General features: G+C 48.2%; 3 protein-coding genes across 7 annotated transcripts; 2 read left to right on the top strand and 1 right to left on the bottom strand.

Annotated features, from left to right (window-relative positions):
• The first annotated feature begins 21806 nt into the window (after positions 1–21806).
• Positions 21807–49154, top strand: LOC144106899 (putative E3 ubiquitin-protein ligase RNF144A-A). 2 transcript variants are annotated; one of them, XR_013309154.1, is made up of 10 exons: positions 21807–22273; positions 36231–36590; positions 40826–40927; positions 41061–41121; positions 41712–41824; positions 42347–42438; positions 42986–43130; positions 43860–43949; positions 45366–46041; positions 46232–49154. XR_013309154.1 is itself a non-coding variant. In XM_077639850.1 (9 exons), exons 2-9 carry the CDS (start codon positions 36246–36248, stop codon positions 45501–45503), a joined length of 1086 nt encoding a protein of 361 aa, XP_077495976.1. In that variant the 5' UTR covers positions 21807–22273; positions 36231–36245; the 3' UTR covers positions 45504–49154. The 2 variants fall into 2 exon arrangements, 1 of the variants encoding a protein (XP_077495976.1); XM_077639850.1 differs by having other exon boundaries at positions 45366–49154.
• A 2057-nt stretch (positions 49155–51211) lies between these two features.
• LOC144106900 (uncharacterized) lies at positions 51212–56522 on the top strand. Of its 4 annotated transcripts, none has more exons than XM_077639851.1 (3): positions 51212–51956; positions 55027–55081; positions 56084–56522. In XM_077639851.1, the coding sequence occupies exons 1-3, from the start codon at positions 51895–51897 to the stop codon at positions 56342–56344; spliced, it is 378 nt and encodes a 125-aa protein (XP_077495977.1). In that variant the 5' UTR covers positions 51212–51894; the 3' UTR covers positions 56345–56522. The 4 variants fall into 4 exon arrangements, 1 of the variants encoding a protein (XP_077495977.1); XR_013309155.1 differs by lacking the exon at positions 51212–51956 and adding an exon at positions 52733–53053 and having other exon boundaries at positions 55027–55359; XR_013309157.1 differs by lacking the exon at positions 51212–51956 and adding an exon at positions 53091–53113 and having other exon boundaries at positions 55027–55359.
• Positions 56523–62593: 6071 nt separating this feature from the next.
• Positions 62594–69783, bottom strand: RnrS (ribonucleoside-diphosphate reductase subunit M2). Its single transcript, XM_077641924.1, is given in 9 exon segments — positions 62594–62863; positions 63409–63560; positions 63563–63626; positions 66351–66485; positions 66488–66581; positions 67112–67245; positions 67885–68145; positions 68715–68759; positions 69628–69783. Coding segments are annotated over 9 exon segments (1098 nt in total). The 5' UTR covers positions 69688–69783; the 3' UTR covers positions 62594–62710.
• Positions 69784–70898: the final 1115 nt, after the last annotated feature.

The raw sequence follows: 70898 nt of genomic DNA, 5'->3' as shown, positions 1-70898 counted from the left end.
ATGCGCAGTGAGCGCGAGTGTATGTTCTGCCTTGGACACCGAGTGTGCGGGTAGCTGTACAACTCCATCATGGCCTCCCACCGTTATCCTCTCTCTTTTTTTTTTTCGGGATGGCCTGACGGTGGCTAAGTGGTTAGCGCTTTCGGCTGCTGAGACTGAGGACGCAGGATCAAAGCGTGACAGTGCAGGCGGCTTAATTCATTCTCATGGAAGCGAAATGTAAAAAGGCGCCCGTGTGCTGTGCGATGTCAGTGCACGTTAAAGATCCCCGGGTGGTCGAAATTATTCCGGAACTCTCCACTACATGACATCTCTTTATCCCTTCCTTCTTTCACTCCCTCGTTCATCCCTTCCCTTACGGTACGCTTGAGGTGTCCGCCGACATGTGAGACAGTTACTGCGCCTTTCCTATGTCCATTATGTTATTATCATCTTCGGCCTAAATTATCGGGGCAGAAGCGAGTTCCTTCGCCCGACCTATCCGTCATTGTACGCATTAAAGCCCTCTCTTCTCATGGAGAACGTGTTCGGGTCAAACTCCGAAAATGTCCCGCGCATCTTTCTTTCGTTATTTGTTTTTTGTCCTCGTTGCACTGCCAGGAAAGATGGCGTGGAGAGCTTTTTTTTTTTTTTCCACCCGCAGATCCCTTTCGGAAGGCACCCTCCTCAGACATAGATTATATTGGGTCTAGAAAAAAGAAATACGCAAAAAAAATGTGTCCCGGCCCATCCTCCACAGACAGTGGCAGACAAAAGCACTCGGAGCAAAGCAGCAAACAAGAGAACAACGCAGAGAATGCACATCCGGCGCCGCTAAGCCGAAAGCCTCGGGTCATGGCGACGCCAATTCCGAGCACGTTTGGGCCGCATCTGGAAAGGCGGCCGGAAGGCGTCGCTCTGCGCACGCACACAGACTTCGATTCGGGGAAACGCCAACCGCACGTGAGCCGCCTAGTCGGAAACGAGATCGTAAAGACGGCGACCCGCCGCGTGTAACAGGAACAGCGGAGGAATAATTGCGGCCCTCCTCCGCGGTGTCCATAAATTCAGATAAGAAGAGGCTGTTGTTCGTAGACGGAGCTAGTGAATGGGCGGCTACGTCGCACCGCGGTCGCTGCCAACAAACACGCACGCACACTTGTTTGGGTCTCAAGAGGGGAGCGGAGGTCTCCTTAATCGCTCGCGCACCCAGCCTGCGTCACGTTTCCGCAGCGCTCACGTGCACGCGATCGAGTGACACTCGAAGCCGGGGCACTCGAAACGGCGCCACGCACGTCCGCATAGGAGCGCCCATGTCAAGCGGGGCGACGGCGCACGAGTCCAGAGAGCGACAAAGAACTGTCCTCGTTATGTTCAGTTCAGTTCAGTTCAGTTCGCCTTTATTTTCAACATTTCAAATCAATCAATCAATCAATCAATCAATCAATCAATCAATCAATCAATCATGTTTATTTAACATCACGACGATGTTGGGTGCGCCGACAAAAAGCCATTGGGAAGGCTTGACGAGGCCGACGCACCCCACAAGGGCATTGCAGTGGTACACAACATGGTAGCACTTCCAGGGATGACGGACTCGATGACGATCGATGACGGACTCGATGACGGACTCCCTGGCAAAATGCGGTAACATGCCCAACAATTCTAGATGAAATCATTTTTGAGCGGGAAACCGCTTATGAACGCATTTTTTGTTGTTTTCATATAATGCAACATTTCACTGTAACAATCGATATATTCGAAGGTCACCCGACGGCGGTCTTGCATTTTTTTTTTCTATGAGCGTTTTTGCTATCGTCAGAAGCGTTCCCCATTGGTTTTCTATGGCAGTCCTAACTGTTCGATGCGATCGATGGAAACATTTTAAAAGAAAGATTTTGCCACGCATCAGAAGAATGGACCATTACCTTCAATATTTTCATAACAGTACCTCAGAGTTTCCCGATATTCAGAATTTTTGTGGGAGAATGTCGGACATGTAAAACCACGGGAAAACCCTTGGTAAACAGTTAAAAAGGAGTCATTGCAATATAGGGCCACAAAAAGATAAAAGCAAAGCAAGAAGCCCTCGCAAATGGATAGAAACGAATAGCAATGGTAAAAGTCAATAAAATCAAAACAGAAACCTATATACGCAAAGAGATAAAAACACAAGAGCACAGCCAAAATTCTTATCTCAAGCAGAGTTTAAACATTTGCGGCTTAAACGGTTCTGAAAAAAAAACCCAGGAACATAGAAAACAGACCGACACGTGACCGCCGAAATGCGGAGATCTTTTCCGAGAAGTGAAATCGAACGTTTGCTGATGACGCACTTGTCCCCTGCTGCTCCGGTGGTAAGAAATGCTGCATTGATCTCTAATTCTAAGGCTATATGGTTGGCACGTGCTCAGAGAGTCGTATTTTCTAGGACAGGTTTACATGTAGGTTTCCAATCACAGCGCTTGCAATGTTCCGCCAGAAATCCGATATAAGTGTTGTTGACATTCAGTGACTGTTCCCAAGCCTGGTCATCGAAGCACCGTCCTGTTTTCCCTATATAAATGTTACTGTAAGTGACAGGGATATCATCATAGAAAATGTTACTTTCGTAGTCAGTGAACTTGACTTTGTGCTCCTTGGAGCAGGAATCTCGTTTGCTTTCCCGAAGGACCCTGCACACCTTACTCTAAGCCTACATGAATGGGGCAGCGAACAAAACGTACGTCAACATGACATCTACTGACCATCAACATTACATCTACTGACCGTCTTCTTGACGTTGCGCGACAATCTAAGGAAATACGACACAACCTGTACATGTCCCGTGTCATTACCCGTTGTTTCTCTTTCTCTGAAATTTAACCTTCAGTAATAAAGGCTTCCGGAAACGCTATAGAGGCTTAAGACTCGCTCTTGCCAGCGCTAATGAGGCGGCCCATAAGGGCCCTCTCACAGATGATGAGGACAACATTTCGTAAATGTCGTCTGATGATTAGTGCTATAAGCCTCATGTTTAATTTGCAAGAAATGTGGTCGCTGACAATTTAGCTCTCGTTCCACGTGTCAGTGCCATATATCTTGCTGCACGTGGTACAGCTACCTTTTTTTTTGTTGTTGATGATGTTTTGCACACTGTCTGATTTGATGGCTTCGGTTATGAATTTGTGCTTTCCTCGCGGAATGCGCTGACAGTCAGCACAGGTCCTGTCTTATACATTCCCTCTTTATCTTGTCCATTTAGCGCTGTTCTAAATAGGCCTGATTTCCGTGCTTTGCAAAGCGACCTGCGTTAGTGCCGGTTCATCGAAACAGCGGCCCCATATAAGAATGGGACGAAACTGTAAGGGTAGAAATTATCCCGGACACCTCCAAAATGGCACCTCTTTCTTCCTTTCTTCTCTCACTCCCTCTTTTATCCCTTCCCTTACGGCACTATTCAGGTGTCCGCAGAGATGTGAGACAGATACTGCGCCATTTCTTTTCCCCAACAACCAATTTAATTTAATTTAACGAAACTGTAAAGAACAAGGAGGATCATATGAAGTGCTTTTGAGACGGAATGCCTACGACAATTGACAACTAGAGATGCAAGCGCCTGAAAAAAACTTCGGAGAATGGGGGGGGGGGGGGGGGGGGGTTAATGCGGCAGCATTACAAGCCTCATTGAGGAAAAATGCGACATCGGTCACGATCGCTCATTCATTGGCTGGAGGGAGGTGACGTCACCAGACCGGAGGGGACGAAGGGGGAGAGATGAAGGCAGGGAGGTTAACCACAAGGTGTCCCGGTTGGCTACCCTGCGAAGGGGGAGAGGGGATGTAAAAGGGAAAAAAGGGTGAGGAACACAAGCAGGTCGCGCTCAAATAACTAAACAGTGCTTTGTAGACTTTGACGGTCACCGATTGCTGTGACCAGACCGGAAGTGACGGCAATACGTATCGATGTATCTTCATTGCGTTCGTGTCGCCGCCTCTGGACACCCTCGGGGAAGAGATGCCTGGTTCTGTGCATGCTGCAGATGACGTATGGGGCTCAGCAAACACAACCGTGCAATAATGACTCAAGGCATCAACAGCTTCCAGTGCTATGGCATTGCCTACACGTAAATTAATCAAGTGTCCCTGTGATTTTTTTTCTACTGGTTTCGCAAACGACGGCGCTGGAGAACCTTGGGAGGGTGTAGCTTCATCGAGCGCTGCTACATGTTGAGCCCTTTGCTTTTGGCACGCAGGCTTACTGTGTAGGCGGCAGGGGAGTTCAGCACAACCAGCATCGAAGTACTCTCCCATGAGCGAGCTCTCCGCTGGCCTCAAACTGGCTGCGATCAGTGCTAATTGCTTATGGATGCGGCGGCGGTTAGCAGCTGCAGCTTTTCTCTTAAGCAAGGACACGCTATAGATAGAAGGACAAGGATGCGAGAGCGCGTGTAGTTTTTGTTTTTTACGCGGCTTCTGTGCGTTCCGCACTATTAATTGCAGTCGACTGCGTTCTACGGCGTGACTGCGCAACGCTGAACTCTCGACACTTGTACTCACTGCATTACCGGTGAGGTACGCGACTGACCACCGCTGCGGTAGAACTTTGCGTCGATTGTATTGCATGCAATATGTGTTACCATATTTTACTGAAAATGCTTCGCAGCACCTTTGTTTTGTTGAAAACTTATAATTCTTATTCTTATTGAGGTTCTTATCATTATTCTTATCCTTAATAATCTTATTAAAATTCTCTTATTATTCTTAATGAGCTTATTGATACTGTGCAATCTCGTTTTTTTTTCTTCCTGCAAAGTTTCAAATCTCTAACGAAAAAAAAAGGAAAACATGTTTTTCAGCACGTATTCAAATTTCGCATCTCTGTTAGCGACTGCGGCGGGCATGCTCGCCTTCGCGTCACGTGGGGACCCACGGCGGGATACTACGCCGCAGAGAAAGGGGGTCCTCGCCTAACGAGGGGCCATCGCACGACAAGCGCAAACAAGTCGACAGAAGCGGCGCGCCGGAAGGAAAACAGCGGGATCCGTTCGAACGAAGTCTCGACGCAGTGTTTACACGTGTCACCGCTGTTCACGAGACCGCCGGTGCATATCCTCGCGAGCGAGCACGTTGCGCAAACCGCTTCGCTTCCAGGTCGGAAAGCGTACAGCACTCGGCGCCTGTGACGCCGTCGTCGTTGCGCATCGGAGATTCTGTTTGTTATGCGTCCCCGCGACGCTCTTACATCCTGAAACCGCGCAAAAAAGACGATGGAGGAGGAAGAAACCAACAGGACAGAGCGCGGTTTCTCCCTCGTCCCTTGTCCTTTTTGCGCGGTTTCAAGATGCATTCTACTAATAGTCACCAACTCTCTCTATTATGCTCTTCCATATATGCAGCCCTTTTCTTTTTCATTTTATTCAGTGCGTGTATCCGTAGAAATTCTATACTAGTGGAGTTATGGGTGACGGCGTACAAGAAACGGGGATGACATCGAAGAAACATCGACCTCAGGACACCAGCGCTTGTCCCGTGGTGTGGTTCCTTAGATGCCGGCCGTCCCCATTTCTTTCGCGTTGCTATTTTTCGTGATGCACGAAGGTACTGAATAGTGGAGCGCTGCCTCATCTGGAGAGGCGGACATCTTCTCGAGGCATATTTGTGTGTTCTTGTGTAAATACTTGTCGGTGTTGTTGTTGGTGGTGCATGCAGTCATGCAGTCATGCTCGACTCTTCGCGGCCTCATGAGCCTGCAGTACGTACGCCAGGCTTCTCTACCTTCGGCTGTGCTGCTGGAAGCTTGCTCAACCTCATACTCGTCGCTCACGTGACACTGTCGCTCCATCTCGTCCTCTGCAACAGATTTTGGCCATTTCGACGAGTTACGTGCACTGGAGGGGTTGCTTTGCCTGCAAGCTTTTCGAAAGCGCGTATAGTTTGGCGTGATGTATAGGCAAAATTTGTTGAGCCAGTCGGCACCTCAGGGGAAAGCGCAGTGATTCACTGTTCGTTGTTTCGCTCTGCATCAATAGCTTGTGGAGCTTTGCACATGCCAGAGCAACAGCGCCAGCAGTGCGGCAAATGAACGGCCCCGGTCTAATTTCGACGACTTGGCATTTTCAAATTTTAATGACTTCACGACGGCAGTTTTGCGTTGGGGCGTCCGTTGGGCAGCTGCCCGCCGAGGTCTTTTATACACCAAATTGTACGAGATAAGCAAAGAGTCAAAGGGATGGAGAGTAGTTTGAATTGGGCTACTGATTCAGCTGTCGTCACCTAAACAAATGTGCACTGTCGTGAATATTCACCAGGTTAAAGTCTACGCTTTGCTTTTTCCTCTCACCGTGTCCTGCACATCCCTTGTTCTGAGGTCAGCCTGCCTGCGAATCAATCTGGTGCACACCGCTCTTCGCGCGAATGCAGCGAGAAGCTTTCCAACTTTCTCTTTTCCTCTACCTTAGAAATATTAGGCACGCGTGTCATCGCCATCTCTCCATCATATCTTGACCGCCATTTTGGTACCCGCATTTCTTAATCTTGTCGTTTTCTTGTCCGTTCCCTGCAAAGGTCTCCGCTGTTCGACTAAAAATACCTTTGCTATCAGCGCTCGCTTGTCTAGTCGTGCTTCCCATTCGTGTTGCAGCGTAGCGCAACATCTACGCAAAACCCAACGCACGCACGGTCAAGCTTCCACGGTATACGATCAAAATAGGCCCGATTTTTTCTCTGTGGGCTCGCATACGGTACAACACGCACTGAACTGCCCGCAACTTCAGAAGAAGCGCGGACGCAAGTGTTGCGTAACGAGGGAAAGAAAAGGGGCTGCCTACGTCAATATGACGTCACCCCCCTCGTCTCCGCCGGGGCTAGATCTCTTGACGCGGGTCCAAGAACGGAGCTGCCACACGCTGCTGCGCCGGCCGTAATCGGTCGACAGGAGCCAGCAGAGCGATGTCTTTGCGTAACGGGCGCGCAAATGAGAACGACTCGCCGCTGGTCTGTGCGCATTCGGTCTCGCCATGGATACCCGGACGTAACGCCATCGCGGGCTGCCGAGCGTATCTCTTTGTCACGTGTGACTGCTCGCCGTTACGTATGAGGAGGCCATATTGTCGACGTCAGAGGGAAAGCGGCACTTCCGTAGCGCCGTCAACGGTATTGTTGTTATAGTTCTTATATTTACGTAGACATAAGGAAAGGTTGGCGCCTTTCAGTGGCGTCGGCTACCCATATTCGCATAGTGGAAGTAATCATCCTGTAGCCGGATACAAGACAATAAGGTAGTGGCGAATGCACCTCATAGGAGGCCCTCCGGCCGACGGCATCGACCGGATCTCATGAAGTTGTGGTTCAAATGCAGCAAGGGCTAGGCAGAAAGGGAAGGATACGGTCATTTGTCCCCTAGCCGTGGGGTGTGAGTTGTTGGTTGTTCGGGCTAGGGGTGCGGAAGGGTGAACGGGAGAAGTTGGAGACACAGTGCAGGGTATAGCTGAGCAGCCCACTCACCACGGCTCGGGGAATAAGGACAGTCTCCTTGCCTTTCCTGCCTAGCCTTGGCTGCAGTATCACAGAAAGTGGACCGGGAGTACAGCTACAAAATCTTCAACGAAACACAACAAAAAGCCGCAATGCAGACTACACAACAAATGTAATACAATGCCGTGCCAGAAATGCCGACGCTAAATGGAAAATACGCACTAAGCAATGGGTGATACGACAGGAATAGAAGCGTAAATCATACTACTCGATTGCAAGTTTATGCTGTTCGGACGGACAAATTTCAGAGCTTCGTTATCATTAGACAGTTCAGACTTGAGCAATTACGTCGTAGAGCGTGCATGCGTAAAGACTTACTCCATCATTTGCTTTGCTCGCGAACACTCCTTACGCATCTTGTCTTTCGGTATTTTCACACAAACCCTTCCTGGCAGTCACCCGATTGCTTGGAAACTGTCCCAGCTGTAAGAACACATGCGTCACTGCAGGCACGACTCTGTGGGCGTAGAGAGTTTACGCTCGTTGTTAACTAATGAGTGCGTAAGCTTGTACGGTTTCACCCGTTCATTTACCATTAGAAAAGTCAGTTAGCTAGGCAGCAATGAATATTTTCAACCGCCCCACGGTATTGTTTCGGGACTGCGCAAAACGGAAGGGCAGACTGCAAGTTTGTTGTGCTTGCACGCATTCATGCTATAGGAAAGACAGTGCTCGTCTTGTGTGCTCCTTGGAGATTTTCTGTCTCTCAGGTATTACGACTGTTCGCTTAGAAATCCTGTTGCATTTTTTCTATTAAAAAATTGGCTGGACGTTTACCCTCGTGGTAATTCGAACTTCACCGACAGCTGGAGTGATGTTATGCCGATGCCTGTCGGAGTGTTTACTAACTCTGGTGTGGTCTTGTCTTTATGCCACTGCACTCTCATTAGCGCCACGGGTAAGCTCTACTGAATGCCTCGTGACGCCAGGAGTGGCTTCAGTGCTCGGACCAGTCGGCGGGGTGCGTTGTCAAGACGTCATGCATGACGCCACTACACTCTGACCAATATGCGTAACGCATTGCCCCTGACGTGTTAGGACGGCACCAACACCGTACAGACGGGAAACGTGGCATTAACAGCTGTCGCTTCAAAATGAAGACCGCTGAGAGAAGCCAGTTCCTCCCACCTACTCCCGAATACGAAGCAGATGCTGTACCTTGTGGCTAACGTCTCTCTCCGCCGCAAAACAAATGCATCCAGTTAATCCTTTTTTTTTTGAAGCATTGTGACGGAACTTATCGCAGCCGTAAGCCCTGTCGCTTTAGTCTGAGCCGTATTCTAAAGGCCATGTCGCGGATGAAGAAAAACATATCAGTATATGGCATTCTGTTATTCGAAGGGAGCCTCGGTGCTGTATAAAAGACATTTTAATCTTGCCTTGAGACAAACCTGCCTTGTCTGAGCAAAAGGAAACGTCCTAACAGCTCCAAGGGCAATAGGCAGCCGTGATTGAAGGCTCACTTCCAAATCAAATTAACTGAGATGGTATCTACGCAAACCTATAAACGCCACCCACGTCGGCATCAAGATCATAAAATATCGAAAGTGCGGCGGAAGGCTAGCTCTAAAAGCGCTACTGATCGCGTTACCGTTGGTCGCGGCCAATTAAACCATTTCCTCCCTCTTAGAGAGATACGAGTTTTCTTGCGTGCGCTTGTTTTCTTGACTCGTTTAATTTTTTCTTACTTGATTGCTGTTGTTTTTTACGTTTGCAATTCGTTATCGAGGCCCACGAGTTTGCTAATTAGCGGGGAGCTGACGAGATTCCCATATCGCCGACTCGCAATAGAGATAATGAGAAGGCAGTTAGCCTAACTGTATAGCGGGGAACGGCTCTGAGTAAAGATATGAGTTCTGTATACGAGAGTAACATGTGGCAAGACGATACGCCTTTCCGATGAGCCGACGCGGGGCTATCGCATCTTCTATCGAACCCAGCGTCTATTCTTATCGTACACAAACAAAACGATTACTGAGCGCGCTTAAAGGACAACGATAAGCGGTGCTTTTTGTGGGAGCCGTTTCCTCGTAGTTGAATCAGTGTTTTTATTGCGTGCGTTGCCTTAGACTTGATCGCTACTGCTGTGTCACTGCAATACATCGTTCGGCTGAAAAAGAGTCTGCTATCTGTTGGCCTCCATTTGACCCTCCATATATCGCACAAACAGCCTTGCCGCGGTCCGTGGAGTATAATTTACGAGACGCGCCGATCGGGACAGTCCCGAAACCTGCACTCCGACCATATATACTCTCTTCGAAACACCTTGATTATCGTCATTTACTGTGAACATTCATCCCGTACTATCTTGAAAGCACCCGTGGGTTGTTTCGCGTGCGGTGCACGGCCTGTTTGTCGTTGTCGGCGCTTTTCTGTTCCTGGCCTCGTCACGACAGCGTTAGCAGCCGCGGGAGGCGTTTTCGTGACCCGTCTATTTTGCCGTTTTCGTCTGCTCGCAAATGGCCGTGCATTTCGTTTTCGTCTCCCAGCCGTCGCGCCTGGAGGCCGCGTTTTTTTTTCTGCAGTTTTTTTTTTCTTTTCAAACGCTTAGGGTGTCTCGCCGTTATAGTATGCCGACAGCGGAGCGACCGGAAATCGAAAGTGGCCAACCTCGCCTCCAAACACACGCGTACTACAGACACAAACACCTCATTAGAAATCCATCCATCACCTTTCCGATTCGCATCGCGCCTCGGGACACCACCATTAAGACCAACACCTGCAAAGCACGCGTCTCTTTTACTTTTTTTCTTCGTCTTCCTACAGTACGTCGAGAGCAAGGCCTGTGCGGCTCGTCTGTCCGGCCTCGGCAAGGCCAACCAGACCGGCCGCCGCCGCGTGCTTCTTTCGTCTGCGAAAACAACGGTGGCAGAGCAGCGCAGCCGAGGCCGCTGGGCTGCTCACTCGAGTAATAATAAAACTATGCAGCGTTATCGAAGCCGCATGACGTCAGTGAATAGTGTGGAGTAGAAAACATACTTCCGAGATATGACAACCTTTACAACAGGAGGGTGTTTTCTTGTCGGCCCGTTTTGTCCACGGAACCTTGATATCGCGCCTTTGCCTGGGCAGCGTCGTCTGTTACACCGTTCCGGCCGGGAAGCAGACGGTGCGGCGCGTAGGTCGCACATGTAGTGAAGCGAACGGCTGACGCCAACTGCAGCATCAACAATTCTGCACGGTTTTAAATGAACGCAGGGAACAGACTGGAAAGCATCGGGTGATTGCGCGCTGACCATAGCGAAACCCACACAAAAAGCAAGCGGCGCACTCAGCTGGGGTTTCTCCCACGACTCCCTCTGGTGCAGGCGGTGCGATATTACATAGCAGCGGCTGCGCGTGCCTTGGCAGCTGCGTCACCGAAACCGCGCTCGGCTTCAGCGGAGGAGGTGTCGGCTGACAACAACTCGCCCTCGTTGGTCGCGTACACAGAGCCGTTGTTTTTGACCGGCGCGTGACGCGCGGGCATTCCGTGGCGGCAAACACGTGATCGATCACCAACTGCGCATGCGCCACTGAGCGGCCGCGCGCGAAGTGCGCAAACATTCGGGAGTGTTTGGAATTCTTTGCGGTTAAAGAAAGAAGGAGGGAATTAAGAAAGGGTGAAAATCAATAGGTTGGCAGTAATAGCAATAACGCACGTGCTGACTGCTCTGGTTTCAACGAACAGACTAAACGAGGAACGAAAAACGCAAATAAATTTAGTGAGGCGAAGTTGCGCGGAAAAGAGTTAGTTCTCCTAGACGTACTTCGTGCTATATTTTGTACATTATTTGTCAAGTTCCTTTTGGATCTGCTTCATGGCTCAGACAAGGCTGTATTGATTCAAACTATTTTCCACTTGCATTTATTTCTAGTTATATATCTTTTATTTATTTATTTATTTATTTATTTATTTGTTTATTTAATCCATGCTATACTGACGAGATAATGAGATATAATCTCATCACCACAGTATGGAGTGGCTAAGTCAACCCTGACATCGCACAGTAAACGGGCCTCTAGATGGAGGCGAAATTCTAGAGGCCCGTGCACTGTGCGATCCCCAGGTGGTCGAAATTTCCGGAGCCCTTCACTACGGCGTCCCTCATAGCCTGAGTCGCTTTGGGACGTTGAACCCCTATGAATCACTGTTTCGGTCTACTGATACTGTCAAGCACTCAACAGGTCATTTGCATAATGTGACTTAAAGGACACCTAATTTTATTGTACGTTTTCTTCTGTCAAATGATGCGTCGGACATTAGAATATATGGATTACCGGGTAGCATTTGCCTACAACCACTAAATACTTTATAATTGAATTCCTTCTCTCATGCTGTTTTTGTTTCGGATTCATCGACCGACCGACGGCTGTGACGTTAAGTTGATGTTTTGGTCATGTGGTCCACTATAAAAACTGTAATATAATCGTTGATATGTTGTTATAATTCACTACGACATTTAACCCAGCCTCTTCGAAGACAGAAATGACAAAATGGAATGGCAAAAAATGACTTGTCAGCGATTATATTAGTTTCTCTGGTGGATCACGTGACCAAAACATCAACTTGACGTCACAGTCGTCGTACGGTCGATGAAACCGCGACAGCATGAGAGAAGAAATTCAGTTACAAATTATTTAGCGGTCGTACACGAATACCACAGGGTGCTCCATGTATATGAATGTCTAACGCATCGTTTGAAAGAAGAAAACACGCAAGCAAAAATTTTGTGTCTGTAGTCCTTTAACTATAACGAGAGATTACTGAACCGATTAATTAAAGAAGCACCAATACATAGAAATATGAATGAAAATTTTGCGCCGAACTTGTCCCGAAAATAACCAAACAGAACGGAAGACGGAGTCCTAACGCGACAGCCTCTCACATTCAGGCAAACTCCTGCAATATCATACCGCTGATATCCCAAAGGCTTTGCGCAGATTTCGTTTAATTTTTTGCTCAGAGTGAATTCGGCGCCTACGGCAAATCTGTACGAGCGGTACGAAGGCGCAGCGCCAACGGAAGATATCGAACTCTTATACCTTTCCCCCTGCAAGATGGAATGCAAACCGATCTGTTTGTACTCAGCTTAGAGCAACATGGGTTCGACTCGCGCGCAGCCGAGCCGCGAGGGGAATAGAGAGGCGGTCGCAGTTGACATATGCCACAAATTGTTGCGGAAAACACGCACCCTCGAGGCGTGGTTCAACTTCCCAAGCGATCGGGGTGCTACAAGCGCGAAAGGTCCGGAATGCTGGACACAAACAAATCGCGCTGTGCGCCTGGTTTTCACTTGGACGTTTCACGCACTGACGCAAGCACCGCGTGCCGACGACACCGCGCAGCATCGATCGAGGCGTCCCGAACGGGGGAGTCGCTGAAAGAGGCAGAAAGCACTGCCACCAAGATGGAGACGAATTATGTGAAAGCGAGTGACTAAAAAAAAAGGAAACCAGAACGCCAAGGTCGGCGCAGTGCGGAAAATATGACTGCGGAAAAAAAATAGGCGACGCCCGTAAAACTGCGGGGCTTTTAAAAGCGTGACGGCTCTTCGCGTCTGGAATGCAGACGTCGGCCGCCAAAAGCCCTTGCGTGCGACAAAAAGGCCCTAAAGTTGACGGCCCAGAAAAAAGATGAAAGTATAGGCGGTCTATTTTGGTGAGCAGAGTACGATTAGACGTGGAATGCGACGAGACCTGGATGCAATGCGTTTTGGCAGACTATACAGTATATATAGATTACCGAGGCCTATGGTGGCAATGTCTCGCAGCACGTCTTGTGACTCGGCTGTGCTTGCAAAGCGTGTACGCAGGTCAGTACGTTGTACATATATGTGCCACACTGTTCCATCAAAACGAAATGAATGAATGAACGAACGGTCAAAGCGGTACACAGGGTGTCAAGGCAAGTAGAGGACCACTCAAAAGGTCACAGTACTGCACAAATAAATATTTGTAGAGATTAACAGAGCAGTATCGCTATGGAAATTATTTGCTGAAGGAAAGTGTGCAATAACGAAATATAGAAAGCAGTGAAAAGTAAAAGAGCAGGAAAGTCTGCACTGAACTTTACCAACGAGACAAAAAAACAAGGTAGGCATAGGTAGGTTACAGTGTTTCAAAAACGGTGCGCGATATCCTTCCGTCGTAATCTAGAATAATATTTAACGTGTACCTGAGTGGTGTGCAACAGTGGCGATTACGTTCGGGATGCGGATCCGATGAGATGATGATGATACCAACTTTATTTTCCACCAGATAAGGAGGCCCCCTACTCCCCGGCACGCAGGCCTGGGTGACGGGGGCCGGGACCTCCGCGGTTAGCAGGTGGCAAAGAGGTCTTGATTCCTCGAGGCTTCTTCCGCCAGGCGTATGGCTTGTTGCTGTGCAGCAGGGACCTCACTCCGCGGCAGGGCTTCCCAGGTTTCTCTACAATTTATATTTGCTTTCGCCCCTGGGGAGCTAGCGCATTCCCAGGTCGAGGGTCCCTCTCGCCCCTCAGAGCTTGCACTTATCGTTCTGTCTCTCATCTTTCTGAACATGATATGCCCAGACCGGGTTTACGAAGCTCCCAGCTTGGAGGTGCCGCCATGCGATTAACTACCTATTGTTTAGACTTTTATCCGCTGGTGGCACCAGTCTCCTCTGCAACCTATAATTTTCGACAGTCTCCGTATAATTTTGCAGACGCTCGTCCATGTTCCGGCAATCGGGCGGCTCCACAGTTACCCCGAAGTAGAGAGCTCGGGCTAACTGGGGGGCCGCGTCATTGCCAGAAACGGACGCGTGCGCGGGAGTCCAAATTAGACTAATTTTTTTTTCTGTTTAGCCGTCTACTGGCCAGAATCCTTGCCGCTTCCGGCGAGATCCTACCCTTTCTAAAATTATAGTTGGCCGTTTTGCTATCACTAATTATAAAATTGGCTTCCGTTCCAACGCAAGTGAGCGCTATCGCAGCTTCTTCGGCTGTTTCCGTGTTGCGGCTTCTAATGGTGGCTGCCGATACGGGGGCGCCGCGACCGTCGACCACTGAGGCGACCGCCGCACCCGACTTGCCGCGTCCACGTACGCAACTCACTTGCTGTCCATCGGATCGAAGCGTCTGATTAGTGCTTCTGCTCAGTGCCGAATATGGGATGCATGTTACGAGGGAGTGGGGGAATGATTAGCTTTTCTCAGCAGTCCTGCGGGATGCTCGATTTGGCTCGTAGTCCCCTATCTGCTTGCAGGCCTACCATTTCAAGGATGGCTCTGCCCGTGGTTGTTCGGCTTAATATTTAGAGCTGTGAAATTCTGACAGCCTCCGCTATTTCGACCCGGGTATTGTGCACTCCCATCGAGAGGAGCTTATCTGTGGAGGTGCTAATCGGCAAGCCCAGGGCCCTCTTTATGCACCGTCTAATGAGCGAGTCTGTAGTTTCTTCCCCTCCTCTGCCCTGATGCTTAAGAAAGGCGTGGCATGGCTCACGCGGCTTATTACGTATGCGTAGAATTATTCGTCTATAACCCGAAGTCACCCCGATGCAAGCACAACTGGGAATTTGACATTAAGTAGGGGGGAAACGAGTCCCAAAGGTAGATCAAATCAGAATCTTAGGACTATTCATTCAGGACAATGGATATAATGATGGGGCAATCAAAAGGCTAAAGGGATTTGCCACGCAAGCATATTTAGAAGGGTCGCGCTGAAAGGACGAGGCCTGAAGGATCCGATGAAAAAACGTACAGTGACGCACGTCTGAGCACACCCAAGCAGCCCTCACTGAGCACCTCAACCGCGCCGTGAGGAGAGAGTGCATGAAGGAGGGAGTGAAAGAAGAAAGAGGTGTCCTAGTAGAGAAAAAAAATCGTTTTTTTGGGGGGAAAGGGAATGGCGCACCATATATATCTGCCTCACATATCGGCGGACACTTGAACCGCGCCGTAAGGAAAGGGATAAAGGACGGAGTGAAAGAAGAAACGAAGAAAGAGGTGCCGTAATGGAGGGCTCCGCAATAATTTCGACCACCTGTGAACGCGGCCGCCGCGGCTGGGTTTCACTGAAAAGAAAATTGGGATGATTAGATGGGAATCGAACCTATTGCCATTGGATCGCGAGACAGACACTCGACTCCTAGGATGTCTAGGCGTTCGACTTTATGTGTATTGTCCGGCAGTGTCCTTGTCTGCGGAGTGATGCGCAAAGAGGACCCCAGGCCACCGAAGGGGCCCATTGGCGCTATCGAGTCATGCCCCTAAAGCGGAGCTTCATATTTGCAGCTAGCCCAACTTCCAGTACTGCATGCTAACCTTTCTTAACACCTCCCTCGGCTGAAAGCGCTGAAAACGAAGAGGCTGTAGCTTTCTTCCCGAAATAAGGCGATGAATAAACTGTTTCCTGTTTGTCTTTTGTCATTGTGCAACCTTTTAGGAAGAATGGCCGGCGACTTGCATATCGAGTACTGTTCGTATGCGTGTGCTCCCACTCACCAGTCAGAAGGTGCAGGAGGGGGCAGAGAAACGCAGGGATGCTAACTGGACCCTATATAGTTCGACTGCATGGGTACCCGACACTAAAGGAATAACACGCAGAACAACGCAAACCCACAGGATAACAGATCAGGGCTACACACACTCGCGTTTTTTGTTTTTTTTTTCACGAAAAGAAATGGCGCAGTAATTGTCTCACATCTCGGCGGACATCTGAACCGCGCCGTGAGGCAAACAAGGAAGGATCGAGGGAATTAAAAAAAGAAAGAAAGAGGTGCCGTAGTCGAGGGATCCGGAATAATTTCGACCCCATGGGAATATTTTAAGATGTACACTGACATCGCACAGCACACGGGCGGCTTAGCGTTTTGGCTCCATAAAAACGGGGCCGCCGCGGTCGTGTTCGAACCCAGGTACTCCGGCTCAGTAGACGAGCGCCTTAACCACTGAGCCACCGCGGCGGGTTGCACTCTCGTGCCTTCAAATGTACCACCATGTGCGGACAATAGCGCCCAGAGTTTCTAAAAAAATATTCGCAGAAGGCATTCGTTCCACAACACAGACAAGACGGAAACGCGCCCACTACCGCGCGGCCGTGGTGTAGTCGGCAGCCTTGCGAGAAGAAGGCTGCAGCCAACCTCGGCCGCTCCTCGTCGTCGTCAGTGCATGCATGCTATGCAGGGCTTCGGACAAGGACGCAACCGTCCTTGTCTGCCCTGACGGCTCGGGACAGCTTCGCACGACACGTATAGCAGCATTTCCCATGCGCGGAAAGATCGGTGGTGTCATTTTTCGAACGGCTTCCGGATAGCTTCACACGATTCCTCCTCGCTCGGGCACGGAGTATACAGGCAAGGGGAACAGCCACTACCCGTGACGGGCTGGAAGAGTTAATGGAAGACGACGGTGGTCCTTCACCGTATGCATGCATAACGGCCTGGTCGTCGAGCGAGGTCGTTCGGTGGGGGGGACCAGTGGTCGTTCCAAGTGCCTCTTCCCGCCCCATTCAGCTCAGCCGGTTCGCATTAAATGGGCGGAGGAACGGTCGGGGAATTACCATGCTATAATCATTTGCTTTCATTTGGTCGTAGCCCAACAGGGTGCGCCACGAATATATCCTTCCTGGAACCGTGAGCAGCCCCGTCGGAAAGGACCAGGAAGCCGAGCCAGGCAACATGTTGAGCCAAGAAGACTTCCACAGACTTCGCTGCACACATCGGAGGAACACTATACAGTGTAGGGCGCATTATCAGTGGCCTTCTCAGAAGGCCTCTTGCGGAGGCATTCACGGGCCAACTTGCAGTTGCGCGTCGCTAAGACTGCTGAGCCTGCTGAAGACTTACGTCCGCGGACACTGGAACGCTCCCACGGTGGGGCTGTTTCTACAGAGCATCGGCTTCATCAACACCCGTCAAAGACTTCGGCCGAGCAGCGCTTAACTGCGCACAGAAGTCACCTGCGCGCCATCCCGTTCAGCTCCAGTCGCTGAACGACTGACCTCCGCACCGCTATATACTACCGCTGAGGTAAGCGACGTTGTACATCCCGCCGCCAAAACATTGATGAGTGCTCAGCGAATGCGTGTACTTAGGGCGGGTAGGGACCACGAGCGTGAAACAGCTAGGAGAATAAGAACAGGTGAAGTGCATTTGGCAGACACTCTCAGGTGATGAATAGCAGCTCAGCGGTATCCCCCCAGGAAAAAAGCAATGTGCAACAGTTGTATCTTGCCAGTACTCACTTATGGGGCTGAGACTTCGAGGGTCTGTAAAGGGTACAGACGTTATACAATTTGACGACAGCGCAGCGAGCTGTGGGAAGGGATTAGCGCAACTTTAAGATAGTGTGTGAGGGAACAAACGCGAGTTCATGACGTCCTAGTCGAAATCAAGAACAACTTGGCAGAGAAGGCACGCATATAGCAGGGGCCGGTGAAATCAGCAAGACTGCGGGGATATAGGGTTGCCGTGCCTGACGGGCTAATTGGAGGTTAGTTAGGAACATGGTTAATTAAAGGCCAGTAGGAGATGCCTTTGTCCTGCAGTGGACGCAATTCGGCTATTATTATTTATTATTAGTAGTATATGGTAAATATGATAAAGTTAATGAAAACGTTCCCTCCCTACGTCGCCCCATACACGGAGTCTTGAACGACCCCTTTTTCTTTTGCGTAATTTGAAAACACACGAGCTTTTTTACATATAGCTTGAATAGGCTGCGAAAGAAGCCTGCAAGGCAGTTAGGCACTTCAACGTAAATGGTACCGCGATAACAGCGAGGATGTGCCATGCCCTTTTAACGAAGTTTTTTTTTTTTTTGCGGGGGGGGTGACGGACTTGGCGTAAGGCGGAGTGGCATAAAAATCGATTTCGTTACCCCTCCAAAAGAGGTGGCTGCGGCAAGTGGGTCGCCACGTGCTTGCGTGTGCGTAAGTACATCCGCACGCGGCGGCCGTGTCGGAAGTGGTTGCGGACGCACTAGTTGCATGCATTGGACGCGGGAAGGCGGCCACAGCCGCTTCACGTGTTGACGGCGTGGTGCGTGGTTACGTAGTGCATGCCGTCGCTGCTGCAGTGTGGCGTTGCACTGTTCCCGATTCGATAGCGCTCAACCTGCCTGACCTGCCCCGCGGTGTGTATATATGCACGAATAGCCTGTGCGTGTGTGTGGCTGGGCGAGGTTAATGGTTGCGTGAGGCTGGGTTGCTTTTAACCCTTTCCCGTCGCGGTTCCGTCCTGATTTAGCTCTTTTATTGCTTGCTTGATTTATGGGCTGAGGCACGGCAGTATCGATCACCGTGTCTCCAATTGTCTGCGTATACGACTTCTTTCTGTATCTTTTTCCTTATCTTGCATTGTCATTCCTGATCGTATCCACGCAGCCAGGTGCGCTCTGTGCTTTGTTCCTAGTGTTGATAAGTTCTTGATAGTTCCTGGCTTAAAAGCCTCCTACCAACATCGAAATTGTTCACTCTGACGACGGTGGGGCCCCGGCCAAAATGTTAGTAATAAAGTGCTTTTTGCCGGTGCCCTTTTCTTACAGCTATATATATATATATATATATATATATATATATATATATATATATATATATATATATATATATGTGTGTGTGTGTGTGTGTGTGTGTGTGTGTGTGTGTGTGTGTGTGTGTGTGTGTGTGTGTGTGTGTGTGTGTGTGTGTGTGTGTGTGTGTGTGTGTGTGTGTGTGTGTGTGTGTGTGTGTGTGGAAAAAGAGACTATAATATGAAATAATATTAATAACGCCCAGGAACAAACAGCTTCAATAACATACAGCGGATAATTACTATACAAAACTGCGGATAAATCAGAATATCAGAGACACGACGAGAATGCCACACAATGTTGGAAAGGACATTTTCGAAATTTTCAAACACCTCTTCAGGTAACGCGTTGCATTCCGCGATAGTTAGCGAGAAATGTGAATATTTATAATGGTTGGTCTGTGCAAAGTATGAGGAGCCAAGGTGCAGGTATACTTGTGGCAGGTTGTTGGACATACTGAGCGCATGTCGTAGGCTGTGGTGAGATTGCGCATGGACAGCTGGCTCCAATATTAAAGGGAACACATAATCCGTATTCATGCGGATTATGTGTTCCGTATTATGTGTTCCCCGTAAGTATGAATGAGAACTAGGCTTTTTTTTTCTTTGTTTAAAGTACCTTTCTACTGGACGCATAACGACAATGCGACATTTTCAACTCCTGTGCAGAGGTAACACGAGAATTCGCTCTTGTCTCGGAACTGACTGTTCCCCGTTAATATCATAGATATGTGCAAGTCCGTCACGAAATATTTTATGCACAGCTCACGACCTGGAAAGGCATTTATTTCGTTGGAAACCGAGCCCAGCCCACGATCGATATGCAAAAAACCAAAACATGGTGCTTGTATTTCCACGTGTTATGTTACTTGTTGATTAAGCTGCACAGTTTTGAAAAATGTACCGAGATTTCCGCGCATTTTCGACCTTTTTCTCGTTCACTATGGCGCACTTAGCTAGCGACCTTTTTTCTCTGCTTAGAAAAGGCAAATCTCGTCACCCTTAAACTCGATTGTTGTGAACATATGGCGGGTTATACCAAGCAAATATCAAGTTCATATTATTCCTCATTTAAAAGTTAGGGGGCGATAACTAGTAGAATATCGCGTTTTGCCACACTCTCCCCTACATATGCAAGAAGCTGGCAGTCGCCGAAACCAATTCGAAAGCATAGGCGAATGTTTTTCTTTATTCTTAAATGGCGATGTTATCAAAGTAACAAATTGGTCGAGTAATAATTTTCCATATGGAGGGTAATTCAACAGCAAATAGAAGAAATTTGCATGCCGCCAGTGGGATCCGAACCCACTACGTCCGCATATCACGAAAGGTGCTCTATACCAACTGTCTGCTAAGTTACCTTCCACCGCCACTAATATCCGAGTTTGATCAACACCATTAAAAAAAAAAAATTCCCCTGTCCTGTCCTTTCTTACAGTCCGATGACTGTTGGGTTCTCTCGTATACGCCGCATACTTACGAGAGTATATGGTCGTCTTCTCTGTACGAAAAAAAATTCCAACTGTTTACACTATCTTTTGTCGCTGGGCCGATGCCTGTCTTTTACTTATAAGACATTAGTGGCAACTCGGCTGATACAACGATCGCAACAGGCGCACGGTCACGTGACCGGACGTTGCCAGTATACGTTGTGAATCCGCCGGGTAGGGCTCTCTATAGCAGCTCTTGCTATAAATTCGCGTCACCCGGCTCCATCGGGGAGCCCGTACGAGTGAGTGAAAAACTTGATTGGCTCTCGAGATTACTGGACGTCGAGTCCAGCCGGCGGGTCCCTTAGTCCAGTGCTCCAGCGGCCACGGCTACAGCGCATGCCTGTTCGACGAACCGCGGTATTCGCGTTATCTCTCATTTTCTCTCTCCCGCTCACATTGTCTCTGAAACAGGAAGAAAAATCTAATGAAGTCAAATCGCAAACAGATTTAAAGCCGGTCTCACGGACAAAACGAAGCGGTGTTTAGGAAATGCATTGGCACGTCCGTAGCGCAAGGCGATACTTGCGGTTGTCTGCGGAAGATCTCTCTTGCCAGGAAAGTACGCGATCTCCTCCGAATCACGGAAGAGATTCGTGATGGCAAGACCCCGGTTCGGAACGGCGGTCGCTGATCAGCGTATCGCCACAAAGGAAAGTTCCGCATCGGCAATGGCAGATATCAAAACAACGTCGGAAACCACCACCAAGTGGAACGGTCGATTTGGAAAGACTCTATACCAGATACTCGGCTACTGAAGAATAATCGCTCGGAGGGGGAAACGAAGGTTGCTCCGCGCCGAGGCGAGAGAGGGAGATTACTGGTATTAGCGGTGCCCTTGATGGCTCATGCACTGCTGCCTTGTGTCGTTCGGCCTCTCCCAGCGAAGTCAGCCTGCTTACTCGCATGTATGTATACGCATATGCACGTGTAGCCAGCGGGCAATGCCAAAGGAGGGGTTTCCTTCGCCAGTGAAAGGTATAAACACAAAGTGAAGCCAAGCTCCCCAGCCCTTTCCCCTGTTCCTTGGAAATGTTTTCCAGTGGCCGTCAAACGGCACTCAAAGCGCGCACGTCAGGTTAGTAGTGACGTACTACCTGTTTCTTTTTCTATTCAACCTGTTTCGACGGCGTGATCCGAGCACGCTCTCAAGAACGCGACGCCGCCGCCGGGGGAGACCCTGGAAGTGCGGCTTGCTGCGGCAGCCGAGCGATCCAAAACAAACGAGCAATGGCCTCCGCCCGGTGACGCAAAGTCACGTGACAACCGCCGCACCGAGCAGCGCGCCGCGCGGGAAACTCCGTATATAAAGGAGAGCGCGGTGGAAAGGAGTTGCGCGAAGGTTGTCCGTACTCTCGCAAGCTTGCGTGTTGCTGAGAACAGAGCAGACAGAGCAGCCTGATCCAGTTCAGCGAGCGGACGGGTGTGTTGTGTGCGTACTTAGGAACTACTACGCGCGGGCGGCCCCGTCATCAGCTGCGCGCGTCGGGTTCTGGCCGCAGCAGTAGCCGTGCGCGCTTTCCGTCGTCGGCATCATCGGAGCCGGGCTTCACGTGAACACGTCGTGCGGCGGGGGACGACCGCAGACGGCAGCTCTGCTTTCACGTTGGTGCGTGGTCGCACGGGGGATTGTGCGCCGATCGTGTTGCTTGCTGGTCGTGATCGGAGCAGCGTCCACGGGAACAGCAGCACCGGAACGCATGCTCTCTTCTCCCGGCCGCCGTCAGGAGCAGAAGCGTCTCGCCTCTGAGGGAGCACCACATCGGCAACCGAGGTTAGTGACTTCGAGAGAGAGGGGGGCACCGCGGAGTTGAGTGCTGCTGGCTGTGCGGTTCGGCGCCCCGGGTGCGAGGAGGGGGTCTGACCGTTAGTCCTAGCGCCGGAACCATTTTGGGTGGCCCTGCTCAGTTTGCGGCGATCGCGACCCGAGCCTATGGGTGGTCGCGGCAGCAGCTGCGCAGGGAGCCAGGCACCGCTTCCTTGCTCCGCTTGCCGAAGATTGCGGGCAGTTCCTCTGTGTGCCGCGCCGGTCTGACAGCGCGCTGGGCGCTGTCGTTTCCAGCAGCATTTCGTTCTCAAAAGTCACCGTCGTACTTGGCCCGTCGCGATCGCCGGCAGGCCGATGTGGTGCTCTGAGGCGACGATTTCCAGACACCTCGAGTACCGAACGTGTTCTGGCCGCCGCGAAAAGCCGTGCGGCGAAGGGCACCAGCTGCTGACGCGCATGTGACGTTCGTTTTGCTGTTGTACACTGTGCATGAGTCATGGTCGCGGCGCTTTGCAGGCTGTCTTCTCGACAGTGCCAAGCAGCGCGGTTTGTGTCACTCCTTGGGCGAGCGCATTAATTCTATGCGCGAGCAGCGAAGGTCCCTCCTGGGACGCCGCGTTTCCTGTCCGACGGGTTTCCGCGAGGGACGCATCCTCGGCGAGAGAGAAGCGCTTCCGCTTTTTCCTCGCGGCAGCCTCCGTGCCAACCTTGCTTTGGAGGTGGCCGTTACAGCCACGCATCTGACATAAGCAGTAATTCCATTGTGCGCCTTGGAGGAGCCGCCGATTAACCTCTGCGCACTTTGGTGGCGAGCTGTGTTCGCAGCTGCTGGGAAGTATCAGTAAACCCTGTAACTCGTTGTTTAGAGTGCGCGTAGACGAAACAGGAAGGCCTCGTAATGTATTGTGTGTGTATAACTTGTCTCGCCGTGCGCCACACTTTTGTCCGACCATCGCCGAAGAATCTCCTTTACCTTGCGCAGTGGTGGAAACAGCGCAGGACAAGAACAATCAGGCGCACACACACACAACGTGGTTTACTCCATCCCATTGTCCTGCGGCTAAATATATATTGGGGCAAACTTGAGTGTGCCTAAATGAACGTTTACGGCAGCACCGAACAACTTTGGGCTCGGGAACGGGAAGCAATTTAGCCTTGCATGTCAGGGACTGCCACTGTTGCCCTCAGTATTATCGGTCGGGGGAAATCAAGACGTGAGCGCGAGCTGCTGGAGGCGTTTTTATTCAGAAAAAATAAGCAGATACGCGACCCTTAAATCGTAATCACTGAAAAGGAGTTTCAATTCTTATCATCGTAAAGTTTCCCTCACCTTGTCCAAAGTTCGCGCTTGCGCAGGAAGTGTGTATAAATGTGGCTGAGTTCCTCGCAACAAATCAATTGTGTGTCCAGCGGTGTTGTGTGTGTAGATCCTTGTTCTTGTCTTGCGTCTGTTTCGCTGGTTCCACCAGTGCGCATTGTGAACCGACTAGCCCAGCAATTTACTCTATCGCCTTCACCTTCTGTGACGTACGTAGCTTGAGCTGTGTTACAGCATGGCATATTCAGACCAACACGCCCAGCTGTTCGTCCTCCAGTGGCTTCTGCATCCGAACTTCACAAGAGCGTATTGTAGTTATGAAATGGTAACACTAATGCAATCAGTTAACGGTCACCTTTCAGTATGAGCTCGTTATCATGCGTACACTACACGACCTAGCTGCCACTTTACCTGGAGACGCAGCTGCGCTTGTGATGAGGCGATGCGCGCGGCAGCTGTAAGGTGCGAAACCTTCGACCGTTTCCCAGAATGCTCGCAAGGCGTGAGGAGAGATCGCCTACCGTCCGATCGTCTGCTAATGACGGGTTTTTTTCTCTCTCCCTGCCGACGTCACATGCTCGTGCACCAGCGAGCATGCATAACCATAAGATTGTTCTGGTGGCCGAAAGCAACGTTTCATTTCCACTTAGCACGCCCGCGCCGTGCTGTTAGTTCTCGGAAGGCAACTTCTGGCCGCTGGGCACTCGTTGAGAGAGGGCGGGCGAGGCCTTGGGCCGGCCCGCCCTGGCCTTGCGCGACCTCGTCTGGCCCCTCCGGCATCATCGTGAAAACTACGCTGCCGACGCCGATCCTTCAGCGCGCTGATCGTGAAAACGAGCGAAATGCCCTGGGCAAAGATCGACTCAGTGCCCCCCCCCCCTTTTTTTTTTTGCGCACGTCTGCGACGGCGGCATCGGGGCCGGACACCTCGTTCAGCCACGGTGTCTTCCTGCCCGTTTTATTAGCGCGTTCATTGGCACTGTGCGAACATGTAGATAGCGTTGTGGTACGTGTGTAGATTGCACGAGGTATTTCGCATCGTGTATTGCTTTTGCGGAGGTCTGACTGCCAGCCGGGGGCGTGGAGTGCTGCAAGTGCTTGACCTAAATCCTGTGAAGATTAAGATTGCTTTTTCGGTGACAGCGATGTGTCGGGCCAGGTATACCACTGGCCGCCTTTGTCTTAGCCAGTCGTGCGCATTATAAAGCGAGCGATGACCTCCTAACTAATCGGAAGGTGCACGCGTGTATGTGTCGAAATTATCTCTGCCTGACAGCAGGTGGGGTGGGTGCGCTCGCGGTCACCTTGAAACGTGTTCGCGCCAGATAGGTGTGTATCGCTTGTCAAAGACAGATAATAATAATAATAATTGGTTTTTGGTGGAATGGAAATGGCGCAGTATCTGTAAGTACTGACCGAGCCCAATGCTGCTTAGGAGGTGTCAAAGACAGACGTCATCATTTATCAGTTGCGCACGACTCTTAGATAGCGCGTGCTAGCACCTGATCAGTGACTAAGTACTGGCGCGTGGACTTTCACGACTTATTGATTGAAATGGGTGCAGCCGATGAGCGTTATCCGATAAGTCAGGCCTGCGATAATGACAGCGAGTGGTCGATGAGAGGGCCGCCATGCGATGGCTGTGTCGTCCCGGGATAGGTTATAGTATCGGCCACGGCGCGATGCCGGTTTGGACGTCTCTCTATGTATCCCTCAGCTGCAGGTGTGGAAACTAAACCCGAGTGTGGACATTACAGGCAGTGCGAGTTTCCGCCCCATGCGATGAGAGATACGTCACCCTCAAAGTCTGAGATCCTCAATGATAAATGTCGCCTGCTACAAAGCACCTGCTTCAGGCACGCGGATCAATTGACCGCCACGCATTGTCTTCGTGATACTTCCCCGTGAAACATTTCTCTTGCACATTGGGCAGCGGAGTTTGAAACGCAGCTGAAGACCTAAATTGACGCATCCTAAACGTCCGAGACCAGATTTACCGGGTCTCGGGTGGATACCACGGGCCAATAAAGTAGCATCACACGGCGCATGTTTCGAGCCCTTCGCCAAACAAAAAAAAAAAGTTGAAAAGGTGATTCTGTCTACCGGGCTTCCCGAAGACATTAAGCTGAATGCCGTCGGCGATGTCGAACAGCGTGTTCTCGCTGAATAGTGAAATGTTCAGATAATGGCACCTCCAAAGCGGTCGTCGCTATCGCCGTCGTTGGAAATGCTCCCCGGTTTGTGCCGGTTGCTCCCCGGAGGGCGAGATAAGAGCCGACAAAAACAGCTGTTGGAAAAGTGAACCCCCGCGTTATCTTTGTCGAGCACTTTCTGTGAACGGCCGTCGGGGAATTACTTTACCTAAAAGGGCGCGACAAAAACTCTGTAACGGGGAAGTACGCAGAAGAAGCAACAACTCTGATAAGTCTGGCGTGCGAATTTCACCGATTTGTCCGCCTTATTACTCCCTCAGTGGTGGGTCGGAAGCATCGTGCAAGCCGTGTTTCTCATTAGTTTTTAATGAAGGCACTTGTGACAAACGGTAGTTGCGCCGCGATGGAAACGAACAAAAGTCACCACTGTATTTCGTTTTAAATTCTTGTACATTTAATTAATGGCCGAGTGGTCTAAGGCATATGTACGTGTATATACGCCAGTCATGCACCCTGCTGGTCAGCGTGGGTTTGAGTATCCGGCTCGGAACAAAAAAGTGGTCCTGTCGTTGTGTGTGCCTGCTTTGTCTTCGTACGTCGCGCCGTCTGCTCTTGTAATTCTCACCTGCCAACTAGCCCACACTAGAGTTCTACTCTGAACTAACCCGAACTTAATTTTACCCGAGTTACTCGGAGGCTTCACGCAACATTCTTGGTTGGGTTCGACCCCGTTATGAAGTGCTTTCGCACCGGAAAGCTTTTCCCTCGTGGTGTGTGAAGGTGGGCGGATGAGATCTAGAAGTTTGCAGGGATACGGTGGCTGCAGCTGGCAAAGGACAGGGTTAATTGGAGAAACACTGGATAGGCCATTGCCCTGCATTGGGCGCAGTCAGGCTGATGATGATGTGAAGGCTTAGTGCTGACGGAAATTCGCCTTGGCTTCCAGACGATGTTCGAACGATACTGCCGTGGCCCGCGGGCATGGCAGCTAAAAACATCCCGTGATGAAACTTTTCAACGGGCAGTCTACAGAAATAGTTGTTCCGAAACCAATATGCGCGTGTCTATCTTGGGAGACGAGCTGCCTTGCACTCGTGTCTGTTTCAGTAATATTAAAGAAATAGCCAGCCAAGAAAGACGAGCACACAAGGAAAGAACTCCTTGTGTGTTCGTATTTTTTGGCTGGTTATTTCTTCTTTAACAGGCCCACCATTCTGCCCTGCTTCTGTTTCACTAATAGTGTGAAATAGTTAACGCCTCACCGGCCTTGGGCTCGCACTCTTCGTGAAGTATTATAAATACCCGTTGTTTTTTTGTACGCCGTCCGTTGCGAGCCGACGGGCGTGTCCCGCGCCTCGGGCGGCCGAGGTTGCCAGGTGGTTTTCTTTTTCGTCTCTCGGTCCGCTTTTGTATGTCATTGCCGGCTTGTCCGGTAATAATAGTTAGGATAATTAGCCGCCCTGCAGCTGCTCGCGTCGATACACCCAAAGAGGCAACTCAAATGCGCCCCTTTTCAGATCGGCGGCGGTTCGACCTCAAGTCTCTTTGCGGCGGCCGCTACTATTATGCGCACACACTAGGCGCAGTCCGCGCTTTCCGCTAATTAACGGTTGCGCCTGCCGCACGTATTTGTCCCCCCCATTAATCGGACCGTTGTTTTTCTCTCTCGTAAGTACACGGCCGAGAGAGTAAAAGAAAATAAAACTGGTTCCACCGCACACACACACACACACAAGCTTTCATTCGTGCGTCTTTAATAACGGTTCGCCTTTCCCCGTGTCCTCGACGACGCCGCGTGCAGTTTGGAGGGTGAATGGTTTCGCTTGCTGTCGCCGAGTGCGTCTCTACGGCGACGCGAGGAGGGATAAAGGCTGTGTTCGGTGTCCTTGCGGAGCTAGCTGTCCGGCCGCCGTCGTGGTGGTGGTGTGTGATCATCAGCGGTGTAGTACAGCTGTCGGCGTTTACTTCGTCGGCCTATACGATGTGGTTGCAGGAGGCGACTCGGTGCATGTGTATGCAAAAACTCGCGCGCATCCAGCCTTTTGAGATTCGGCCGAGGTCCTCTTCTTTCTTTCTATCTTTTATATTTTGTTTGTTCCCCCGAGAAGCGGAGGTCGTGGCGGCGCGTGTATAGAGTCGTAATACACTCACCTTTTGGGATGCCCTCTTCTTGAAAAGTGACTGGCGCGAAAACAAATTGGGAAAAAGTTTCTTCCTGCGCCATGTTAATGAAGGGCGTCTCCTTGTAAACCTTCACCGAGGTCGGGGCATAACGAGCGACGGGTCCATCTGGGAGGAGCGGCGGTTCTTCGGCGAGGCTTCTCGGTAATAGTCGCCAGAGCTGCGACGGTCGACACGTTTTGCGCCGGCGTACAATTACACAGGGAAGCCCCGAGTGGGTGTGTGGTTGCGCGTATTCGCGCCGATGTCGACATCAATGGGGATGGATCGTTGCGTCGTCCAGGGTGGTTCTCAGACTTTTTTTTTTTTTTCCTTCGCCGCCACCAGCTGGCTGTTTCGTCTTTCGCATCTAATGAGCCCGCGTGTCTGTGTCGACATCGTGCGCGCCGGGGAACAAAGTGCGCATCGCTGAAGGAGTTGGTGAGCGCCGCTAACTGGCTTCCCTGGAAGCGAGGCCCATCTGTTGGCGAGGTTCCTATAAATTGACACTGGATAAGCTGAATTTTACCTTTATCGGGCAGATCACGGCTTTCTAACAGCAAAGAGGCTACTGTAGCAATCGCAAAAAACGTAGCCTTTAATATATATATATATATATATATATATATATATATATATATATATATATATATATATATATATATATATATATATATATATATATATATATATATATATATATATATATATATAGACGAACGACATGTATACGATTGTCTGAAGTCGCGGTGCTCGGCTTCCTGTACGCTTTTCTTACGGCCGCTTAGTGAAGTCACCTTTTTTTCTTGTCATCGCTGGTATTTTCTATACCACATCTGCGAGTAGACACACACACGCCGATGGCTTTTCTCGTAAAGATATTGGTAATGCCTTCGCATTAAAAGAACACTAAATACAGGTGCCACCACTGTCGGTCGTTTTCGTAAGCAGCGTGCGGTGACGTGGGGAGAGTGTTTGCGGGTCCCGGATCTCTGAGGCTAGACTAGACTACCTTTCATTCCAGGTGGTGACCACGGAGTCAGTCTAATGTCACGAGATGTTGAAACGAAGGGCGGGAAAGTAATTTTTTTTTTGAATTCAGTTTTCTCAGGAATAAGTACCGCGCCTAGTGCGTAGTAATTTTAATAATAACAATAATAATAACTCGGAAAGCAAGGCCACGTGCTTCAAACGCCTGCCTGCCTTTTTTCATCCTCCAACCTGCACCTACAGAAAAAGTGATGCAAAGGAGTGATAATTTCGCGTGCTGTGCTATGCGTAATAGAAATGGTACATAGGAGCGGCTACATTTCTGCTGCACTACACAAAAAAGGTCTCCTAAACTGGCTAAAAAAAAAAAGAACAGTCGTACTTCGTTATAACAAAACGGTTTATAACGAATTAATGGATATCACGAAGGAATAACGATTCCCATTGGAAGCTCGGTTAAAACGGACTACAACGAAGCTACGTCTGTAACGAAGTAATCGCCGGGCCCCTTCACCTTCGTTATTAAGAGGTTCAACTGTAACACCCCATCTTGTCTGCCCGTTGCTGGTACGACAGTCTCGCGTGACGACCCTCCGTCGACAGCGAATTCAATATCAAGGCCGGTCAGTGTTCGATAGGGCGCGTGTCCTTGCGTTTCGCAGAATAATAAACGACGCGCCAGGATCGCATTGATATGTATACCGGCGCGGGGGCTGCGAACAATGAAAACACGCGGCGCGGCACTCGCTGTTCACGTGCCGTGCCCGTGGTCTCGCTGCAGCTGCGGCATCATGGCGGCGGCCGGGCAGCTGCTGCGTCGTCGTCTGCTACGACGCGAATTTTAAAAATAGCCCCCCGCGAACGGCGGAGAGTGTTTTTCGTCTGCTTAACGCCAGTCAACCGTTGCGCGTGCATTATCTGTCAGGGGCGCTTTCTTGCCTGTTCTGGTGTTTCCTTTCCCGTCGCTGCTTTCGCGCGGTCTGACGTTGTCATTGTCCTACGGACGTGTTTACCCGAGCTGAGTTACACGGGATATGCGTGTTGGGAGGGTGGGCTGACGCCGGGCTTTTGCTTCTAAAGCGCTTTTAACGGGATAGCGTCGGAGGCCCCGTTCGGCTGAAAACATGGCGTCAGCCTGACTGGAAAATCCTGATTGGTCGAGAGTGTATAGTGACGTAGAGAAGCAATTTCGCGATAACAAAAAAAAAGGTCGTCAATTGGAATCGGACCGCCGTCCTTTGGGATTAATGTTGGTGGTGAAAAACTTCTACTATTCAAAAAGAGAGTTTGGGAGTCAGAAGTCCCTGCTACATGGTTGGTATACCCTTAGTCCGGGACACTGCACGACGAGGACCCGTCTCGCGCCCGCTGTACCAGAGCCCTTTGGGACTTACGCGTGGATCAATTGAGGAGGGCAGTCTCCCATGCCTCTCGGGCAGGGGATGGTGAGGATTCTGTGAGTATACATGCCCACACCATGTGAAAGATATCGCAGATCTCTCCGCAGTGTGGGGAACGCCCATTTACGTACGAGGCCTTGTACGAGCACCTCACACACACCACACAGTAGGCGAATTAGATTGCAGGAACACTTAGTTAATTAGGGTCACTAATTGGCGCCTCCAGTCAGTATGAACGACGATAGGTAATAAAGCAGTACTGTGTATGATATGATACGTTAGTCTCTAGTCAGGCCTTTGTCTGCGGCCACAAACATCATCAGCAGCAGTATGCAGTGTCCATGCACTGCGGGACAATTAGGCTTCTTCCCTGGAGTACTGAGCTCCAAATGCTCGTTCGCGATGAGCGCTCTCCAAAGTTCGTATTACTGCCATGAAGGAAGAGACACTGAGCAGCGAGGCTGGGGTTGAGTCCTCCCCCTCAAGGCCGCGCATCGCGGAGCTGCCGTCGCTGTGGGACTCGCAGTATAGCTCACTCACTTCCTCATCATCCCGGAAATGTTTTTCGCACACTGGTCTCTGAGAGAAGAGGAAGATGTCACTGGGCGCGAGGTGGGTGAACATGGAGGTTGGAGCGAAATTTCGTAGCCTTACAGAAAGCCGCGTCACCTGTCGCCGTCACCTGTGCTGCCATGAGCCGGACAGGAAGCGTTTCGCGAGCTTTGCCTTGGGTGGGAAACATCCATATTTGCCATTGTTGATTAAATCCAGACGTCGGCGCCAATTCCTCTCATAGCGGCCGGAGGTAAGCCAACTATAGTGTCGTGTCGTTGCACGGCAACGGTCTCCAGCAGAAAAAAAAAATTCCCCCAACAGGATTCGTCACAACAGGATTCGTCACAACAGGCTACCCTCACAACAGGCTACCCTCACAACAGCCTGCCCTCACAACAGGCTACCCTCACAATCGACTACTGTCACTACCGTAATAACAAACTGCTGTCAAACAATGAAGGAGACGAGCGGTCTCTGAAACTGAGGAAAGCGTACGGGAACGTTTCTTTCTTTTTTTAATTTGTGGCGTTGATGAATGGTAAATTAGTACTGTAATCATTTTTAACCTGAAATATAATTGATTGGGAAGTAGAAGTAAAAACAACCACCGCCGGCGGGAGCCTAACCCACGAACTGCTGTCAAACAGACCAGTGTCAAAGTAACGTAATGTAACAAAGTAACCGTGTATTGGATCTGGGACGGTCAGATGGGAGCTTCCTATATCCTATTAGGATATGTCGTTTGTGTATATACACCGGTCGTCGTAGCTGAAGTCGCTCGTAATCTGCGCTGCTGCAGGAAATCTGGGGCAGCGTAGCTGTTGTAGCCGGTTACGTACTACGCTGCTGCCGAGCCCTGGGCGCCAGGTAGGGGCGGCCGCGTGGCCGCCGTGTGAGCGCCTACGCGACCGCACGCCTGCATCGATCTCCGCCGTCGCCGCCAGACAACGACGGGGGCTAACGTCATCGCCCCCCCCCCCCCCCCTTCTCCATGGTCCGTCCGTCACGCCGTTCGCTCTGTGTCGCCGTGACTCGAGCCGCGTCCTATAGTATAGTGTCTTGTTCCCTCACGCCTGCATCGATCTCCGCCGTCGCCGCCAGACAACGACGGGGGCTAACGTCATCGCCCCCCCCCCCCCCCCCTTCTCCATGGTCCGTCCGTCACGCCGTTCGCTCTGTGTCGCCGTGACTCGAGCCGCGTCCTATAGTATAGTGTCTTGTTCCCTCTGTCCCGTCAAGGGTACCCGAGTGAACGAAATGAACCTGCCCTGTTTCCGTACCGTACGGATATGGTTTGGTTTATGCTTCAGCGGGGGCTAAACGTACCAAAGCGACTCAGGCTATGAGGGACGCCGCAGTGTGAAGGGCTCCGGACAATTTCGACCACCTGGGGTTCTTTAACGTGCACTGACATCGCACGGCACACGGGCGCCTTACCGTTTCGCCTCCATCGAAACGCGGCCGCCGTGGTCGGCTTATTTGTTGTTCATTATTGTTTTTCGTGATGTCTTGCATTGCTTCCCCCGCCAGGTACGTAATGCCTGTAAGGGCGTTTAGGGTATGTGAGTTAGTAAAGAAATTAGTTACTTCAAGGTAACGCAAGCCCCAGGTTGGGGCCCCTTCGTCAGCAGCTGGTGACGTGAGGATGGAAGGAAGCTCCACGTCTTTTTTTCGCCGGCGATCGTGTCCTGCGGCGCTGTTACGCAGACAGTGCACACGCCAGGTGTGCCGAGTTGCGAAAAGTCGCTCCCCTGCAGACGCGAGCTGGTCGATATTTGCTCGCGGTTGCGGAAAACCTCGTCGCTGTTTCCCGCGAAAGGAGAGCAGAAACGCTCGGTCGGCGAGAGGGAAATGGGAAAAAGTGATGACGACGACCTTTTACTGCTGCACTCCGGCGGCGCATGCGCACTCTTTGTGTCTGGGTGTAACTATAGGTGTCGTAGCTGGGCTGTTCCAAAGGGAAAGGAATCCACCTTGCATCGAGTTGGCGGGGGTCGGAGGCTGTACGCAGTGCCAAACAACCTGCATTTCGCCGTGCTTCTGGTGGTATAAATTCCAGATAATTTCATGATCAACGCTTCGTCGTCAGCATTTCATCGGCACCGCCTCAGGAAAAGCAGATGCCTCGATTATTGTCCTATCGGTCCACTCTTTGATGCGTGCAGAGGGAGAGCGCTCGCACCGATCTGACCGCGGCCGGTGTGGGGTGAGCGCTCGGCGTGCAGATCTGTGGCGTGCTCGGTTGGCGTATAATTGTACAATGCAAGAAGACCCAGACCCCTTGTCGCCAGCGGATGAAACAAGAGTTGACTGATTCGGGGCTCGTTTTGTACGGGACCACGTCGGACGGCAGTCTGTGTCTGCGTGGTAGCGCGCTGACGCGGAAGCCGGCGCGGCTCGGGTAACTTGGGGTCACCGGGTCTTCCGCTGTCCAACCGGTCCTCCTCGTGCCACATCGGAGCAGTTCCTGTTCCATTTCTCTCTCTAATGGATCGTGCCTCGCACACTCGCAGCAAGCCCGACTGCGGAAGTCGCAGGGACCGCGGTCGGCTTCGCGTGCCCCCGTACGGCACGCTCCTCGTCGTCGGCTGCATCGGAGCCGTTCGGTAGCGGAGGCTTCCAGAGGTCGGCCGGAGTTGGGCTACTCTGCCGCCGTCAGCGCACGGTTCCTGCTGTGTCTCTACTCTCGTCTGTAGATGATGTCCCTCCTCTGTTGTCCTCCGTTGGCACACATGTCTCGCTGTCGTGCAGGATGGCTATAGCGTCAGGTCCACCGCGAGCTTTGTTTCCCTTGTACCGCAGCAGGGGATTTGAGCACCCCGACTCGCATGCGAAATGCGCGAGGCTCGGTCCCCAGTGCTCCCGGGTACCCACCGGTGAGACAGTGGTTGTGTGATGGCACTCTTCGGTCAGACCATCTGTCCTTACACCATGATAATTCATCAGCATCATCGCTAGGTATGCAACTTCTACTTAGTACCTTTAAGGTTCCAAGTACTGGTGAAAAATGTATGGAGAAAGCTAAATACCGAGCCAGAGGGCGCCCCCCTACCACCCAGTTTCGAAATGGACGCTCATCCATGCTGGACTTGGGCCTGTTGGCCTTCGTCCTCGCGTGGGGCGTTCTTTCGCTGCCAAGAGGAGGAGCAGCGTCTCCCGACGCGGCGGTTGTGACAGCCAGACGGCCGACCCTGTGCGGGGTTAGCGGGCAAGCCTCCAAACGCAACGCGATCGCGTCGCGCATCTGACCCACTTACACCCCTCCGGCCGGGCTGACTCACGGGCGCGCTCGTATGATATCTTTATATGCACTCATATAGACACCCAAGGAGGCAGAGCGACGCCTTGCCCCCCTTTCTGTGCGGCCGAGAAGATGGCGAGATAACGTATGCACGCTCGAGTATCGCCACGCAGTCTCCGCGTGCTGTGTTGCGGCAGAGGATCGTGCATGCATGCGTACCCTTTGCTGCCGGCCCAGATTTGACGCAGCTGCATGGTCGAATGGCGGAGGGTGGTGGAGGCGGGCGATGTTTGAGAAACAATAGGATGCAGAAAAAATTAACTTGACCTTGCGAATATATGTCGCAAAACTCGGCGAGAACGAGCGTAAACTTTTTTTTTTATTTTGTAAAACCTTCGCCCCTCGACGGTACGGTCCAGGTGTGCACCCGCTGTGAGAATGCGGCGCCTTTCCTTTTATTTACTTATTAACCTTTCACAGACGCGCACAGGGCGTCCTAGAGGCAAATTTCGAAACCTTTGACAACGAGGAGGGTGGTCGGTCACGTGATCACAAACTTTCGCGTGCGCCCGGGGGGGGGGGGGGGGGGGGGGTCGCTGTATAATTATGCTTTTATCGTCGTGAGGCGGAGACTGGTTGGAGGAAGATGCTAGTGGGCTACGGACAAATGCAGAGAATCCCTTTCAGAAGGAAGCTGATAGTCTTTCGGGGCAAGTGTGTACGGGCGGGATCTCGGCCCTGCAGCTATAGCCACCAGGCCCCGCGAGGCTAAAACTGTCGAGCGACACAGGCGGCCAGTTCCTTCTCTGGCGGAGTGTACGTGCAGTGTCGACCCGTTCCTTCTTGGTCGCCACTGGAGAGAAGTCGATCCGGAGGTCATCTGCAGCGCGCGACGTGCCGTTGTCCCGGCATCACTTGGCCCTATAAACAGCCACCCGCGTTTGTTTGCCGGTCGGCTTCACGTGCGGGGTTTTGGTGGATGCATAGATTAGACGTACATAACGCGTGTGTGCCACCCCCCTCCATAGATAAGAGGGTGCCAAAAGAGCGCGTCTCGGAGAGGGAGAACCGCGACGACGACGACACAAGGCAGCGACGATCAGCCACGGGGGAAGGCGGCGAACACACTCGCTCCCCCTCTCTGATCGCTGCTGCGCGGAAGGCGGCACAGCAGCGTGGAACGTTGGGATCAGTGCGTGATTGGTGATGAAGCCGAGTCCCAGTCCGGAGGCTCACAAAAGACATTCGCAGGATGGTGAAATCCGCCGTGTGAGGCGCGATTCTGGGACAGGTGTTAGCCGCGGCGAATAAAACGTAGTTTATTCGTTATTGATATTTATGTTATTCTCTGGTAGAGTGCGCGTGACGCCACTATGCTGTCATTCGTGGCGCCACTTTGAACTGCTTAGCGCAGCGCGTTGCAGTGACGTCATGCGTGACGTCACTTCATTCTGATCAGTCGGTGCGGCGCGCGGTGTTCTATACATCGCCGACACTGCGTACGTGCTATTAACAGCTGTCGCTGTGAAGGGCCATAAATGGGCAAGAACTGTGACAGTAATGTTAACTGAAACGTCTCAGAAGAGACAGTGTACTCTAAACACGAATTAGCCTATATCGGAGTGAACAAGGGGTAAGCAGTCCTCCATCGCGCTCCCATTTAGGGGCAGGGTATGCTGCCCAATTCCCGGGGTAAATTTCGAACACTGAATATACTGGAGACTTCCCCTTGGCGGCGGAGGCATTTTCCCACCTCAAAGCGTAGTAATTTGATGCAGTAGCAATAGGAGAAGGCCTACGCAGCACCGGAGGTCTTGAGGTTAGCAAATCGAGATTGAAACCTCAGTCAGAATCTTCGTAACTGCTAGAACTTCGCCTATATATTTTAATAGCTGGGGATTGTTTCCGTTGCCAACCGCGCTTCGAATTTTTAATGATTGAACCCTGCCCCTCGAAAAAAGTGCGCTCGGGGACAGCTTACTCCTTTCGTACCAAAGTTCGCGGGACCATGTCGCTGTCTCGCCTCTATACGACGGTGTGCAAATATGCACGCGACGTGCGTAGCTCCATTATAAACGGGAACACTCGGTTAGCCCGCAGGGAGAAATACACGCAGCTGTCTGATATCAAAGTGTCCTCCCTCCAGGTAGGCCCGTCCAGGATGGCGCAGCCGCCGCGCTCTGAGAAGCGGCGCTCGCTGCTCCGCTGGCTGGTGTCCCGGTCGCGGGAGCGCAAGCCCGCCCCGTCCTCCACCTCCTCTGTGCCGCTGGCCTCGCTGCCCAAGTCGCACACCTACTCGGGCGCCTGCTGCAAGCCGCCCCACCACAGGGCCCAGCGGTCGCTGAGCGTCTACGACGTGCTCGGCACAGCCGCCGGCGAGGGTGCGCCCAGGAGCGCCGAGGATCCCCCGCGGTCCCTGCTGGCGCTGTGCCGCCTCTGCCTCACCGTGGTGCCCTCGTCGGCGCTGTACCGCATGTCGCGCTGCGGATGCTACTTCTGCCTCCAGGTACGCCTCATCGCCTACTGTCGGGGTCTCCAGGGATGGGGGAAAGCGCGCATTGCAGCATGCCAGTTGCGATTGTCGCCTCCACGAGGGTGGTCTCCAGCCACCAGCTGTAGCAACAGAGCTGCGGGCTCCGACTGCGGCCCGCGTGTGCTGGAGGCTGTGGTCCTCGACAATACGCTAACCTGTCGCTCTCACGTGGACCCCAAAGACACACAAACACGCTGAGAGCAGTGTACGCGTCGACCGTACCTCTTCTCGTTGTATCACTTATCGTAAGCTGAGCAACGCGAGTACTGTGCCTAATAAACGCGACATCGGGTGACTTTGAGAGGTGTTCCGGAATCCGCGGCGTCCGCCCACAGCGGTGCTTCGCGGAAGATGGCGTTCGAAGAGACGTTCCTGGGTGTCCTGGCCGCCTTCGCTGAAGGACCGCTGTCGACGCGTACACTACCGCTCAGGAAGAGCGCAAAGAAAGCGAAGCGGGGGGTTCTCGTATACGTGTTTCGTCGCTCTCGTTCCCCCCATTGTTCTGGGCTCGGAACAGAAAAGGGGAATATTCCAGCCGGCGCGTACAGTGCAATATCTCGCCCATCGGCGCGCCCTTGGTGTCAGCGAAGGTCACGCGTCAAGCTCGCAGAACCCCTCGTCGAGGCCGCGCGTGGACGGATGTCACATTCGACGGATTTCCGCGCGGTGCCCCCAGAAGCGAGACTGCGGAAGCCCTGCGTTTTAGGGTGTGTACGTGCGCTGTCTAAAGCAGCCGTCTCAAAGTCGTACTATATTCATACAACTCGAACCCAGAGTGAAGCTCTGCCCACATTCAGAACCTCCGAACGCACTTCCTCCGTGAGGAAAAGTAGACCGTTAACTAAATATGCTCTCCTTGTTACCTAAACAAGAACCTAATCACGAGACGACTTTTTATGCCTCTGGCTTGTTTGATACAGTCAAACATTAAAAAGCTGATCTTGTTCACTGTTGCGATTGGCCACTGGTGTAATACAGGATGCCGCGGACCGTGGCGCAGTGTTACAAACTGCTGTCTTTCTTTATGCTGTTGCCTACTGTAAACCGGCATGTCGCATAAAACAAAATCAGACCGAGCAGAAGTCAAGCTCTGGTGAAGAAAGCCACTCCACGACGAAACATTCTCTTTTGTTCTTGGCGTATAGCATGACCGGCAGTGATGGTCTAATCCGTGACCGAAAATTCCCTAAGTTAGACCCAGAATTCCCTATTATAGGCTCATTTCTCCTGCAGCAGTTTGAAAAACAAAAAAATTGAGACCGTCTCGCTTTTAAATTTCCTAAAATTCCGCGAAAATTCCCTTTTCGCCAAATTTTACCCCTCTTATTCAAAAAGGGAACATCCCCGAATGGATCACTGACGACCGCACGTTGAGGACTTCTCGCTTACCCCTTATAAAATGATCTCTAAAGAGTCTCTAGACTTGTTATATACTCTATTGCCTTCCTGTAGATATTTCTTTTTGTCTATTCAGTCTATAGACTGTCTATGGACAAAAGTCTACTAAAAGTGTATGGCCATAAATATGTAGATTGTCTATAGACTGTCTATCGGATTTGTATTGCCCTATAGACTGTTCTCTAGGGTTCGTCTATAGAGTTTATAGAGAGAAGTCTATGGATAGTCTATAAGCTGTCTAAATTTGTGTTCTCATCGAAGGGTGAAAAAAGGGGGAGATGGCGCAAAGTTATTCCGAAACAAAGCCGAAATCTAAAGGTTTCCGACTTTCACTCAGCGGTCCGCGCGCTCTTGAGACCCCCGTGTGTGTATAGAGAGTCGGCCGTCTTTCTCCCGGTGTCGCACAGAATCGATCGAATTGCGTACTGGCCCGCTCAACGACGAAGTGCGGCGCGACGTACGGCTGACCCACTTTGCGCGACGGTCAAGGCTTCGACCGAAGCCGCTTTTCTTTCCCGCTTGATGAACGGGCGAGATTATCTAGCGATTGTAATCGCTATGTTGCAGTTCTAATCTCACTGTTGGTGTTGCGCACAGGTCGACCCTGCAGCAATATATCGTGGAGAGCGCTAGCCAATCATGGTTGCTCAGTTGTGGGTATAGGAGGAAAAGAAACTTCGTTAGCATTATCGTGATAGCACTGGCAGTTATCGGAACTTTAGGTAAACACATTTGCGTATGTGAGCGCAGCCGCATACGCCTACAAATCTGGAAAACCGCGTGCAGAGCCTTTTCAGCTCCAGTTGAAGAATTCGTGCTGTTCCGGGGCGGGGTCACTTTACACGCTAAGCTGGTCACAACGCCTACGAGTTCTGGGGCGATAAATATAGGTCTAAGCGGGTACGTGTGTTCGGGGGAAATCTCCGAAGGTAGTCTGACGGCTGCAACCGTAGTAGAGTAGATTGTGTACATTCAGCGTACGTGCCAATTACTCATTATAGCATCGTATTGGTGGTGGAGAATATCCTTATTGGTGAGCTTGAGGCGGCCGGACTTCGATCCGGGAGTGAGGTCCAGGACTCCAGGGCCCCAACAGCGCTCGTGGCCGCCGCAGCTCGGCCGCTGATGCTGATCAACCAACCAGGTCGGGGAGGGCACGCTCCCATCCGGCTAAACTCGGGACGGGTGGCGAATGGCCTGGCAGACCCGGACGGTGTGGTATAAAGTCGCACGCGCTCCGCATAGCGGCGCGGTAGCGTGTAGGGTAAAGGCGGTGGCAGCGCGCGAGGTTATTTAGCGTAGGTGCCGATGTGAAGTTAAGGAAGGGAAATGGACTACTCGCGGCGAAGGCGAGGGTTAGCAAGGGGTATTTGCGGCGTTAGGGCGAAAATGCCCTAGAATCTCGGAGAGCAGGGGTCGAAACAGAGTGCCCGGTCAGAGGAGAGCGCTGGTAACTCATATCGACATCAGTGCAACTACCTAAATTGAAATCAGCTCCACCTTGAACTTTTTCCAAGTCCATTAATTGTTGTGCCCATCACTCTTGCGGAGTTGCTCATATAAGTCTGGCATCACAGGCGCGCGCTGACTATACTCGTTTAGTACGTCTTTCAGTTTTGAACGCCTTCGGAAATAGTTTCGTCGGCGAAGAAATCTGGCACACTAGATGTTGCTCGGACAATAACCGCCAAGTACGCGCGCCTGTCAGCTGCAGGTCGTCGCCCACGGTAGTGACAGCAATGTGGGGCGGAATTTCGTAGCTCCTAGTTTATGAGTGGACTAAAGGGGTTTACGCCCATTTACTCTCACCCTCCCCCTCGCCCGTGCGCGTTCGTCCCCACTCGCTAGATCCGCGTAGTTTTCGGTAGCTTCATGATTCCCGCGCCCGGGCACTTTCAGGCGAACACCTTCGTACTCGCTAAACGGGAAAGACGGCCGAGGAGAACGGACCCCGCCCGGGAGCCGCAGTCCCCGCGGATAAGACTGGCGCCAAAATGGCCGCCCTGCCAGTCGCCGAGCGCGGAGTGCACGGAAGCGCGGCCGATGGCGGAGACCGCAGTATCGTGAGTGCGAATACTGGAGTGGCGATCAAATTTCTTTCGGATATTTTAAAGCGAAAGCTTTACTGGCCGGAGGTAGGGCAGTTTCGCGCGATTCCTGGAGAGCCGTGCTGCGCATGCGCGAGGAGCAGTGACGACACACGGCGCATTTCTCTCTCTCTCGCTCTCTAGTCACAACTGCCCATGCCGCAGAGGCCGCGCATTTCCTCAATACGTGGGGTGAGAAGAGGCCTGAGCGATTTCCTCAAAATGCGAATTTCAATTTTCAGTTTCCTCTTTCCCTCCCTCTTTTATCCCTTCCTTTACGGCGGGGTTCCGGTTTCGGGTGTCCACAGAGATATGTGAGACGGTTACTGTGCCATTTCCTTTCCTCAAAAACCAAACAAAACAAGTGAGCGGATGGTGTTTATACAGTTCATTGGTGTTGACAAAGGCAATACGCACAACCCACTCTGTGGGTCAGTGGAGGCCTCAATCTCTCTTTCACTTTGTACATCCTTGATTAGCTGGGCTAATCCACATTAATTTTTTTTGCCCAAAAACTTAAGCAAGAAAAAAAAGTGTGGGAGACTGGGGCAGAAACATTGAATGTTTGTCAAAAGGCAAGGCTGTCACTTTTTTGGGCATTTGTGTAGACTGCGCTTGCATCATTCTCTGTCTCCAGCCGAGATGTGCGGGCTCATTTGTTGATCTGAAATGTGTGCGTTCACAGATGCGAATGTGTTTCTTTTTTCTTTCTATATATTTCAGTGCACACGTCAGTACCTGAGCGTCAGCATCCGTGATGGCAATGCGTACATACCATGCCCTGATGGCAAGTGCCCAACTGGAGGTGTCTTTGAGTCTTCAGAGGTACGACACTTTTGTGGCCCTGCATGTTCATTATGCACATATAACCCATAAATAATGAGTGCATAATGGTATACTTCATCCATTGTGTGAGGCTCACAATTCTTTTCTCTCTCCCCCATACCCTCCCCTGCAGATTGAAAAGCTTGTCGAGAGGGACGTTTTAGAACTCTACCTCCGATGCAAGCTTAACAGAGGTATGTAGTTCAACTTATGTTTTTGCAGCTCTGCATATGTACTTACAATGTGCTTTCATAGAAGTAGCAGCAAAAAGCATCATCATAACACTGCACAGTAAAGAGTTGAAACTTTATGTGGAACAAATTGAAGCAACATGCTGTGGTCTTCTTGGAGCTTAGCTGTGAGCAGCACTAAATCCGTATCTGTTGAGTGGTCCCAAACTATCCCAGCATTATATAAAATGGTCTAGCAATTAAAATTTAATTTGTGAACCTGGTTCTTGATTCGTATTGCCATGAGATACGCACCTGTCAGAGTTCATTTGCATTTGTTGTTTTTAACAAAAATTTTGTGTAAATATTTTATTTATCTTAAAATATTTTAAATATTTAAAAATATCTAAGTTTCCATTATGCACGTCTTCTTATCCTAAAAGTGCAGTATTCATATGCAGCTGTGATGCAGTCTGCCGTAGGGGACCTGCACAATGTTCATGTAATGAACTTGTCTTTCAGAGTAGTAGCACACGTGTTCCTCGTACTTTCACCTCTTGAGCAATCGTCACGGTAGCCAGTGTTTGACATGTTGCCGTTTCTGCTGTCTGCAGACGTGGAGATGGACCCCAACCAGACTTGGTGCCCTGGCCCGGGCTGTGAAAGCATCTGCCGTGTCTTGCCACCACTGCGTGAGTGTGAGGCATCGCCAGTCCACTGCGCCAAGGTGTGTGCCACCTGTGTACTCCATTGCATGACGTCTTGCGTTTGTGGCCAATTTGTACGCTGTCACGGTAACTCAGTCGGTGTGCTGGTTTTGCACCTTGAAGCGTAGCTATAGCCCAGTTCCTTTCTTCCTGAGTGATTTGTGTCTCATGAGTGATTTGTGTCTAGCTTATTTTAATTTTGTAGAATAACCTGCCACTACTTCGTGCTAAAGCGCAGTGCCACACTGTCAGCCCAGCAGTGTATGCCTTGACGGTGCCCTCCCTGTGAGAAAATCACCATAGGTTATCTCGCGGCCTGTGTTCCATTCTGTTATGCTGACATCCATGTTTAGGAATCAGTTAAAAGGTAAATAAAATTCACCTGCAGTTTAACCTAAGCCCTCTGGACTTCTGTTGTAAAGGAGCAATCGTTGTCATTGAAGCCAGCTTTCGTTAGACATGGAGGCTAATATTTACTTAGTTAAACAGTATTGTGCTCACTCTTGGGGCCGTGTATTTACGACCATGTTTCTTCCTTGCAGTGCAAGCTCACATTCTGCTCGTCATGCAAGGAGCGCTGGCATGCTTACCAGTCCTGTGATGAGTTCAGGAGACAGTTCTCTGAGGATGAGCTGTGAGTGCCTTTTCTTTTATTTCTTACTGCTCTTTTTAGACCACCCATAGGACTTAAGATAGAGGAATACAATATAGAGAAGATAGGGTAAAGAGGAGCAAGGTTGGGATAATGCAGAGGTTATGGACTGGTTCTGTTCAATTTTTTTTTCTTTTTGGCCATCATCATTGGTTGATGCGGCCCCACTGTCGCCAGCATTCGCTAGTAGATGCTGCGGATGGCTAGGATTGAATAGAATAGCTTGCTGTTGTGCGTATGGGTTGCAAATTTTAGCAAAAATTGATACAACTGGAACACTGGGCCTTTTAAAGCTACTCTCTAGTATGTAACAAGAAGTAATTCAAAAACCAGCAGAATGTAGCAGCATGCATCACCTTGAATGCATTGCAACAGCAGCTGTATGCAAGTACTTTTATGCAGATGCTTCTACTCAAATGTTCTGGAGTCAGCATTGACATTGCTCCATTGCTTCCGCGTGTACTGATACAGTGGCTTTGTCCGTAGCGTGCCTACATTATTCAACAAAGGATGCACCTTTACAATGCAGGGCCAACCTTCCCGGTGAGGAGTCTGGCCTGATCAAGCGTTGCCCGCGGTGCCGTATCCCCATAGAGCGGGATGAAGGGTGCGCCCAGATGATGTGTAAACGCTGCCGACACGTCTTCTGCTGGTACTGCCTTGCCTCCCTTGATGTGAGTGGCGCCTCCTCTCAGATCCACATGCACTTAGCACACAGTTTGCCTCCTTGAATGATGCTGCCTGGTTTCAGCGTAGCACTGTCCACCGTGGATGTAAAAGGACTACAGTGTGCATTTGGTTCAGTGCATATGTTTACTCGGTGTATTTTCTGCTGACAGTTCGTTCCTCATGACAGTTGTCATAACAGATTCACAGTACTCATATGCTCCAGTGTGGAGATGAAACAAACTAGCTGTTTATATTTATGATTTTGTGGCACCTTGACACTGCTGCTGTCATGCTTTCCTTTGCTTATGCAATGAAACAGTTGGAGACGGGGGTGGTACCTGGGACAAGGAATGCAGCTAGCAGTAATAGCGAGTCATTTTAAGTGACATAGTCACTGCGGGATTGCTCCAATGCTGTAGAAACACTGCGAGTGAGCCACTGAGCAAGTTACACAAGTCCATTGACATGACGTGAACATATTTAATTCGTATTGCTGGAGCCAAACATCTTTGTACCAATCATGCATATATTTTTTGTTTACTTTGCACAAAATAGGGTGACAGGTGCGTTTGCTTGCATTGATAACTACAGTGCATCCCATCACATAGTGTGTCCCATCACCATGCTGCTAGTTGTTTCACACAGGGTTACATTGCTGAAACAAAAGCAGATGGTGCAGTGCTCTGCCAGAATCCCTCCTGAAGTTTTCTGTTTTGCTCATTTCCTTGGTCCAGGATGACTTCCTTTTGCGGCACTATGACAAAGGGCCATGCAAGAACAAACTGGGACACTCACGGGCATCTGTCGTCTGGCACAGGACTCAGGTCTGTCCTCACTATATCATTTACTGCTGGACCTAGAAGGTGCAGAGCAGCTGTGCTTTCTTTTTTCTCTCAGTGGTTAGTAAAATATAGATGGTGCATTTGTGACACAGGTAATATATATGTTTTAGCAGAATTTATATTTTGGTAGCTCAAATTAGGGGAGCATTCATTATGCGAGGACGCCCAGTACGCGAGTAAATAGTTTACAAGTTAGGAATCTTCAAGCTGCATTCACAAACCATTGAAGGAAAAAATCGCAAAGACAATGCACTGATGTAGACAGCAGCTGTGGTCTGATACAGCTTGTGTCTACAGCGAAGTTGCTCCTGCATTCATGACTGTTGCACATTGTTCCTCCGTAACAAGGAAATAGTCCACTGTTAAGGCTTTTTTTTTGTTATCCAAACAAGAAACTCATCACAAGAAAAAATTATAAGCACAAGAGTTTAAATGCCTGTGACTTGTTTGATACACTGAAATGTTAAAATATTTTTTATTCACTAATGTGATTGGTTAGCAGAGTCACTCACAACCCCTAGGGCCATGGCCCATTAATAATAATAATAATAATAATAATAATAATAATAATAATAATAATAATAATAATAATAATAATAATAATAAAACTTATTTCCAATTTCATGTACACACGTTATACTCTGCACTGTTTGCACACCTGTGCTTGAGTGCAGCACAGGCAGCCAGTGGCTCACAACGAACACACATGAATTCTGGTACATAATCAAAATAATGTAGTCCAAACCCTTTTGGCAATCAAAATACAGCTGAATTTCTACTATAAGTATAAAAAGAATAGACAAATTCCTTGGAAGAAAGAATAACCAAAACAACAAGTGAGTTTTATCAGGTATAGCAAAGTCTAAACGTTAAATTTTTGAGAAACACTGTTTTATTTCATCTTTAACCTTTTTCAGTGAGTTTATTTAAGTGCATCTTCGGTTAAGTGATTGAACAATGAGGCAACGTAATACTCGTATTTCTTTTTGTAGTTGGTGCAAATACGTGGTACAGTGAAATATTAATATTTTCTTAGGTCGAATTTTTTTGCTTTTTTTTGCAGCGTGGTTCATAGTAATGCTTTACATATATTACACAATCTGGTAACTGTTACCCACTCTTGTGTATGAATTCTAAAAGACCACTGTTAGCAAAGCAATGTTGGAACATACCATAACCTATGTTTTCTGCGAATTTCATTGTTAGCCTGTTATACTTTGTTTGTTTATTTTTTTGTGTCTCGGAACAATAATCGTAGTAATACGTTACCTTAATACCTGTTCAAATACAAACTGCTGTTTGCTCAAGTTTTATCTTACTATAGAATAGACTATATATGGTCTATTGATCGGATAAGGAAGCGTACATCTAACCATCGTCCACTGCTGTTTCTTGCAGGTGGTAGGCATCTTTGCTGGGTTTGGCTTCCTTCTGCTGCTAGCCTCGCCTCTCCTCTTGTTGGCGGCCCCATGCCTGCTGTGCTGCCGGTGCAGTGGCTGCCACCGCTGCCTTGACCCAGAGCCCGCAACTCTCTGAGCCACCAGAGAAGCCGAGAGAAGACTTCTGGCTGTGTGCTACATGGCACAAATAGACTGCTGTGAGCAGTGCTGTGGGACCGGGCGTCTTCAGCAAGGATTCAACGAAGCAATGTCTTCTGCAGCATGTTGTGCTTAGCGCTCCACGTCCACCTCCGGCTGGCACGAATTTTTGGCAATGACACAGCAAAATGCAGTATTTTGCGCTAACATGACGGTGCCACAGTTTTGGCCGGTATTCGTGCAGTTTTTGCTACAGCACTTCTTGAAGCCTCAGCTGTTGTGCACGCTTCCTTCATTGTTATTTCCTCACTGGAAAAAAGTCGCGAACTTTGTATCATGGGTGCTGCGATCTTCAAGAATTGCATGGCAAGCTTCTCGAACCGTGGAGAGAAATAACTGCAAAGGGAAAAGTTATTCATCCAGTTCATTTTGCATTGGAATGCTAGTGCATAGGTGTTATCAAAGTTTGCAGTTGCGGAAGTGTGTCTACTGCCGTTGGGATTGTAAAAGCATGGCACAAATTTTACTAGAGCTATGTGTGAGATTTGTGAACACTCACACTTAGTTGGCACTGTTGTGGTAGTCATGTGATGGAGCAGCTTTTTACCCTCTCTGTCCATCCATTGTGTGGCTGCCCTCTAAGCTTGTTTTTCCTTCTTATTTGAGAGCAGTCATGTGACATTGGCTTCATTCTTTTATTAGCGTTCTTATGATAGTGGACATTAGAAAAAATAGGGGGGGTTGTCGCCATGCTTTGTAATTTTTATAAAAATGAGTAAAAAAAAATACACATCTAGGACACATATATTTCTTTAGTCTAAATCATTATGGCACATGTTCTAGACAGCTTTAACCTTGGTTTTGCTGTCTCTATTATTTTGTATGCTTAGATGAGATTGAGATACTTTAGCATTGTATTTCTGTTATTTTATTGAAGCTTTGCTTTCACAACATGAAAGTTGGCACTTGCTGGAAAGGTGAACGGAAGGTTCCAATTTTTTTGAAGGAACTGAAACAATGCCTGCACACTAAAAAGATGTGCAGCAACACATGAGCACTTGTATCTCAGTTTTGCAGCTCACAAGAGTTAGGTACTAAACCAAAGAATTAAATTACAAGCTCAGAATTGAAGCTGGCACCAAGAAGGCATAAGTCAAAAATTGGAATTTGGTTTCTTCATTAGCGACCTCTTGCTATCAATGATTCTTGCAAAGAAAATGCACTAAAAGTAGCTACACAAGGTTATGTAGGATTGCTCCATACCTGAAAGCAGCAGATGCTTGTCAGCACATGTATTGGATGTCTTCCAGAACAGATTTTGTTGCAACAGTTCAATGAAAAAAAGTAGACTTGCAAGTAACAGCTGCGCAGCTGTGTTTGACCTGATCAAACGTGTTTTAGAAGTTGTAACGATAAGCTGTTACATTATGCTGCAGTAACACTCTTTTGTGTTCCTTTTACCAAGCTTTCGCCCAGGTGGAGATTCCACATCTCAGCAGCAAAACATGAAAACACCTATGCGCTGGCATGTTTCTATGTGAATGCATGTTAATCATGACTTTGATTGCTCACATGTTGCTTTGGAATGTAGAATGCACCAGCAGCTGGTAAGGAAAGTTTCACAGATACAGCTCTCAAAGTTCAGTGTTGCTGCACAGAAAGCCATGGCAGACATGGCTCGCAATTGAGAGTTGCCGGCTTGCATTTGCCTCTACACAGAACAAATGCGTTGTAGTGACTAATTAGGAGGCTTCTCATAGAGGAGCTGCCACTTCTCGTCCCTGGTGTGTTGCCAGGGGCCCTCTCTGCATTTTTTCTTGACGCCGTCCGTGTTCCACTCAGGTGTGTGATCGTTATACTATTATGCCCGCCAAGCGTCGCTGCACCTTCTGCATTATGCAATGTGAGCACACTACAGAGCTTGCTCCACACTACTTCATCAATTGTCACGGGCTCATCAGAGTGGATGCCTCATATTTTTAGCTCCTTAGGTCTTGAGCTCTTGTGGCAAGTTCTTCTTGTCATTGAACCAGCGGCGCAGCATATATTACCGTTAGCAGACTTTTTCCCCAGGAAACTTAATGTGGAATAAAAGAAGCATGGACATGCAGTGTCCTTTTCTTCACTAACTTCTGTCTCTGATAGTGAGGCATTCTTCACAGCTCAAGGTTCTTTAGTCTGTAGCCGCAGGCTAGAATCCTCGTAAAAAAGCCAAAGGCTCCCCATTTTGTGGTGCTACATCATTATCTCACTATGAAAAAATTGTGGAACGTCAAGGGAACAATGTACATAGTTTTGTGTCACGCTGTCAGAGGCTGATGTACGAAGATTGGGTTCAGCTACCACTTGCTAATGACACGAGTGTCCTTGTTTTCTGGTGTGGTGCCATTAAGTGCAAACTTCAGAATTTCTAACCTGCTTTTGGGTTTATTGGCTGTGAGAAAACAACAGTTCAGGAAGAAATGTGATGGCACTTGAGTTTATGTTAATGTCCTCTGGACAAGTGTTTTGTCACTTGATTTTGTGGCTAGCTAGCTGAGCCTCTTGAGATTGCCGGTGAACCTGTGTGTATACATTTATCTGTGTATAGTCACTTCATTCTGTACATAGCACTATGCTTTGCTCGCACATGCACTTGCAATGTTTGCAGACGCGTGGCAACCGTTGGAAAGTGCTAGCGATAATATGTGCGCAAACTACACTTATTATCCTCTGTGATAGCTTTCAGAGCAGATTAGGTTTAGCTTGTAAGTAATGCAGGTCTTGGAATGAGCCAATGTGCTGTAAGATGTTTTCCAATGCCTATGCAATGCAATGATATGTTGTTGGCTGTATATAATGCTTCTTTAAGAATCAAAGTATACGGGAGTCATATCAAGGGAGATATATTGCAATCGCTGCTGCACTTGATGCTTTGAGTTCTTATTTTGTGTGTGCATGTGTACACAGAGGGCTGCTTCACAGTTCTCAAGAAATAGCATCAAGATAACCGTTTCAGAATCTCGTTGCTGTAGCAAAGCCAGGAAGACAGTTACAAATTGTTTTGTGAGGTAATATTTTGTGGACAGGCATTTTTGGTGGCTACAGTTGGAATGGCCTAGTTCTTCAGATTATGATTTGCAGGTAGTGTGGCAGTGGCAATGTTGTCTTGTATTAATATTGTAGGGCCATCCACGGTTTTGTTCCGGGAAGATGAAGTGGCTTATCATGCATTGCGCATTCACATGCGGCTAGAAACCGCGATTATCACGGACACTGTGCCGTTGACTTTGCTGTTACCCATTTGCACCTCAGCTCTGTGCATAGTTTTTTAACCACCAGCATGCAGGAGTTTGTAGGTGCAATGCTTGGATGCAAATGAGGAAAAAAAAATGCGGTTGTGTTAAATGTATGTTTTACTTGCTGACGAATGAGTCTTTAGAGAGTTTACCACCATTGGTGTGGTGGCAAAGGTTGGAAAGTGAAGTTTCTGGCCGCATGCACCTGTGTGCCAGTTTGTTCCTGTTCTTTTTTTTATTTGCTTGTTGGCTGTCTGAGCTAAGGCGAACAAGGCGGGCATGTACCTAGTCCTCGCAAGCTAGTCTCGACCGAAGGAGTCTTATCATTTTCACTTTATGCACGCGAGAATAAAAACTGGGCCTCATATGCACGCCTGCTGGTTGTAAGTTGTCCTTATTTCTCAGCACACTAGCCAGTGTGCTCCTTGCTTCCTACTAGCAGTCACATGGCTTCACAATTGTGTGCACTGTATTACAAGCCCAAGCAAACAGATATCCGTCGTACATCCGCGCTAAATCCGAACGTCCTGTGCCGAAATTCGACGTCCGTCTGACGTACGAATAGCATCCGCTTTCGTATGGGCTCGGTGCGCTGGTATGGTGGCGCCAGCAGCGAGCACATCGCCAGCGCCGCCTCGTGGCACTCGCCGCGTTAACCGGACGCTCAGTCACGGCCGGTCTCTCGAAGGGAGAGCGCGCGCCCCTCTCGAGACTGGCCGTGGTGGCCCTGCGCCTTCCTCCATGCTCGATGCGTTCGCGCCAGCCCGGCCGCATAGCAGACGAGCACTGACCGCGATGCCATTCTGAGCCAACGCCTGCTTCTCTGCGGATTTCAACGCATTGAAAGCCTTGACGCCACCACTGCTGCATTTCGTTTCAATTGCTTTCAGGTTGGGCTGATCACAGATTCCGAGCAGCCATGATTGTGATGCTGTCCCGACGGCACTGCAATATCTGGCAGCGCAGTTGAGCTTATTGAGATTAATTAAGTACATTTACAGTTTGAGAAACAAGGCTCTGACCCAAATAATGAAATCAGCTATGTAATTTACATCCACTGTGACATCGACTATGTGAATGGTCGGCTAGAAATGCCAAAAACGCAAACTTACTACACATATATATCAGATGATGGTGCTCTACATCCTGCAGGATCAACACTTCTGTACTTTGTGTATTCCTCTCAGAGAAGCATAGCTCTAAGCATACAAAAAGACGATGGGTTTCTTGCTAAGTATCTTCCACAGGACTTTCATTTCAGGAATTTCATGAAGACACCAATTACTTGAATTATTTTGGTCGTATTGCTCTTTTGGTAAATACTTAACTATAGAAAGGCCGCCGCGGTGGCTCAGTGGTTATGGTGCTCAGCTGCTGACCTAAATGACTCGTGTTCGATCCTGGTTGCGGCGGTCGCATTTCGGTGAAGGCAAAATTCTAGAGGCCCGCGTACTGCGCGATGTCAGTGCACGTTAAAGAACTCCAAGTGGTTGCAATTATCTGGAACCTCCTACAATGGCGCCCCTTATAGTCTTCGTTTCATTTGGACGATAAACCTAATTAAAATCAAAAGATTAATTCCCGAAATTAAGGGGTTAGTGATGTGAAATCCAAGAAATATATATAGAGAGAAATTTGAACCACTCTCTATTTTTCTTTTTATTCGTCTAGAACAGGATTTGAGATCTCATAAATGCAACAAATAAAGATACAAAATTTTAAACCACTGAAGGAAATAAAATGATGCAAATAAATACGCAAAAGCTTAGGTGAAACAATGTGAAAAACGACATAAGCACTCTCAGAAGTACGACGTCGCTCTCACAGCATACACACACGCACGAAAAAAAAAACTAGAAACAAAATTGACACGCTGAGCCACAGATGAGCATAACAAACGAAGACTTAAACTTCAGATGCTAGCTCCAAGAACTTCACCGTAGACCATTTCCTGTGACTGACTGAACGCATTCCTTCGCTCTACATAAAGACATAAAGCAGCTCCTATCAATGATGTCACGTTCGAAACACCCCAGTCAATGTAAACCCTTTCCCAGTTCACTCTAATGAATTTAATTCCACAGTGCACTCATTTCCAGCATACCCTCTGTGCATGAGCTAGCATGCACGATGTCCAAGAAAAGCGTTTATATATATTCGGTACCTTGACTGCAGTGTGTTTATAGCTGTTATGACATTGGGTAAACACAGCAGTAGGTAGAGCACCCATAATTATCCAAGTTTGTTTTCGCCTTCGGACGAAACACCTCGCCGCTCGCCTCGCTCACTGCAAACTGAACCAGAGAGCTGCGTTGGCTGCGTCCGCCTTTCGCCACCGCTGTTAACCAGGTGGCGCCACTCGCGCGCGCCAAACTGCAGCGCACGGAGCCCATACCCATATCCATGGAGTTTTCCTTCCTCCATGCCCATATCCGTAAATTCATCGGACGTACAGTGTCCGGTTTTGTATATGTGTATGAGAGACGAAGCATCCGTCCCAGGCATGTACGGCTGAGTATTTTCCCAGGACGTTAGTATGGACGTTTTTTTTATATTTCGCACAGAAAATTCGTGCCTTTCGTGTATCTATTCTAAATTTTTTTTTTATTGAGAAAGACTTATCCCGGAAATAAATTGTGAATTTTATGGGCAAGTTGGTTTGAAATGCATTAATTCAAACTGCATATCTGCTTCCATGAAATTATTCGCATCAGCTACACAGTCTCACGCGAAGACGTTTGTAAATTGTAGCGAATGAGCCAAAATTTAGGGGTAGAGGCAGGTGTTGCACAAGCATCTGTTACTAATTCTATGTACAGAAAACCGCTACAAATTATCGGAATCATGCTACATAATGTCCACTTTTTTCGTTAAACTTGCCATTGAAAGCAGTTGTGATTTCAAAATTTCCGCTAATTACTGCTGTCATCATCATCATCATGAATGTCAGTTTGCGGTCAGTCCGACTCCAATCCAATCCAACAGTCGACAGTGCGATGCCGTTGTCAGTTTGTTGTGTATCGTGGTGCTGCTTTAGATCTTTGTTATTAAAAAGTGAGCTTTTGTTTGGTCTGCGGACAAAAGTGGTGCGTCACTTGACCTATTCGAAAAATGCAGAAAGTTCCTGAAGCTCTTCCGGAACGCTCGAATGCCTTAGGTGATTGTCTACGGAGGTGAGTAGTACGTACTACACTGCTTGAAAATTACTTTTGGGCAATGCAGCAGGGTCATATAGCATTCGTCCGCAGGATAGTAGGGGTTGAAAACTCGAGGCGATGACTTCTTAAGTGTGCTGTTTTTATGCTTTCGGGAGCCTACACACAGCTGCGGGAGCCCTTAAGTCGCGTTACTAATCCCAACTCCCCTGCAGTTGTGGGACAGTATTTTCGCGCGTGAGTTATTAAGTCATTGTCAGTTTCATTGTTCCAACAAAGAGGGCTGATACGCGAAAGGCAGAACATAGGGTGCACGCGTGGTTTGCAGTGGTTCGCAACACAAGTTTTCCGGCTTTCTGAGCAGTGCTGAGCAGGTCAGTGCCTTATGGCGGCGAATTGACGGCTGGAGTTATAAAACCGCCAAATTAAAGTATAGATACATTGTCAATTATGCTGTGGAAAGGTGAGTTCAATCAAAATTGCCGATTGGGCGAGTTGGTGGGACATCATTCGAAATGACCAGTGCGGAAACAGACAGGTGCACGAGAAGAAAAAACACTGACGATAGGACAGGTGCTGAATAGCAACTTTATTTTCGAGGAAGTCCCAGCACAGTATAGGCCAAAAACCACGTGACAGTCAGGGGGCCAAAGATTACAACCTAAACCGCAGTCATCAAAGGGCGGCCAACACATGTATGAACCAGAGGGGAAAAAAAAAAACCCAAAAAATGAAAGGGCGTGAAACTTGATGAAGTGAACATATCAAAAAGCACTTTAACGAGCAAAAAAAACCAAGGAAAACACACGTGCCATTCCCGTCGAATGACATTAGCACCTAATGCCATTAATGGGCTGCTACACGGGAATATTTAATGTCATTAGGTTGGAATGACTCTGGACAGCAGATACGCAGCAGAAACAAGCGACGGAAAAAAATAGCATGCGCACTGCCAAAGTTAGAAATTTAGTTCTGCTAAATAAATATTAATTTTTGTGCGAACCTCTTGGCACTAGAAGCTGTCGTGGATAGTTGTTACTCTCGGTCCCAGCAGCAGCCAACGGCAGCGGCCGACCGTGAAGCAGGGACTTTCCCGCGACCGTCGATCATTTTGGGTTGCGTGTTTCTTTTTCGTTGGCGTTTCATGTTCGTTTTGCTCGCAAGTACTTAAAGATGTAACTGAGCACTTCACCTTTTGGAAGTCATTTTTACGCTTTTACGCATTTTTACGAAGTCATTTTACGCAGAGATGCGCCTCTACGCGCCGTCGGCCGCCGCTTCAGCCATTTTGTTTGTTTACATTTATTGGATTTGTGGATGATTTTGTACTTGGTTTTTGTGGCTAAAGTGCTGTAGAATTACCGGAAATAATATTTTAAGCTTATATTATTGTACAGAAATGTTCTCACCCGCTTTTGAAATACGATATAACAATTTCAAACATCTTTTATGTGCGCTGATGTCATTCAATTGTACTATTTTTTTTTTTCACTGATCGTCACTGCCATCATTTTGGAATGACATTTTTTACCGTGTAGCAACGAAGGAGAGCGAATGGCATTCGATGAATCGAATGACATTCGTTTGGAATGACATTAAATTTGCCGTGTAACAACAATGATATCTTCAAGTCACCTTGCAAAAGTTGCTTTTTGTGGAAACTGGTTTTGGTTGATTCTTCCCACTTTATTAGCAGAAAAAAGCAGCTACTGTTGAGAGGGACCTTTGCAAATTAATGGGAAAAGAAGCCGTTAAGTGTGCTCTTATGTCGCATCACCGTTGTGTGAAAACTTCTGTGCCCTTTATTAGCCGCGAACATCACATTCTTGCCGCACAAAATGTGTGATATTCTGTGATATGACAAAATTTTGACCAGAAAATGCACCTAAATCATATTGCCCTCAGCAATGGTAGAAAGTGAACTGGCACAAAATGTTTGATATTCTGTGCCAGTTCACTTTCTACCATTGCTTTAGGTAGTCTGATTTAGGTGCACTTGTTGCTCAAAATCTTGCCATCATAATCTTTTTCGCACTTTGTTTGATACCTCATTCGGCTGCTACTTTTCATGTCATGTTTTATGTGTTTAAGAAGTGACCGCTATTTCACTCCTTCCTGTGTAACCTTGATTTGGGCCAGCATGAACTTTGGGACACAAACGAAGAGAGACACGTGGAACACGGAACACACTGCTGTGTCTCTCTTCGTTTGTGTCCCCAAGTTCATGCTGGCCCAAATCATGGATTCATACCAACTGGCCCAGAAAAATGCCATTTTACTGTGTAACCTGTTTTTGCAGCGTGACATGAAGGTAGCATTGTTGTTACTGGCTGTGCTCAGAGTCTTGTTGAATACATGCATTTGTACTCTTGTCACACTGGATTTGAAACAGTAGACATTCAGTACTTAAAGTGCCATTCAGCCTCCGTCGGTGTTATCTGGTTTGGTGGTTATCTGGTCATTCTCTTGTGATTCTTTTTTTCATGAAATGAAAGGTATACTACACACTTAAATTTTATATCAATATGCTTATTCTTTCTAGATTCATTTAAAAGCTATAAATTTTGATGTAAAGTGCTTGCCTGATGACTTGATGTGTAAAAATATTCAGGGGGGCACTTTGTTGACCTAAAGTGCAGTGAGGCAAAAGCCTTTAGCGCGGTGTTGCTGCTTGTGTCACTGATGTGGGGTTAAGATGTTAAGTACACAATTGCTTGTGAATCTTAAATGCTGGAGACACTCGAGGGCCTTTGGGAGGCATCCGTCTGATTCGATGCCTTTCTACAAACACTCTGCAGTGTCCTAGACAAGGACAAGTACATATGCTTTGGCAGGAAGTAGCGTAGTCGTTAGCACGCTCGGCTGCGGAACATAAGGATGATGGTTCGAATGCCATCGTGTACAAAGATTTTTTTTTCTTATCGAGTTGAAGAGCGTAATGGACGGACGCGAGCATGAGCCATTAAAGGCTTTCACCTTAATAGGAGTGCTCCGTAAACACTTCTGTTAATTGGTTACAGATGTTGACTTGCTAGTGCATTTTTGCGTGAGTTTCACAAGACTGATGTTTGTTGCTTTATCTTTTCAGATGTCCTGTGGGTGGGAAGATTATGGATGCCCGTTCCAAGCTTGTCATATATGAAGTCAGATTTCAGATATTTTACGAACATAGACGAGTTGCAAAATAGCATCCGTAGCAGTGCCATCTATGCACAGCTACACAAAGCTCGTTGCTGCCGCCATTATGCAGAAACGGGCCGAGCGTGCGTAGATGAATAGGTGTGCCTTGCTCGCTTTCCTGCCACTTGTTGCTGTGTGCGTTCGTGTTTTCTGACTTTGGATCAGCCGGCTGCATTTAAGGACGTGACACCATGTGCCGCTGTGTCCGCAGTATGGGCGCGTCGACAAATTTGAATGAAAAGTTAGTGCCCCCTTTCCTATCTCGGTGCATGCGTGTCAGAGATTATCGCATTTAGACCATGTTCATGTGCACACCTTACCGCAGTTGTCGTTGACGCTGATCAAACATGCGCGAGGATGAAAACAAGTGCTGACTGCAACTGGATGCGGGCGGCTAGTGAAAGCAAATCGAACTGAGGATACTTGCTGCTTTCTAGGTACAGCGTACATGTACTCTGTTTAGTTGCATCAATCGTCATAGGTAAACAACATGGTCTTCACGTAAAGGTGCTGCAGTGAATGACTTGATGCACATTTGAAGAAAAGGTGGTGATGGAAAGTATTTATTAGTGTGCAAATAGTTACTGTTTACGTGCGTTAACGCTGGGCTAAGCAATCGGTTTAAAGGTTGCAGTGCATTGTAACTAGACATTAGAAGGCGGTGGGGTTGGGGCAACAAAAATGATGTGATGTCGGTTTACTGTACAAACAATGAAACCATTCTCATATGTTGAGGCCCCCACAGCTCCTTCACAAGTGGCCTCCGCATGTCCCCGATGTCGAGATCAAGCTTCTGGTTAAGACTCATTTGCACCGGTCTGTTGGATTGCTGGTATTCCTAAAGCATTTTTGGGCACAGTAGCTTTCCCTGTGTTACATGACATCATATGCAGCTGAGGCAAAAATGGCTGTCCTGCATTTCCAAACCATGACAAAGCACTTTGTAATATCCATTTTATTTTCAGGTCTCCTACCATAGAATCCCAAAGGATCGGGACATTTGCCAGATGTTGATTGTGGCGATCAGAAGGAATGAAGGAGCACTTTTTAATGTGTCAAAAGCGACCAGAATGTGTTCACTCCACTTCCTTGACAGCTACTTCGTCGCTAGTGTTGAAAATGATGACTGGCATCTGCACCAAGCTGCCGTGCCTTCAGCGTTTGCGTTTAAACAATCTAAGGCTGCAAGCAAAGTGCCAGCTGAAAGGACACCACTGCAGCAATAAGGTGATTACAGGCAATTGAGCTTTCCGGCCGGGCAGTCGGACATCTCGTCGACGCTGTGCGCTGTGTCGTCCACCGCGATCATTACGGCATTTTTGTTCTTACTGCGAAAGCATGGCGCTTTCAGGAAGACGAGAGCACCGTTGTAAATAAAGATTATCTGTTTATGGATGCTTTCAATGAGTTGTCGATCAGGTGTTTTACACGCTTTGTATTTTGCACTTCATTCGGTGCCACAAATACAGTTTCACGATTTCGCTGATGGGCGTTGCTTAAAAATAGTGCATTTTACATTTTTAAGAACAGTGTAAAAAGGGACTAGAAAGTGAATGACACAACGTGCCAAGTTCTGCGCTGTTTTTCAGCATGCGCACTGCGTTTTCAAGGAGGCAGTCAGCATGACAAATTTCATAGGTACTCTTACTGGCTGGTTAACGATACACAGTTGTTTACCCACTGAACTATAGTCAATCAGCATGACATTAGAGCCGCTGACTTTATAGCGGCATGCAGTAATAGCCTCTAAAAGTATATAGCGTAAATCACTGCAGCCTTACTTGCCTGGCTGGTGTTTGCATTCAGAGCAGCCACATAGGCGTATGATTCTACGTGGAAGCTGTAGCTAAGATCGTAATTACGCTCAGTGCATGACTTGCTCTCGCAAAACTCCCGGACACCTTGGTCCGAGAGCAGCAGATTCGCTGTTGGATGATTTTGCCATCTCGTAATGGGAGAAATGAGCGACCATGACATCGCTGCGTCGAAGAGCAGTCTTTCACTGCTAGACTGTAATCAAGTATAATCAATACAGCAGCTGCTGTTTGCAACACAAGACAATCTGACGTGTGATATGTACAGGGCAGCCAGACTGCTGCTGATAGGAAGAAAGGAAAGGAAACTGCACGGGACTGCCTACTGGCACAAGCTGAGCCACTCTCCCTGAAAGTAGGAGTTAAAGGATAGGAGAGCAAAGATAGAAAGGAAAGGCGCGCACTAATAAGCCCCGGGCCGATCCCGGAGGCAGTGCAATACCGGGCCAACCCATGCCAGAGTGCATCAAGCCGAGCACTCCGCCATATTCCAAAAATAAGTTTAATATCTTGGGTCCAGGGGCCCGCAGCAGATATTAAATCAACTATCAGATATCATCACCACCTAGCCAGACTCTCTTATGCTCGCTTGCCTCGCTGTCCTGCACAATGGCGGTGCTGCACAGTGTTGTTCACGTTGTACCTGCAAGGGTTGGAGACCAAGCTAGAGGGGAGCGGACTAGGCTACAACCTTTCTTATTTCAAGCAAGGGGAATGGATTAAACAGTCATTACCAGGACTAATATACGCGGATGATATAGTGCTAGTGGCTGACAACAAGGAAGACTTGCAGAAGTTGTTAGACATATGCAGTACAGAGGGAGATAGATTAGGTTTCAAGTATAGTAAGGAAAAATCGGCAGTCATGATATTTTATGTAGAGGGCGGCGAGCATAGAATACAGGAGTTCATGCTAGAAGTAGTGGATGAGTACAAGTATCTTGGGGTGTGGATAAATAACAGTGCTGAGTATCTGACAGAGCATGAAAAATATGTAATGAATAAAGCTAGTAGGAATGCAGCTGTCATGAAAAATAGGGCACTGTGGAATTACAATACGTATGAGGTGGTAAGAGGGATCTGGAAAGGGGTGATGGTCTCTAGCCTGACTTTCGGTAATGCGGTCCTGTGCATGAGACCAGATGTTCAAGCAAGGTTAGAAATTAAACAACGGGGAGTAGGGAGTTTAGCTTTGGGAGCACATGGCAATACACCAAATCAGGGGGTTCAGGGTGATATGGGATGGGCGTCTTTCGAGACCAGAGAGGCTAGCAGTAAGATAGCATTTGAGGAACGATTGAGAAAGATGGAGGAAAAGCAGTGGGCTAGGAAAGTTTTCAGATACCTGTATATAAAGAATGTTCACACGAAATGGAGAAAGCGAACTAGAAAATTGACAAGCAAATATCTGAACAGCAGTAAGGGGCCCAATCGGCAATTATCGGTTAAGAAAAAGGTTAAAGAAACGGAGAGAGCTCTGTGGAAAACGGATGCTGACGAAATCGGCACTGGGAACATACTGGACCTTTAAACAGGAAATTGCCAAAGAAAATATCTATGATAATTGTAGGGGAAGCTCTCTGTTGTTTGAGGCCAGGACTGGAGTTTTGCGGACTAAGACGTATAGAGTCAGGTACCTCGAGATAGACACGTGCATAGCGTGCGGAGAGGAGGAAGAAACGGCTGAACACTTGATACTTTTCTGTAAAGGGCTTTACCCTACAGTGGAAAGCAGCGGGGCTGATTTACCCAAGGCATTGGGGTTTAGGGATAGTAAAGGGAAAGTAGATTTTAAGCGGGTAGAAGTAACCAAGCGAAGGTTATATTATTGGTGGCTAAAAGCAAGACAGGAGTAAAATTTCACAAGTCATGGCTAGGTGGCTTGAGCCACCGCCCGATTTAAAGGGTTCAGCCGTATTCATCCATTCAACCCAGAAATCGGCGTTGCTGGCATTTATGCAACCTGCCCAGTCCTCTGCTAATGTACATTAATAACAAAATATGCCTGCTTTACATTAAGTTGTTTTTCATTTTATTGCCTCGTGGGAGTCAAGAAAGCATGCATGCACCATATATGCAAATATTCGAGCAATATTTGGCAACGGACAATGAACATCCACCGGCTGTTTGCGGATGTTCAGCGAACATCCAAAATGACCCCCGTCGGCCGTCCAGTGGATATCTGTGGTTGCTTGGGAGGTTACTGTATTACAGTGACAATCCTTAATTTAAAGGATGCTGATGGCAAATTGAAGTTGGCCTGTATTGGTAGGTTACTCAATTCTAATGACAAAGGCTCTACTTTCACTGCAAAACAGAACTTTTATAAAATAGAAAAGGCAAAAAAAAGTGAAATACAGACACCACCAGCTGCTTTCACAAACGAACTGCAATATGACAAGACAGTTTTTTTAGAACAGATCTCTGGGGCAGAACTTTTCCACAGTCCACGTCAAAACTGGAACCCTGTAGTCCTTCTCGTCATTGACACTGGGTACCTAAATCAAGCGGGAGAAATTTTTAAATCTGGTCTCGTAGCAATGTGTCTTTTGCTAACGTATCCAGAAGGAGCCATAAAACTGATTTTTACTATAGTAGGATACAACTTAAAAAAACAGCAGTTGTTAACATACTGTATTACTCCGCTAGCCAGTCACTAAAGTAAATGAAATCATGTTTTAAATGTTTGACTTTATTAAACAAGCCAGGTATGGAAATTGTAGAGCTTATAAATTTATCGTGATTAGCTTCTTAAACAGGTGACAAGAGAAGTTTTAACAACGAACTACGTTTTTGTCGTGGAAGGATTCTGTGCACCGGTCCTAAATGTGGGCGGAGCTTCACTGCAGTCTTAAGTTGTATCTGACTATAAGGACAAAAATTTGGTGGAGTTGTCCTCTGGCACTGGTTGTTTTCTTACACTCCGTCTGGTTTAAGGTGTGTAGGGCTCGTCCAAAGCATTGTACTGGTTTGTTGACAGATTCTGGCATGAGTATTAAATGACCATTTTCGTACCATTTTAGAAAAAAAAAATGTGCTTGTTATGTGGTTAAGGCTCTAGTACACAATGCACATTATGTAATGACAATAGCAGTGTATGTGCATAAGGCGTTTGCAGAAGGCATTCTGCAAAATGGTGGTAATCATTCTTAAAGGGAGCAGCAGAGCGGGGTCACTGTTAGCAGGGGTGGGGGTATCTTCTGAGTTGAGCACTAAGATGTCCCATTGGATCTCTGAGATACAAATATGGCAGACTGTTGCAATGCTAAATGCACTATGCAAAAGCTGCTTGTTATGGGAGGTCACCAGTATTGTAGACGATGCTGATTTATAATTAATTCTGGTCAAATCAAGAAAGTACACCATCCAAAATTAGTATTGAAAAATCAAGACTGTCGTAGGTCACCTCTGCGTCAGATTCCAGCACGAATAAACAAGCGGTTTAACCGAGAGAAGCATTTTTATTTGCACACTTTTAATGCTGCTCTAGAATGACACATATTTGTCAATTTTGGGGGAACAATCTTTTTCATATTGCATGTGTAATCTTCATTAATGTGGCAAGTCACAGTTTGGACAATAGACAGGTTGAAAATGCAGAGCTCATAGGGGCCCACACATTCTTGTTGTGGTAATATAGATAACGACGAGAACACTGCCTGAGCCATGTGTTTTCCTTCCTGTATTTTGAGTGCAGGAAACTAGTGGAAGGCTGCACAAAAGCTCAGACACCTCAGCGATGGGCCTTTTTCTTGTTGTTTCATGGTTCACAAAGCCAGGATGCCCGGTTGACTCTCCTTTACATTAGCCACAGTGCCTGTGAAGAAAGCTCTTTGCAGCTTCTGCTACTTTTCCGATCACATACAGCACCTGTCAGTCATCTGGGTCCACACATGTACAGTCGGCAGCAAAACTTTATGAGGTGCAAGTGTGGAGAAGAAAAATTGCTTAGGAACAGTCGTGCCACTCTCCCAAAAATGCCTGCATTCAAATATGAAGTGTCGTGCATGCTTTATCTCCTGGTATCAACACCAGGCAACTAGTTGGGGAAGAGCCACTATAGTAAATTTATTCCTCACCATACTTATCCCGTAAACTTTTCCTGTCAGCTGCAGTAGTGATTCATGAGATCTGAACGTCCATCAAGGAGTGATGTCATCTTGTCACGAGACTTCATCAGACATCTCGTCGAACGATCTTTCTTTTTAAATATTGGCCAGAGACTAATACACAAGTTACAAAGATTGTATCCAATTTCCACTTCACTTCACACCATTATGTGCAGAAGCAGACCATAAGTTTTTTCCTGAATAATTCTTTTTGCTTCACAATTTTTGTTATGGACATGGTTTGTGGTTTCTTTTGCCCAGGAACCAAGATGCCCTTATTAACTAGCCACAACTACACCCAAACCACTGCGTAAGCCCAAACACACCTTGGTTGGTTGCATCCCATTCACACCCTTGGCTTGTGTCCTTTCAATTCCTCCCACACAGATCTAAATTGAAAGCTTGCAGATTTTCATGTTTTGCTATACTGGAAAATTGGGGGTGGAGTAAAAATTGGGCACACATTTTGAGCTACAGAGTGGAGTTTTTCCAGAATGCCATTCCACAATTTTGGAGCCGCATTTTAAACTGTCAGAATGAACTGAAATCCCAGCAAGATTTTAACTGTCCATGTGCCATCTCACCTGGTTCGGCATCAAGTTCTTGGGCACAGCAGTAACGAGTGTTTCCAGCAGGCCATAACTGTATTAAATGGATACACTGCAAACACTAAATGGCAAAGACATAATACAGTGCGTAATGAATACCTACAAGAGGTGTTCTGCATAAGCTGAAAGCAGTGAGCATTCAATGGAAGTCACCACTGCAAGCTAGACACCTCTTGCAGATACAGTAATTCTACAAGTTAGCCTTTTTCGTAAGATGTGGCACCCTCTGGGGAGTGTGCAAAAATTTGCTGCAGAGAGAACAAATGCGTATCTGCACCACAGGTACAATACGCTTCCATGAGCCTCCGACTGCACATGCGAACTGGCTGGTGTGCACTGGCAGCTGTCGCCATCTATTGCTTGCACCAGTTGCGAACCTGATGCACAGTACAAGCTGGCAGTATGTTTACAACTAGTGGAGCTCAGTATAGAGGGGAGAAGCGCAGGTGCAGAGCGGTCATGTGAAAAGTGTGGATTAACGTATTGTGTAGTGGATTTTATTTGTCCAATATAACACTTAAATCATATGGTTGCGACTAAGGAACCAGAACATGCAGGCAACCAAGCTGGTAACACTTGTCATGTCAGCTTCAAGCTGTTGCATGATAGGTGTTTAATGAAATTAGGGCACCTCTTGTACAACTGAACCTTAACAATCTGGCACAGAAAAATTTTATTAGGACTTTTCTACATAGTAGAACTATCTGCCAAATGTCAACTGCAGTTGATCATGTGGCGAGCACTTCGCTTTCTAGGTGTGTACTGCAACACTTTCATATCAGCATCATTATCAACCCGACTACAACCATTGCAGGACAAAAACCTCTAGATAACCTTGTCCTGTGCCAGCTGAAGCCACCTTCCAATTCTAGCATCATGGTCTTTCCATGTATGCCATTAACTGCCTAATCAGCTGAAGACATCAATAAAAAAGGACATCTGGGAGATTTATATAAAAGGTTTATTTCACCGTACGAGAAATCGAAATCGCTATGTACACGTGAACAGCGCATGGGTAGACCAGCGCACATGTTCAGTATAAATAAAATCGCACGAGCAACTCAGAAGTCAGCGTCCAATGTGAACACTTGCTCTTCTTTCTTGGCCATGACACCAGCCTTCTGGTATTCTCCAACCTTCTTCTCAAAAAAGTTGGTCTTCCCTTCCAAGGAGATGTGCTCCATAAAATCGAATGGGTTCTCGGAGTTGTAAACCTGGCAAAACAAGGGAAGACCAGTGGAACATTAGCTGTCAACAGCCATCTTTAATCACAAAAACTTATCACTATGCTGCATGCATCTGTTAGCCAGATATATCAGTTATGCGAAAGACACACAGATCAAATGCAGTTCTACCAATAAAGCTGCAGTTAAAGTAACGAAGCTGTCAGTCGATGGAATTACTATACATAGTACAAAGAAAAAGCAAAAAATCATTAGTTCAGTGGACCAATTTATTTGGACCGATGGTCTATTCCAGACAACATGAAATCCATCAGAGAGGGTCACCTCAATTAAAAACAGTTTTCGACCCTTTGAGTTCGAATCATTAAGAGTCAATTAGTATTAACACGATCACTGACTGAGCAAACGCATTACCTGTTCTCAACCCCTTTTATGTTAATACCACCAAGAGTTACACTAATCAAGATAAACTTTTCAGCCAGTTTACCACATTGCATAAATAAAGAAAACATGGGATCATAAACATTCGCTGCACGCTCAATAATCACACAAAGCAGAAAGCAGCGAAAACCAACCTTCTCGCATCCCAGCTCAACAAGCAGCCGGTCGGCCACAAACTCGATGTAGCGCTTCATGAGTTCACAGTTCATGCCGATGAGTGCCACGGGCAATGCCTCTGTCAGGAACTCCTGCTCAATGACCACCGCGTCGCACACAATCTGCCTGACCGCTCAGCCGACGGCTTGTGCACCAGGTGGCTAAACATGAGGCACGCAAAGTCCGTGTGCAGGCCCTGATGAGGAAGAAAACAACAGTCATCTATACGCAGGTATTGTTGCACACAAATATAAAGAAATCTAGAAAAACTGCAGAAAGTAGCATTAAATGTTCCGTTCAGTCATTTTTAAGCACTTTCGTGAGTTTTGATAGCATGTCCATACAAGAGAAGCCAAAAAGGCAGGACCAGCACTACGTCAAGAAAAGTTTCAATGAAACAATGTATAAATACAGGTCAAAGCTTCTTAAAAAAAAGAAAAATTGAGTGCAAACACCCAAAACTCGCAGCAGTTATCTAAAAATGCAAGCCCACACTCCCGCGAGTTGACAGAGGTTTGGGTGAAACAGTGTTCCATATTTTTTAAAATAAAGTAGGACTTCTGCCAGTTGCCTAGTGCACATGTCATTGCAAAAAAAAAAAAAAAAAAAAAAAAATGTGGCAGCACCTGATAGCGGTTTGTCCAAATGATTGTTGTGCAAGAGACACTGACCACGCACTCAAGCTGATCGCCTGGCTACCAACCCTCCACATCGCTGTACCTTCCGCAACGCTGTTCGCAAGTGAGAGATAAAAGCGCAAACCTCCGAGCGTTTGTAGCGGCACCACCACCAGTTACTTGTGCAACACGGCGGACCCTGCCACCTGAGCGGGTACTGCTTGGCACCGGGAAGTTCGACATACATTTTACAGTCAACTGCACATAAATTAGAAATTGCATGTGCTTGTTGTACATATTTAGGAAGGGTTCGACCTATCCAATGACCTGCACCCATCCGTGTTCGCTATATCGAGGTGCAACTGTACTTCAGTGTCGCTCAAAGTAGGCACCACATACTGTGGGTGAAAAGCTGCAGCCTGACCTGCACAGAGCAGCCTATCTTGAGGAATGTGTCAGAACTGTTCAGTTTTTATTTCATATTCATGGTAACAGTGCGACAGGTCTGCTGTACTCGTGTGCCAATTACTCGTCTTTTAAGCTAATGTATCACGGGAATGCGAGCCGGCTGAAGCATGAATATGATATTCGTATATCATGCTTCCCGCACTGCCGTGTCAACTCTCTTGTGAATGTGTGCATCGCGCTATTCAATTTTTGCCCGAGAAAGTCCCAGTCCCGCAGTAGTGTGTCGTCCAACCTGCCTGATGCACTCACTATGGGTTATTAAACATTTGTCCTTCATTTCCGCCGCTGCCTTTCTCAGCCATTCCTCACATCCTCCTCACTAGAATTTAAAAACTGATTCACAGATTGTCGACTGCATGCAGACCACCGAGCCTACCATATATGCATGTACCCGTGTGCTTGACTCCTGCAGCCAATTGATGGGCTAAACAGGAGTTGAATTTCACGGGCCGACATCTGCTCTTGCTGCCAGTGTGGGGACAACACCTGCAAGGGTGCCATCCCGAAGCTTTTTGGCAGCACGTAACAACAACAGTCTAGTCTTCGCAACATTACAGTACCACCAGTTTTGAGAGAACAGGAAACATGCTCGGACCAGATTTTCCTTCCGCATAAAATTTGCAGTCGCACTGGTGTAACGATCACTACAGGAAAGACCTTTTAACCATACCACCCAGCTCCGAAAATTGAGCTTTCATAAATCCACGATGTGCAGCGTTTTATGAATTAGACCATTCTGCACTTGTTCTTGTTTGCCCTGTTTAAGCAAATGACCTACTAACATGAAAACATTGACCTTAAACGGTCCATCCAGCCACTGTTACTAGCGCAGAAGACGCTGCGAGACCGGCATAGACTGTTCAAAACTAATTGACTGCGTCACCCGCACCAGTGCAATGGAAATTAGCTAAGCCTCCAACCTTCGGCGCATATGCAGATGACAGTAGATCATGTATATGTCCAACTCAAAAGGGATCATGAAGTAATGGCATATATCAATAATCTCAATAAAATAAAGTTATTTGCATACCAGAAGCAAGAATACATGGTACACAAACTAGCAACGTGTTGCGTGCACCACTTGCATCAAAGCCGTAGCAGACTGTGCTTTGGAACTAGCTACTGGCTATTACAGGAGGTAAAATCCTTTTATCAGTACAATATAAAAGAATAAACTCCGATTAATACGACAGTACAATTAATTTCCCACAACGCCTTGGTAGGAAAGCACACTAGGCAAGTGGCATTGCTGCGATGCTTCAATCAGTTAGGTTGGCTTCACCGTGCGACACAAGTGTCACGTGGAAAAGTATGAGACCCTGAGGTACATTCCATCATGCGGTTTCACAGTGCTGCGACAGACTATTTTCTTTGGACCCTACATACACTGTAATAAACATTTTCTTTTATAAGGCTTTTATAAGAGTAGTATGTCCTCCCAAGAACTAACCTAAATTTTCAAAAACTGTAGCAATAGGGGCAATCTGAGAAGCTTTTCAAATTGGTTGCTTTGTGTAATTCAGCTCCCCCCCCCCCCCCCCCCCCCCCCACAGCCAAATAATTTCGGAGTTCTCTCACTTCACCATGAAATTATTAGCAATTTTGATTCAGATATCTATTCTACTAAGCATCATAGGAAGTCATAAGCTTACAAAAAGGCTTAGAGGAAGAACCGTGACCTGTGGCTGCTCTGTACTTTTATAGGAACTTTCAGAATTGAGTAATACAGCATTATTGCGATGAACCAAACTTTTTCTTAAGCCTAAAGAGGGAGGGCATTAGTATAACCACAAGCTGCGGTCTCAATGCACCAGTCATCTCATTGTTTTGTGTACCTCATCTCGGCTGATGAGCTCGTTGCTGAAGGTGAGTCCCGGCATGAGGCCGCGTTTCTTGAGCCAGAAGATGGAGGCAAACGAGCCAGAGAAGAAGATGCCCTCAACGGCGGCAAAGGCCACCACAACGCTCCCCCAAAACTGGCGCTGCGGTTCCCAATCCACTGGAGTGCCCAATCCGCCTTGCGCTTGATGCATGGCATTGTCTCAATGGCGTTGAATAACCGTTCCCTGCAGGGGTAGACAGAAATGGGGCACACTTTAACAGGGCTGTCCTTATTGCTTTTGCAAATATGAGATGGATAATGCAATAAAGGCACTTGCAATCTGCAGACAAAACTATTGCATCTGGTACACCTCCCAATTATATTGAATAGCAGCTGAGGCGACACCCACACCAGAATTAGAAAGGAGTGACAATGATAAATGCCAAGGGAATGGATGGATGAGATCCCATTTTGTTGAAAAGGGCCTCAACAAACAGTCACATTAAATACCACACATCAAGCTAATGCAATGAATACAGCCACCATCAGAAAGAACACAAATACGCTTTAACTTGAGCTCTCCAAAACTACTGCCACGGCAGTATGGGTTGAGTTCTGGCAAGACTAACCTAACTATTACATTTTTCAGGCAGCAAGCCTTGCATAATCTCCATGTCAAGCAAGGGCAACAGTGTCTGCATGAACCCAACAATTTGGGTGCAAAGTGAGCAAAAGTGAAGGTGTCCATTTAAGAAGAATTCAAAGAAAAATCACCTCTCCGCAGAGTCCTTGATATATGTGTCTATGAGCAGGCTGTACATTTCAGAGTGAACATTCTCAATGGCCATCTGGAAGCCATAGAAGCAGCGTGCCTCTGTCACTTGGACCTCTTGACTGAAGCGCTCAACCTGCAGGACAAGAGGGCAGAGGCAACATTAGTATCGACATGTACACATGCAACATCCTCACCGTTGCAGCACACAATCATCCCAATTGTAGTGAGCAGAAAGTAATGTAGAAGCCTCCCCCACTTTTTTTGAAGAAAAAAGCTTGATCCACGATACACAGGTAGCTAGCTACCAAGCACACACATAAGAGGCTTGATCAGATGAAACAATTTGATGTTTCCACAAACATGGTTACACAAGGTTGTGGGGTAAAAAAATGCTTGCAGGCAAGTTCACAGGCCCGAAGTTACAATGGTTGCAGCAGGGCAGAAAGAAAACTGCAACAATAGCTGACCTAAGTAGAACAACATCAATCACTAAGCACTGTAAAATTTTATTTTAGCACTGAATAGATTAGTAAACAAATGAAGGTAACAAAGAAAAACGCACAAACAACGGTATTAGAGAGACATTATCAAGCACGACTGCAATTACGCTAAGCGTTACTTAATTACTGGCAGTGGATAACTTTATTAAGGCTATTGGAATAGAGCTGTATCATTAGCCATGGAGCAGTAAAGAAATTAAAAACCAGTTTCGGCTCGCGCCCGGAGCAACTCATGCAGGTTGCACTGATGCCGCAAGTCGGTAAATCCGTACCAGGTTCTCGTTGACGATTCCGTCGCTGGCGGCGAAAAAGGCGAGGATGTGCGAGATGAAGTGCCGCTCTTCGGGCTTGAGCGACTCCCAGTGCGGCAGGTCCTTGGCCAGGTCCACCTCTTCCACCGTCCAGAAGGACGCCTCGGCTTTCTTGTACATACGCCAGATGTCCTCATACACGATCGGGAATATCACGAACCGACGAGGGTTCTCGCGCAGCAGCGGCTCGTCCTCCACAGGCGCCGACCGCCGCGCCGGCTGCTGCAACAACCGCGCACAAAGGCAGACGGTGAAGCTCGAATTCCTGAATCGCACTTTCCCTGCATGACCTTGAGAAGCTAATATCACACAAAAAAACGTACGAGATTTTTTTTTTTTCAGATTGTCGCGCCTCCTATGGACCGCCAGCGAACTCTCCGTCAAGAATACAAGCTTGCATAGGCGCAGCACAGTTGGCGCCAAAGTTATCAGGTGGCGCGCACGTCTGCAAAGCCGGACGCAGAAATGCAAATTCTGATTCAGCGTTTCGCAAGTGGCGCAGCTAAAAATCGCTCGCTGGCTAGCTTTATCAGCTGACTGAACAACTGCAATCGCTACGCGATCAACACATGCGGGAACGTAGATCGTAGCCGAGTGCGAATTGGCGCGCACTGGAGAGAGGTTTGGCGCATCCGGCCGCAGTGAACGTGTTTCATGCCAGGGATATATGCGAAAGTACGCGACTGTACCGAACTACATTTGCCGTGTATTTCGTCTGCAAAGCACACGCACTCGGCCGCTTGCGAGCAGTTCAAGTAGCAGCTGCAAGAAAATAGAAACGTGCTGCTCACCTTCTTCTCAACCTTAGCGGAATCCGAGATGGTGTCGTCGGGTGCCTGCAATTAAGCGAACAAAAACAAGTAAAGAAAATGCTTCGCTGCAGTGAAGTACGGAGGCATATCTGATTACTTCTCTCCTTGCTGCTAGACACAGGCTGTACACGAATTATCGGAACGCATGACATTGACTAAGTCAATAGTGAACCTTCCACGCTTTAATAGAGTTTTTGCCGCAGCTATAAACTGAGTAGCAAGATGAAACTTCACAGAGCTAAGAGATGGACTCAACAGAGTTTGGCTGGATCATTCGTCGCGGCGACCAGCCTGTACAGGGTTGCTGGGAAATTTCCTCGAAAATAGTCCACAAGCCCCAATTCAGAAAACTGTCCTGCGCTGTTTCTTTCCGGAGGCTGCGACCACTAAGCGTGTAGTGTGAAGGTGAAACCAACCGCCGAGCTTGAAGAGGCTACGCCCGCCGATTTTGGCGGGACAATACCGGAACATCTGGCTGGCTCACTTATCGCGCCTCTTTCGCACTAAGGCGTTCAGGCGCACTAGTGTCGCATAAAAACAATTCCCTGCTGAAGCTTTGATAAATCTAGCTTCTTTTGATGATTTGTGCCTGCAAAAAGATGTGCGTAAGCACCTAGGAATTGTGCCAAATTGCATTAAAGCAGCTGCTCTGTGGAAACGATGCAGGCGCCTCTCGCCACAATCTGTCTCATCAGCACATTTTCGCCCCTAGGCAAGCATTAGCATTCCTGCTCCCACCTGTGGGGTACCATATCGCTTGAAAGCCACCTTTCCCACCCGAAGCGATAGCTCTGGATGCTGAGTGGCTCACATATTAGACAGGAGCGTGAGGAGGTAATTAATGGCTCCAGAATATACCGCAGCGCTGTGAATGCATGCTGCAAATACTCACGTGATTTTCCTTGTTCTTCAGCTTGTTGACGACATTCATGTCCCGCTTAGCCAGAGACATTTTTACCGAATATGAGTGTCTCAGACGACCGCACCACAACAGAATTTGCGCGCGACTGTGCCTCTTCGCGCCAAGAACCAGCTTTTTCTCTCCATTGAAAAATTCACCCAATCATGGCGCGAATACATCGCTGCGCAGTAGCTACGCAGCACCAACCTAAACCAATCACAAGCAACAAGAATCGGTCCTTTGTTTTAAAAACGCTGAATTCGAGCAAAATAGAAGCGTTATTGCCATACATATTCACGAAAATTATCAAGACGATCGATAATTTATAAAATAATAATTTTTTCGAGGTCTACGGTCTTTTTTTTTAGCTGAAAAGAGGTCGCTACATGCGCGAAACGTTTAAAAATGTGGGCGGAGTTTCCGGAACGGTGGTTGCCACGAACGCGCGGGCAGCGCGGGCAAGTCTATTCACGCAAGCGTGTTTGTGTGTGTAGTGTACGCAAAAGCTGCATTACTTGCATGCCTGTGATACGATGGGAAAGAAGGAAAAACGAGCAACTCTCATCTCTTGTGTCGCTCGTCCAAACATGCAAAATGAGGGGGAAAAAAAACAACAAAACATTTCGCATTGCTTCGCCGATGTTTTAGTGGTTTTAATTCGACCCGGCTTCAGACATGCTAGCAGGGCCAACTCAGGGCTCAGCGGCCTGCTGATGATACGGGATTGAACACACTGAGCTGTGTTTCAAATAAACACTGTGAATACTGCGAACACGAAATCTTTACTCTTACGCAGTCTAATCTTCTCTACGGTCACGAAGTAGGCAGATCCTATGCTTCATGTGCATTAACGTGATGATGCTTTGATTTCTAATCATGGAATGTTGCATTTTATTCTCGGTTTGTGGTGTCAGTGCGCGAAAAACGTATTCGAATGCCGTCCGACAGGCTAGCAGTCAGCTTATCGTGCGACGGCAAAATCGCGCGAAAAGCTGACGTAACAATGTTACGTTTGCTTTCTTACAACTTATATACCATCATTATCCATCCCCGCGTTTTGATAAAAACAAAATCTTTTCTCTGCGCGCAATCAATGAACTGGATAAAATAAATGGTGACGTGTGCGGGACAAAATACAACGTGTGTATGCAGTGAGTATATATTATTATGGGGCGAGTGGGAGTGGTTGTACTATTCGCAGTGACCACGGCTGCATTTGCATTGGGGCGGAGGGAAGAGGGGGGTGGCAGGGTTTTCCCGGC

Source organism: Amblyomma americanum, chromosome 10 (assembly GCF_052857255.1).
Source record: "Amblyomma americanum isolate KBUSLIRL-KWMA chromosome 10, ASM5285725v1, whole genome shotgun sequence".
Lineage (NCBI taxonomy): Eukaryota > Metazoa > Arthropoda > Arachnida > Ixodida > Ixodidae > Amblyomma > Amblyomma americanum.
Note: the sequence above shows the minus strand (reverse complement) of the source record. Positions and strands in the feature narration are given on the sequence as shown.

Excerpts from the sequence above, each read along its gene's own strand:
- LOC144106899 (XM_077639850.1), top strand. The coding sequence starts at position 36,246 with ATGGCGCAGCCGCCGCGCTCTGAGAAGCGGCGCTCGCTGCTCCGCTGG. Across the intron at positions 41,122-41,711 it reads CCGATGCAAGCTTAACAGAG|ACGTGGAGATGGACCCCAAC; the intron begins GTATGTAGTTCA and ends TGCTGTCTGCAG. Across the intron at positions 43,131-43,859 it reads ACTGCCTTGCCTCCCTTGAT|GATGACTTCCTTTTGCGGCA; the intron begins GTGAGTGGCGCC and ends TCCTTGGTCCAG.
- LOC144106900 (XM_077639851.1), top strand. The coding sequence starts at position 51,895 with ATGCAGAAAGTTCCTGAAGCTCTTCCGGAACGCTCGAATGCCTTAGGT. Across the intron at positions 51,957-55,026 it reads TTAGGTGATTGTCTACGGAG|ATGTCCTGTGGGTGGGAAGA; the intron begins GTGAGTAGTACG and ends TTATCTTTTCAG. Across the intron at positions 55,082-56,083 it reads CCAAGCTTGTCATATATGAA|GTCTCCTACCATAGAATCCC; the intron begins GTCAGATTTCAG and ends TTTTATTTTCAG.